Genomic DNA, 71,241 nt, shown 5'->3' with positions numbered 1-71,241 from the left:
TTTCTTTATTGTTCCTATTTCCATTTTTACATCTTGGATGGTTTTGGTCAATTCCTTCACCTCTTTGGTTGTGTTTTCCTGTAATACTTTAAGGGACTTTTATGTTTCCTTTTTAAGGGCTTCTAACTGTTTACCTGTGTTCTCTTGTATTTCTTTAAGGGAGTTATTTATGTCCTTCTTAAAGTCCTCTATCATTTATCATGAAATGTGATTTTTTAAATCAGAATCTTGCTTTTTAGGTGAGTTGAGGTATCCAGGGCTTGCTGTGGTGGGAGAATTGGGTTCTGATGATGCCAAGTAGCCTTGGTTTCTTTTGCTTATATTCTTGTAGTTGCCTCTAGTCATCTGGTTATCTGTAGTGTTAGCTGGTCTTACTCTCTCTGGCTGTGGCTTGTCCCTTCTGCAAGCCTGTGTGTCAGCACTCCTGGAAGATTAGCTCTCTCCGGGTAGAATTTGGGTATGGAGAGCTGTGGCACATAGTCAGCTCTGGGTGCAAATCCAATTCGGAAGAATTCTGTCCCAGGCTGCTCTTCAGTTCCTGTGTCCTGAGGGCTTTGGGTGGGTCCCTCTTGGCCCAATTATTTGAGCAGAAGTGGTGGTCATGCCTGTGCTGTCAGGTGTGTCAGCACTCCTGGGAGACCAGCTCTCTCCCAGTGTGATTTGGGTACAGAGAGCTTGGCACAGGGTCAGCTCTGGGCACAGATGGAAACAGGAAGGGAACCTATATATATGTTTGTGTATCTGCCTATCTATCTATCTATCTATCTATCTATCTATCTATCTATCTATCCATTTATCCATTTATTTGAGGTTATTTGAAATGAGTGGGGGGGGGTGTCTCACTGTGGAGTCTAAGTATGCCTCCAACTTGCAGTGATTCTCCTGCCTGTACTTTCTGAGTGCTGGCATTTTAGGCATGTGCCACCACAGTAGGCTTGGATCTCCAAAATTTTGAGAGACCTCGAAGTAGTCTAGACTCAGACTGGGGCTGTAGATAAATAGTAGGGCTCTTGCCCAGTGTATACCAAGTCCCGGGTTCCATTATAGCTTTATTGAACAAACAAATAAACAAAAACAAAGGAAGTGTGGTAGTTTGAATGAGAATGTCCCCTATAGGCTCTGGCATTTGAAGTCATGTGTCCCAGTTGGTGCTCTTTGGGGTATGGCCTTGGGGCAAGGAGTACATCCGTAGGGGCAGGCACTGGGAGCTTCAAAGCTTTGAGCCATTTTCAGCTCATTTTATCTGCTTTATGAAGATGTGAGAGCTTAACTTGCTGCTCCAGTTATGATGTCTACCCATCGCCATGCTTTCCTGATGTGATGGTGCCGGTCTTCTGGAACCAGAAGCCCAAACAAATCTTGTCTTCCTTGGTCATGATGTTTTATCACAACAATGGAAAAGTAACTGATGTAATGATCAGGGTGTATCTGATGCCTTATTTTTTTTTTCTTTTTCAAAAAAGGCAGAAGTGAAACCAATGACAGATCCTAATCATAGAGATTTAAATGTCCCTCCTCATGACCTATAGAATGCTGTGTTACACAGCACACTGGTTATTTTGTTTGTTTTGTTTTGCCTTCCATCTGGAGGTGAAAATTTTCAACTTTCCAGGTGTAGGTGATGGAGAAAAGCCACTTATATGGGAAGCAGATGCTTGGTTGGGAGAACTGATGAATGGTGAGAAGGTATTTTAAGTCTAAAACATATTATGGCCCATGTTCTCCAAAACAAATGAAGAGAAATAGTTAATATTAATTTCTTAGTCATGGTGAGAAGTAATGCCTGTGGCATCAGTGACTACTATGGACCTCAACCTCAACCAGAGTTTCCTCCGGCTCACCATCTTTCAGGTCCTAAAGTCCTAATGCATATGCTGATGCAAAAAGGGACCCTTCCCCCCCAGCACAATCCAGCGCTTCCCGACCCCCCCCCCAACCCCTCTCCTGGCACCTACTCCCCCAACTCGCCCCCCTAGCACCCTCCTGGAGCTTTCTGCCACCTTCCCCTGGACGGACTATAAATGCCAAAGGGTTATTTCTATCCAAAATTGCCTAAGAGATAAGATACCCTCTGTGATTGTACTAGATACTCTTTTTACGGCTTCCTGTTCCTGTGTGGAGTCAACGATTAACCAGATTCCATTCTCCACACGAAAAAAAGCACTCCCCAATAAAACACATTAAACTCGGGGAAACTCCATACGGATCTGAAGGTTAATGGTTTATAGATGTTAGCTAATGGGTTTTTAGTCACAATTTGACTGATGTATCCTGTACCTCTAAAAAGTATAAAACTTGCTTCCAATGTAACTTTGAGGTCGCCTCTGCCTCACTTGCAGGGTGGTCACAATGCACTGGAACAATAAACCTCATGTTGGTTGGAGCCATCTCGGTCTGTCTGTCTTTGTGAGAAAGGACGCCCGCCTGGACACTAGACCCTTTCAAGTCCAGACACTAGCCTCTTTCAGGTCCAACAATGGTTCTACTGTTATGAAGAGACACCATGACCAAGGCAACTCTTACAAGAGAGAGCATTAAACTGGGGGTTTGCTTACAGTTTTGGAGCTTTCAGAGCATGATTCTCATGGCAGGGAGCATGGTGGCACACAAGCTCTGAAGCAGTAGCTAAGAGGTACTTCCTGATGTATAGGCAGAGAGAGGGTGATTGGCCTGTCACAGCTTTTGAAACCCCAGTAATAGACTTCCTCTATGAAGGCCACACCTCCTAATCCTTCTAAAGAGTTCCACTCCATAGAGGTGAGTAAGCATTTAATTACATGAGCCTTTGGAGCATTCTTATTCAAACCACCACAATATCTGCTAATACTAGCAGACATTTTGTAGATTATAGTCATTTTTAACATACAGTGGGTTAGATTTTTCTTTCATTTACCAGCAAGCGATATTAAGAAACTAAGCTAAGTTCTGGGACTATAAAGGAAGATATCAGTGCCTTTCCCACAGGAATGGCCACACTTTCATGATAGAAAGAGCCACTGAACAGATGACAACTGATACATGGAATTAGAAGATAGGCCCACAATAAATAATGACTTGTGAATTCTGTGTCTTAGAATTCACCATTCTAAATACACACTATTCTAAATATTCTATTCTATTCTACCTTATACGCAATTGAAGTAAAGTTAGAAATCAATTAGCATGTTGAAAACAAGAAGAGATTTGCTCCACAGTTTGGGGTATCTGTTTTGCAAGGTATGTGGTTTCAGTTTGCAGCACCCATTCTGTAGCCTAAAACTACCCTTAATTCCAATTCCAGGGGCTCCACTACCCTCTTCTGGATTCCTCTGGCACCAGGGATACACGTATGTACACACAAGCCAACATTCTTACATAAAATAAAATATTGATCTTTACCAAAAGAGAAACGAGAAACCAAGGCATGGAAGGTCATGTCTTGTAATCCCAGCATTCTGGAGGCTGAAGCGGGAGGATTGTGAGTTTGAGGTCAGCCTGGACTTCAGCCTAGACTATATAGCAAGTCTTTAACTCAAAAAACCAAATCAAGGCTAGACATAATGGTGTACATCTGTGACGTCAGCAAAGAGGAGACTGAAGCAGAAGGACCAGATCATCTATTGTTTAAGATTAATACATAATTCATCTTTATGTACATATATATGAGTATGTGTGTGTGTGTGTGAGAGAGAGAGGGGGGAGGGAGAGAGAGAGGGAGAGAGAGAGAGACTCAGAAATGCAGAGCAAATATCCCACTTAGAAAAATAGTAAAAATATAAAACAACCTCAACAACAACCCAGGCAGGAAATTAACAAAAGATACATAACACTTTGCTTAAAAAAAAAATTTAGAACACCAGTGAGCAACACGAAATTATTTGGGAAAAAATTAATTTGAACAATTTGAATGTCAAAGATATTCTTTGAGAGCACGATGACTCAGAATCAAATGAGCCTATGCCTTTAATTCAATCACTCCTTCCTAATATTGCTAAAAAACATTGAATCTAGAACTTATGCAGGAAACTAAATAATAATGACTCCAAAAAAATGTAAAGTAAACGACCAAGATCGAGCCACGGAATGTGTTAAAGCATGCTATAAGACTATGCAGCTGGAACACAGCTGGCAAACTGCTGGTTGAGCATGTGCGAAGTCCTGCATGTGTCTCAGAAACTGGCTGGCCATGGTGCAGTATGCCTGTAATTCAAGTCCTCAGGAGGTGGAGGCAGGAGGATGGAGTTCTATATTATCTGCACATGGTGAATTTAAGGCCATCATAAGATACTTGACATCCTGTCTCATACAAAAAAAGTATGCAGAAAACAAGATATTAGTATACCAGGGATGAAAAAATACCATCTCACTATGTAAAGAAAAATTAGGGGTTTTATCACATTTATCATCATCATCATCATCATTACTATTACTACTACTACTACTACTACTACCACTATTACTGCTATTATGTGGTACCGGTGATTGAAATCATGGCCTTACATATCATAAGCAAGAACTTTACCTCTGGCCATACTCACATCTCTATGGCTACAGTTTTTAGCACAATACTATATATTAATGGCAGGGTAATGAATAAATCATTAGATTGAGCATTCTAGGCTTGGACCCAAGAACATATAGATTTTTGCATATAATAAAAGTACCAGAGAGATGCAGGCCTCTAAATACAGTTTGGAGGGCAGTGGAAAGCTGCCCACATCCTATCCAAGGCAAAGGTTCTGACCACTCTGCTACAGCAGTGGTTTTGGTCACAAGCTCCTGACTTAGCCCCACCCAAAGACTGGCTGTCAGTCAAGTGGCATGAGCTGTCCAGTTATATCCATCAGGCAGCTCACATCCAGTGCCTAGCTGGTGCTATCATACACCTTTCTGCTCCCTCCCCCATTGCTGAACACAGTTCTAAGGAGCCAGCCACCTTCAGTCCAGAGTTCACAGACCTGGCCAAAGCTTTGTTGCCAGGCCGCTTCAGTCCACCTTCTTCACAGCCTTCCTGTGGTTACAGCTTAGATTCAGAACCCATCAGGGAACCTAACCTTAAGAATACCTTTCTTCTTTTGTTGGGCTTTCCATAGGATACTGGTATACATCAAAATTTGAAACCCATTCTTAAAAAAATGAACTTCATCAAACTCTACATCCACTAAGTTATAACTGCCCCCCCTTCGTGTCTGTCGACCATTATTCAGCTTTCTTCCTTTGGCTTTGATGCCCCTGGTGGCTCCTGAAGTAGCAACCAGAGAGTGCTTTGCCTTTTGTAGCAAGCAAAATTCAAATTTTGAAATTTTACTAGAGTGAACCGGAACTCCAAATATACACCCTTAAACATTAAAACTATGTCCATCAGAGAAACACTCCACTGCTGGTGGGATTGCAAGCTAGTACAACCACTCTGGAAACCAGTTTGGCAGTTCCTCAGAAAATTGGGCATAATACTACCTGAGAACCCAGATATACCACTCCTGGGCATATACCCAGAGGATTCTCCAACATGTAATAAGAACACATGCTCCACTATGTTCATAGCAGCCTTATTTATAATAGCCAGAAACTGAAAAGAACCCAGATGTCCCTCAACAGAGGAATGGATACAGAAAATGTGGTATATTTACACAATAGAATACTACTCAGCTATTAAAAACAATGAATTCATGAAATTCTTAGGCAAATAGGTGGAACTGGAAAATATCATCCTGATAACCCAATCACAAAAGAACACACATAGTATGCGCTCACTGCTAAGTGAATATTAGCCCAGAAGCTTGGAATACCCCAGACACAATTCACAGATCAAATGAAGCTCAAGAAGAAGGAAGAACAAAGTATGGATACTCTGGTCCTTCTTAGAAGGGGGAACAAAATACCCACAGAAGGAGATAGACAAGTGTGGAGCAGAGTCTAAGGGAAAGACCATCCAGAGACTGCCCCACCTAGGGATCCCTCCCATATACAGTTACAAAACCCTGACACTATTGTGGATGCCCACAAGTGCTTGCTGACTGGAGCCTGATATTGCTGTCACCTGGGAGGCTCTGCTAGTGCATGACAAATATAGAGGGGGAGACTCTCAGCCAGCCATAGAACTGAGCACAGGGTCTCCAATGGAGGAGCTAGAGAAAGGACCCAAGGAGTTGAAGGAGTTTGCAGCACCATAGGAGGAACACTAAGATGAGCCACCCTGTGCTCCCAGAGCTCCCAGGGGCTAAACCATCAACCAAAGAGTACACATGGGGGACCCATGGCTCCAGACATGTCAGCAGCAGAGGATGGTCTTATTGGACATCAAAGGGAGGAGAAGCCCTTGGTCCTGGAAAGGCTCGATGCTGCAGTATAGGGGAATACTAGGACAGGGAAGCAGGAGTGGGTTGATTGGGGAACAGGAGGAGGCAAGATGGGTTATGGAATTTTCATGGTGGGGGGAAACCAAGAAGGGGGACAACATTTGAAATGCAAATAAAGAATATATCTAATAAAAAACCTATGTCCATCTTTATTTACAATAAGAGAAATAAATATTCCAGTCATACAGAAATGATCATTTTCATGTATTGGCTTTGCAAAGTTTGTTTTTCAAAAACTTGTGAGGGTTTGAGAAAGTACCTGTGTATTTCTACCTCATAGAAAGAAAAAAAAAGATCTTATCTATCTAAAATTATAGAAAGTATGCCTTTGATCTTCAAAATTCTAATACCAGAAATTTTATTCAGTATATGCATTGCACTTTCAATACAGTTTAAGACTATTTATTAATAGTTCTTATAATAATGAAACAACCTCAAGGTCTTTCAACAGAGAAATCTTTTTGTTTGTTTGTTTGTTTTTGTTTTTGTTTTTTGCTTCTCTGTATAGCCCTGGCTATCCTGGAACTCACTCTGTAGACCAGGCTGGTCTTGAACTCAGAAATCTGCCTGCCTCTGCCTCCCAAGTGCTGGGATTAAAGGCGCACGCCACCACCGCCTGGCCAGAGAAATCTTTAAACCTTTTTAAAACGCAGAATTACTTTGCACTGAAGAAATGAATGTCTGAGCATTCATGGGGGGTGCGGGTCTACCTTCTCTGGGTGGTGCCTGCACCTCTCTAGAAGTTTCAGGTTGTGTTTGAGTAAACTGGTAAAGTTAGAGGTTTGCAAACTTGCTGGTGAAATGCCATAGCAGGTAAAAGGTGCTTGCCACCAAGCCTTAAGAACCGAGTTTGAATCCACACCGTGAAAGGAGAGAACTGACCTCCAGCCTGTGATGGTTTGTATATCCTCAACCTGAGGAGTGGCACTATTAGAAGGTGTGGCCCTGTTGGAATAGGTGAGTCACTGTGGGTGTGGGCTTTAAGACTCTCATCTTAGCTGCCTGGAACCCAGTATTCTGCTAGCAGCCTTCAGCTGAAGATATAGTACTCTCATCCTACCTGGATGCTGCCATGTTCCCATCTTGATGATAATGGACTAAACCTCTGAACCTAGAAGCCAGCCCCAATTAAATGTTGTCCTTAGAGGAGTTGCCTTGGTCATGGTGTCTGTTCACAGCAGTAAAACTCTAACTAAGACACTGCTCCTAATTAATTAACTAATTAATCAATTAATATCTTAAAAGGCATATAAATAGCCAAGAATATGAATGAATGTCTAACATCAGTAATCATCAACCAGTAAACTGCAAGTCAAAATGACATTGAGATACCAGTTGAAGATGAATCTTAAAACCTCTATGCTCAGGGGCAGACATCAGATCCATGACACCTCATGGTCTATGAGTCTCTTAACATGAATGCTTACCTGACCAAGTTACTAAGACAGCACCAAGTTAGTGCCCCCAGGGCTGAAGGGTGGGAAGAGATGGAGAGAACTGAGCATGCCCGTGAGAGCTTTAGCCTAAGAAATGTGAGTATCCAATCACAGAGCAACTTTCTGCTAATGGTTACACAATCTGATTAATTTACTACTAATCATTGAACTGAATATTATATGAAATGCTAAATGCCTCAAGAAACCTATCTTTTTTTTTTTAAGACAAGGTTTCTCTAGTTAGCCCTGGCTGTCCTGGAACTTAATCTATAAACTAGGCTGACCTCGAACTCAGAAATCTGCCTGCCTCTGCCTCCCGAGTTCTGCAACTAAAGTCGTGTCAACACCATCTGGCAAGAAACCTATCTTTAAGCAAGTGTGCTGACACATACTTAAAATCCCAGCACATAGGAGATATGGATAAGAGGATCAGAAGTTCAAGATTATCCTTGGCAGACAGTGAGTTCAAGGCCAGCCTTGGATTCATAGGACTCAAAATACGATGTAAACAGACAGGAGCATCATTTTATAAAAGTTAGAAAAAAGGTGGGAGATGATATTTACTCTTGTGGTTTAGAGCTCTGAAGTAAGTCTCAGTTGGTGGCCTTTCCTGTGTGTTCCTGCTTTATAGATCTGTTCTTGTCGGCTGGAATCAGTCGGAACAAAGACTGAAGATTCAAAGAAAGAACAGTTCTTCTTAGAACCTAGACTGACACAGACTCTACCACCCCAGAAAGAGTAAAAGAGGAAATGTCAAAGTTAACACAAGGTTATCACTGGGTGGCCTGAACCATCTACACAGTTGCCCCTAGCAGGTACCTAGGCTGGCACAATGTTAGCCCAGAGGGAGAAGTCTAAACCCAGGCTGAGGTCTAAGGGCACATCACAGAGCATCTTAGGTCAGATGGACAAGGAAGCAGGATCATGAATGTTTCTTGGACTTGATAAAATTTGCAATCTAGATTTGGTCTTCTTCCTAGTAGCCAGGAAGATAGGTGGGAGGTGAGGCTTGAGCCAGTCATGAGGTGGCAGATAATGCCACCCTAAATAGCACTCTATCAGATCTGTACGTCGAGGGCGGAGCAGGAGATAACACAGAGCCCTTTGAGATAATGCTTGGTTCAATAATTTCATCATTTTTTTGGCTGACTCTCAGCAATGAGTCATGCTCTTAGAGTCTGAGAATTTATTTGGCCTTGGAACTGACAAGGGTATGTGTGTCTGTGTGTGTGTGTGTGTGTGTGTGTGTGTGTGTGTGTATGTATGGCAAGGCTGGCAACTGGTGGCCTGAATAATCTGCATAGTTACAACTAGCAAGCACCTCGGTGTGCCCAATGTTAGTCCATTGGAATATATATTATTCTGGGATAAAACACCAGGACCAGAAAAGCAAAAGCGACTTAGAAAAGATGTATTTGGTTTATACATTCTGGAGGATACGTGTGTGTGTGTGTGTGTGTGTGTGTGTGTGTGTGTGTGTGTGAGAGAGAGAGAGAGAGAGAGAGAGAGAGAGATTAAAAGTTAAATTATTAAGGAAAACAGAAAGGCAGAGGACAAATTCAAGGTGACTTTGGCCTGCAATCCCAGGCTGCCTCATTGCATACACATGCTCCTCCTTGTAGAAGATATTCAGCCCTGCAGAGCTTCATTTTTCTCATAACTGAAATGAGTGAACAGGTTAGTTTTCTTTCCACTTCCTTCCTTCCTTCCTTCCTTCCTTCCTTCCTTCCTTCCTTCCTTCCTTCCTTCCTTCCTTCCTTCTTTCCTTCCTTCCTTCCTTCCTTCCCTCCTTCCCTCCTTCCTTCCTTCCTTTCTTCTTTCTCTCCTTCCTTCCCCCTTCTTCTCTTCCTCTTCTTCTCTTCTTCCTTCTCCTCTTATTCCTCCTCTTCCTCCTCCTCCTTCTTCTCAATGTGACACAAGCCAGGATCATCTAGGAAGAGGAAACCCCAGGCAAGTCTGTGGGGCCTGTTCTTGATTAGTGACTGCTGTGGGAGGATCCAGCCCACTGTGGGCGGCACCAATCCTAGGCCAGTGGCGTTGGCCTTACAAGGAATGTAGCTGAGTTAGCAGGGAAGCAGCGCTGCTCCGTGACCTGTGCTTTAGTTCCTGCTGCTACATTCCTATTTGAGTTCTTTCCCTGACTTCCTGTCAGGGTGGACTGTGATCAGAATGTGTAAGCCAAATTCATCTCCCCCAAGTTCCTTTTTTTGGTCATGGTGTTTTATCACATCAATAGAAAACAGACTAGGAGAGAGAGAAAGTGTGTTTCCACAATTCAGGTGGAGTTGTTGTGCCCCCATATGCTCAGAATTCTTGTGCAGACAGAAGACTAGAAAGCATCTAAGTGGTTACAGTTTCCTGGCACCTACGCTTGCTCAAATGCTAATGTTAGACATCTTAGGGTTACCATTGTCTCATGTTACATTAAAAGTGGTGCAGTTAGACAATGAGGAAGCATTCCTAGGGAGTTTCCTCACTCTGTCAGGCCACACTTCCAGGTGATGTCAACATTTCTCACCAATGTTCTGATAAACTGGTCCCAAAGGGCATGATTTTAACTGAGAAGCATTTAAAATGATAGGGGACAGGGAGGAAGAATGGGGCCCTTTTAAATACTCTATACTGTAATGACACATGTGTACTCCATGTTGAAGAAAGCCCTGTGCAAGCACATGCTCTGGTAGTTTAGTGTGGACAAACTGTTAGTGATTTGACTTGCTGAACTCAGGTTCTCTCCTACAGCACAGATGAATAGAGGCTGATAACAGACACTAATTAGTTTTACTTTTAAAATGTGCTTGAGGGGCTGAAGAGACAGCTGAATGGTCAAGGGCGCTCACTGCTCTTTCGGAGAACTCTGGAACTCCGATTTGGTTTCCGACACTCACCTGGTGACTCACAGCTGTTTTAACTCCACTTCAGGAGTTACCCTTGTCTGGCCTCTGCCAGTGCCCACACACACAGGAAGTATACATGCAGGCAAACACTCATACACACAAAACAAAAAATTTTAAACAGTTTAAATTTAAAAAAAAAAAATCTAGAGATCTACAGAAGGTAAGAAGAGTATAAAGAAAGGCACACGAAATAGAGTCCACAAGTCACAGAATGTGGCTGACGATCCGGCCAAAGAAGAGGGGTGACTGACCACTTTTAACTCCCCCATCCATCCCTATAAAGCGTGCTGGCTTGAGATGAGATACCAGGCAGCTCTTTCAAAACCTGTTGGTCTACTTTCTCAGCCCTCCGTAGAGCACTACTTAGGGACTCAGTTATTTCTCTGCCCTTGGCCTGTGGGTTGAAAGCCCATAGAGTCCACCTGCACAAAGACTCTGTCTTTCCCAGCCTGCCTCTCACACTCTGATGCCAGGCAGAGCGAAAGCATCCTGATGCCCGCAACTGTCATCTGCAGAAGGGACAGAGGTGGTTTCTACTCTGCTGAAGGATGAATGAACACACCTCTCTGTGCTGCAAAGTTCTCGCCAGGACTGGTGCCTAGCCTTTGTGCCTTCAGCGCTGCTGCCAGTAACCCATTTTAATCCCTTTAGAATTCTTCAGAGCAGCTTCAGTGACCTGTGATTCGGGTGGGGGAGGTCAACTCTTTGAACCTTGGATATGCACAAATAAACTAGGTGCTTGTGTATCACTGAGAGTGTTAACTTGTGTTTGTTATGCAAGATCTAATATATATATATATATATATATATATATATATATATATATGCATTGTTTAATATGTCCTGTGGTTTCAACTTTGTTAAGATTTATGAGATGGGAGACGTGTTTGTACTTGAATTACCATGTGAAAGATTGGTTTTGAATTAGGTTTGAAAGATCTATCATGTAAACTTTACCTAACCCTTTCAGCCACCATGGCCAAAATGTCCTGTTTTTACAGGCAACTGTGCTTTCTTTCTTAGGGGGGACACCAGGGGCACTAAACTGGCCCCTTGTAGGGGAAATTTTTGTTTCTCTAGGTAGTTCTACTTGTAAGGACAGAGCTTAAAATTCCTCAGAAATGTCAGCACTACAATATGGAAGCTAAGCCCAGTTCTCAGATTCTAGGAACTTAGATAAATGCTTTTGTGACTCAGTTAGTTGGCATCATTGTCTGGTGTTGGTGTTACAGAACTTGACTGATAAAACCTTTCACGTACCAGCTCTGTCTGTAAGATGTGGAAATGTTTGCTGTTTCTGTTCACCCCGAGTTGAGTATCAAAACATTACATAGGCAGTTAAATGCCTTTCCTGAGACGAATTACCACCAGTGTGATTTTACATTTAAACATAAAACTAGAATATTTGCTTTTTTTTTCCTTCATGGTTTTGCTTTATTTCAAAGAAAATTTCAGATATTGAAACAAAATGTAATTTCCTTGAGGCGATTGGAAGGTCCTTGGTCCCGTCTGTCTGTCTTGTCCGTCTATCTCTTGTCATGGATTAATCCAGGGCTGTTTATGTGCTAAGCAAGTACTCTACCACTGAGCTATGTGAACAATGTGTACGATGATTAGTTGTATTTATTTTTTTTGGAATCTTGACTTTAATTATGCACATAAATAGTGACATAAGAATGAGGAGTTCTGAGGCTTGTACATTATTTCCATGTGAAAGATTGCAGATTAGATGGCCTGCAAAATGGCATCACCCAAAACAGCAAAAAGGCTTAGTGTTGTTTTTCCTGAAGAAAGCCAGTTTACAATATCCAGTACTGATTTTCCCATTTGTCTGTAGAAATCCTGATTTACTGTCTGGACTTTCCAGTGTTTACCTATAACTGATTAAAATGGGCAGAGCATGGAGTTTTCTATTTATTTCCAAGTGAATTCTCCACATTGCCTGGCTTCTGAAAATTTTGCTTCCACCACTCTTCTAAAACTATGTTCCCTGGTAGTCCCCAGTCACATAACTTCTCCCCAGTGATCTGGGCAATGGTGATAGCTTATTGTGGGTAATAGACAGAGGCACTAATCCCTTGAAAAAAAGGATACACCAGCTTCTTTGTTCATGAACCTCTAGCAAAAAGGAGTCCAAGAAAATCAGCAAAACCAATAACACCAAGTCTTGGAAAAAAAATACAGGAGGTGCATTTTGAAGATAGTTAGAGTTGTCTACTCCCCACTGGACAAAGTGTCCCACCTTGGGTTTAGTATGGGAGTCTATTTCCTGACATAAACTTGTATGCGGCTCACAGTGATGTCGGAGTTGTGAAATGTTTGCAAGTTGAATCCTTGGCTCCTCCTCGTATTTAGACTGAAAGCTCATCGGTCTTCATGTAACTTCTGTGAGGCGAGTCCTTTTTGGGTGTGCCATAGACTCTGAAGGTGAGCAGACTCGGGCTGGCTGACCCTACAGATATCTGAATTACCTCAAACATGTCTCTGGCAACCACAGCTTGGGCAGGGTCACAATGATTAGTTTTAAAGGCAAATCTATTATAGTACCATAAACAAAATGGATATTGGACTCTTGCTTCCTAGTTTTGTTTTGTTTTTTTTCTGAAAACATACCAGGTCTTGACCTTCTAGGAAGGAAGAGGATTTTTTTTTTTAAGATTTATTTAATTCATGTATGTGAGTACAGTGTTGCTGTCTTCAGACACAACAGAAGAGGGCATCGGATCCCATTACAGATGGTTGTGAGCCACTATATGGTTGCTGGGAATTGAACTCAGGAACTCTGGAAGAGCAGTCAGTGCTCTTAACCACTGAGCTATTTCTCCAGCACCAAAATTATTATTATTATTATTATTATTATTATTATTTTAAAGGTTTATTTATTTTATGTATGTGAGTATACCATTGCTCTCTTCAGACACACCAGAAGAGGGCAACAGATCCCGTTACAGATAGTTGTGAGCCACCATGTGGTTGCTGGGAATTGAACTCAGGACCTCTGGAAGAGCAGTTTGTACTCTTAATCACTGAGGCATGTCTCCAGCCTTTTGTTTTGTTTTGTTTTATTTTATTTTGTTTTGTTTTATTTTTGTTTTTTGAAGAGAATTTAAAATATAAGAAATTAGTGTCATCGTTGTTGTAGACTTTGACTTGTGTCCATATCTAGCTGCACAAGGTAGCAGGAAAGGTGATCTATTCCCTACCCCTGCTCAATGGCCAGTCAAAAAGATGTTTCTCCATCCCTGATATTCTTAACCTGGCTAAGGAAACTTAAGTCACCTTCTGCTCTGCCCCATTTTTCTCCATAGTTACCCCAGCCTGTGAGCCAGGGGGTCTCAACCTTCTTAATGCTCTGACTCTTCAGTGCACTCCTCATGTTGTGGTCACCCTATCCATACAATTATTCTTGTTTCATTTGACGGTGGTGGCACATGCCTTTAGTCCCAGTGCTCAGGACGCCGAGGCAGGCAGAGCTCTGAGTTAGAAGCCAGGCTGGGCTACAGAGGTTGTTCAGAGGCAGCCAGGGCTACACCGAGGAAGCCTGTCTCAGAAAAAAAAAATGAAAAATTGTTGTTGTTTTTTTCATAACTGTAATTTTGCTACTGTTATGAGGTGTATCTGATGTGCAGGCTATAGGATATGGGACTCCTGGGAAAAGGTCATTCAACCACCCAAGGGGTCGCGACCCACAGCTTGAGAACTGCCACTGTAATCAGCTAGCTAGCTCTGGGTTTTTTTAGGACTAAAGATCTACCCTTTTCAGGGTTTGCTCCCCAATTAACCCCTGTGTTATGTAGAGTCACTCTCTTGTGCTTTTTTAAACTCAATCTTATATTGTTTTATGAGTTAAGTGGAAAGTAGTCATAGAGTTTGCTCTCACAAGTGGGTTTTTTTTTTTTTTTGTATAACAAAATATGAGCAATATTCTTTTGGGGGAGCAGGTGGGAGCTGTTTTTCAAGACAGGGTTTCTCTGTGTAGCCTTGATGTCCTGGAACTAGCTAGGTAGATCTGGCAGGCCTTAAACTCACAGACATCCTACTGCCTCTGCCTCTGGAGTACTGTGATTCAAGTCAAACACCACAACCACCCTATTGCAGGATATTTGATCACACTATGAACCCCCAAGATTGCATTATTTACTGAAAAAAAAAAAACCCACCAAAAAAAAAAAAAAAAACCCAAAAACAAAAAACGGCTGCTAGTTGTAGTGTGGTCTAGACCTTAGAAGATACCTTTAATCCCTCTGGCTTGAATACAGACAAGCCCTTAGTACTCACCTTTAATCCCAAACAATTAAGGTAAAGTTAGTTTGTAGACGGAAGCAGACATGTTTGAAAGTGATGTCTAACTGAGTGGCAAAAAAAATGACGAATCAGAGATAGATTTGACAGAAGAGGACAAGCCCAACTCTCGCAAGAAGGGAGAGGAAAAGAAAGTTACTTAAGAGAGCACAGAGAGAGAAAGAAGGCAGTTTCAGAGGCAGGTTTCAGAGAGAGAGGGGAAGGGAGAGGGAGGGAGGGAGGGAGGGAGAGAGAGAGAGAGAGAGAGAGAGAGAGAGAGAGAGAGAGAGAGAGAGAGAGAGAACAAGCTAGACACAGGTGAAAACAGAACGAGCCAGAGAATGAGAAGGAGCACAAAAGATTCTAACAGATTGACAGAAATAGTTTGAGGCCAATCAGAGCAATCCAGGAGAAGCCCAGAGAAGCCAGATTGAATCTGTTATTCTGTTATCCTGGAGAGGAGTTTGAGTCAGAACAGCTGAGTTGAACCAGCCGGCAAGAGATCAGAAAGAACTAGGAAAGGGTGAGCTTATTCAGCAGCAAGTTTCAGAGGCTGAAAACATCCTAGGCCTAGATTAGACTGTATGGACGCTAGAAGTTTCCAGGCCTAGGCCTAGGCCTAGGCCTAGGTTAGTAAGCCTTAGGGATATCAATTACCTCAGGAGACTAAAAGTTACTATTACACCATCCAGCCAATATCACCGTTCTTAAATGTATAACATTTGTACTTTATATTCCTCTTTAATTGAAGGCCACTTTTTTTTATCTAAATTAAACTTTAATTATTTATGGAGGTGTGGCAGATGGCTAATGTTGAATAGTGTGGGAATCTGGTTCTCTTCTTCCACCAATGGGTTTAGGGGATTGAACCTAGGCTTGGTGGCAGGGAACTTTATCCAACTGGCCACCTCATCCATTGAATCTACTTAATTTTATTAGATAAGTGGTCGTGTTCTGAGACAGTCTTTTGTTATCTCAGGCTGGCCGTGAGCTCCTGAGCTCACTAGGTATCCCTAATAGATGACCTAGACTCCTGATCTTCCTGGCTGCACCTCCTGAGAGCTGAGCTTACAGGCTCTTGTCACCGTGCCCGTTTTCTTGTTGTGGGGTTGAATCCAGGGGCACCTGCACACTGAGCTACCACACTGGGCTAGATTCCTGACCCTCTGGGATATTTTAGTACCGGTTTTGTAGCTCGTACAAAGTGAGTGCTTTTTTCACACTATTCAGATCTCTCTTTCAAAGGGGAACTTGTGAGAAACCAAAGGAGAGGAGGAGATGCTCCAAGATGAAACCAACAGGAGAGAGACACTCCCGGATCATATTTAGGGGTGGGACCCCTGAGGGCAAACAAATCTAATTTTTGTCCATGGCCTGAAGCAGGAAAAACCCTGGCTCTGTCCTGGCCAGAGGCCAGGAATGCTATAGGGAACTCTTGTTTCTTCTTTGTGTCTGTCCTAAATAAAGTACTTTGTCTGGAGGCCATATGAGAGGGTGTGACTGGAATTCTAGTCCAGATATTAACCCTTTCTGGTGAACAGCTCTGGAACCCAGGTTCTGCATTTTGATGCTAGAAATGGGTTACATCCATTTCCAGTTTCAGTCCACCTCCTAAATTATTTTACATCCTCCATTTTTTTTTTTTGAGAAGGGCATGTTTCAGGAGTATAGGGATCCATTGAAGATGGATATTAAGGCTCTATTGAGGGCCACTTAGAAAAGGAGGCTATTTTCTCCAGCTCAAAAGAATGACTCTTCGCCTTGCCCAGGGAGGAAGGAGACAGGACAATCTGATCTGCTTCAGACATGAGCATCACAAACTACTGTTTGTTCCTTTAGGGGTTAGTCTGTTTGGGCCTGCTAAGAAGAGGAATAATAATTCTTTTATTGAAACAGTGTCCTTTTCCTTCCCTGAAATCCTGCTCCCGTGTGACACTTAAAGAGCTTCTATCAGGCAACACCAAGGTTGCTACAGCTCGCCTACTTTCCTAAGAAAGGCGTGGCTTTTCCTTCTTTTCTCTCTTTTTCAGATACTGGCCCAACCAGCATGCTCTCCCAGAGGCTTTGAGATGTTTCCAATGTTCTCTGAGTCCTTCCATTCCTTCCACCATGGGGATGCTTGCCAAACTCCACTCCTGAACTTTCCTTTCTTTTTGGACCCTAACTCAAAAAACACCATTGCTTTCTCCATCTCATCTCCATCTCCTTATTCCAGGAAGCTGCTAGGAAGTGGTTCTCTACCTTCCTAATGCTATGACGCTTTAATATACTTCCCCATGTTGTGGCGACCCCCAACCATAAAATTATTCTTGTTGCTACTTTGTAACTATAATTTTGCTACTCTGATGAATCATAATGTAACCAATATGCACGATATCTGTGGCCCCTATGAAAGGGTTGTTTAACCCCAAAAGGGTCAAGACCCACAGGCTGAAAACTACTGGGCTAGCATTTATTAAACCCTTTTATCGATGAGACTAAAAATTGGAAAGAACTTCAGTTTCCCAAGTAATGTGTGGTGCTCAATGTCTAGCATGCCAAAGTGTCCTGTAAGAGAGTCACCTGGCTGCAGGGACAGCGGTGAACCATGTGGCTACAAAGCCTTCCATAATCAAAGCTTAGCAGATAGACGAGGCTGTACCAGGCAGCACGTGGGAAATGCCAAAGCTAGAGCAAGCATAACTCTATATTGACTTACTCCCAAGGGCCTGTGTTCTATTTAAGCAACAGAGTTTAAATAGCCATCTTACTAATAAGAAAACTATGAGCTAGTGTTTTATTTACCTCGAATATGTGATTATAAAACAAAATAAGTTCATGGTTCAAATTGTTCCAAAGGAAATTTAAAGCTGGCAATGGAATGGGCCTGACAAACTGACTTTGGTCTCTACCACACTTGGTAGGGCAATGGGTCCTGCAAGTTGACCTCTGACCTCCAAGTGTGTATACATTCATATACAGTGAGAATGAGTGAATGAAATGTAACAATAAAGAGGAGTCCTGCCTGGAGAGGCATTGCAGGTTTAGCTGCTGTGTGAGACATATGTCAGTAGGTGGCAGAGAGGAGAGCACCTATGCCCTTGCTCGGTGATGGCCTCAAGGTGCTACTAGTTGGTCCTCCTGAACACTGTGTGTATTCTTTACCAGGTACACCATTTACCTGGTGTAGTTTGTCTCTTGCTGTCCACATGACTTCTGATTGCCTTTTGTGGTGGTTTCAATAGGAATCGCCCCCAGAGATTCATGTGTTTGAATGCTTGACTCACAGGGAGTGGCACTATTAGAAGGTGTGGCCTTGTTAAAGTAGGCATGGTCTTACTAGAGGAAGTGTCTCACTTTGGAGGCGGGCTTTCAGGTCCTATAACTCAAGCTATGCCCAGTGTGATAGACAGTCTCCTGTGGCCTGTGGATCAAGCCGTAGAAATCGCAGCTCCTTCTCCAGCGCCGTGTCTATTTGCACACTGCCATGATGATAATGGACTAATCTGCTGAAACTGTAAGCCAGCCCCAATTAAATCTTTTCCTTTATAAGAGTTAAAATGGTCATGGTATCGCGTCACAGAAATGAAACCCAAGCTAAGACAGCTCTGAATATGAAATGCTCACCATAGGCTCAAGTGTTTGAAAATTTGGTTCATAGAGAGTGCTTGTGCTAGTTAACTTTAATTATCACCTTGATACAGACAACACTCACCTGAGCAGAAAGCCTTGACTGAGGCAGATTGACTGTGGACTTGACTAGAAGGCTACTTTCTTGATTTCCCATTGATATAGAAGGGCCCAGCCCACTATGGGCAGTACCATCCCTAGGCAGGTGGTCCTGGGCTATAGAAGAAAGCTAGTTGAGTGTGAGCCTGAGAGTGGGCGAAACAGACAAAAAGGAAGAAGGTAGTATTCTTCCGTGGCCCTGACTCCCGGTTCCTGCCTTGAGTTCCTGGGGATTGAACTCAGGTCCTCACGCTTGCATGGTCAGCAATTCACCAACTGAACTATCTCCCTAGCCCCTGGAGTTTGATTAGGCATTGTACTGGCTGGTTTTGAGTGTCAACTTGATACAGGCTGGAGTTATCAGAGAGAAAGGAGTTTCAGTTGGGGAAGTGCCTCCATGAGATCCAACTGTGAGGCATTTTCTCAATTAGTGATCAGCGGGGAGGACCCCTTGTGGGTGGTTCCACCTTTGGGCTGGTAGTCTTGGGTTCTATAAGAGAGCAGGCTGAGCAAGCCAGGGGAAGCAAGCTAGTAAGAAACATCCCTCCATGGCCTCTGCATCAGCTCCTGCTTCCTGACCTGCTTGAGTTCCAGGCCTGACTTCCTTTAGTGATGAACTGCAACATGGAAGTGTAAGACAATAAACCCTTTTCTCCCCAACTTGCTTCTTGGTCATGATGTTTGTGCAGGAATAGAAACCCTGACTAAGACAGGCATGTAAGAGGAATTATAAATTCTTGCTAGCCCATAGTAAAGACACATGACCCAGGTATTTTATTTATAAGCCATAAGCCTAGACTGGGTAGGTCTGGAGGGATTCTAATTTAATTCCCAGATGTAGCGTCTCTTGCTACTTGTTGGCCACGTGCTCGTGGTCCGTCTCCTCTCCTGCCATCTTCATCCTCCCTTGATCTCCTCTCTTCCTCTCTTTTCATCTTTCGTGACACCCTCAGTCAATCCTCAAGTCCCACCTTTCTCCCTTCAAGGCTTACAGTATCTGCTCATCAGGGACAACCAGATCTTGGGAGCCAGTATTTAGCATTTAAATACAAGCAGCACTAGACCAACCACCTATATAGCAAATTAATTTCCCATTCAAATTTTCCAGTTCTCAAACATTTGCAGAGTCTCTAGAAATAACTGAAGGTCCTGAATACTTTGCCCTAATAGACAGGAGGTCCTGAAGTCTGAAGCCCAGTTGAGAGAATAATAACTGTTAGAGGTATTCAGGGAAAGATTTCTCTGCGGGAGCAAGAATCCCCATATGCTGTGCCTGAGAACCTGCCAATTTGTCTGCCCATCAGCTGCAGCTCCTAAGGCATCAAGAGGAAGATGCTGTGATTCTGAGCCTAATTTGGATGCAGGAAGCAGACATTGCTCACAGCAGAAACTACACCAGCCATTTGAAGTACTAAGAAGTTTTAAAGTATCCAACTCTTTTTTTTTTTGTCAAAGTTCAGAACGGGGAAGGATGAACAGGGTTCATATTTCATGAAGGTGAACATCAAATATTCCTCTGGGGGGACTTGGGGGGGGGGAAGCAGGTCTTTTTGGTCTCCAATGGATAAAAAGGGTCTGAGAGCAAACACAGGTGATAGTCTACACAGCGGGGAGGACAGAGAACAGAGAGCGGAGGGAAGCTGTGGATGGTGGTGCATGCCCGTAATACACAATTAAGCAGACGGGGAGCAGGAAGGTCAGGAATTCAAAGCTGTTCTGGAGGTGGTAGTGAGTTATGGGAGATCAGGTTGGAAGGAAAGACCACTAATTTGCTAAGATTTGAAAACTGCCACATTGGGACAAGGAGAATGCAGATACAAGCAAGGAATTTTGGTCTTTGCAGGCCACTGTGTAAGCTACCATGGACTGAATGGCTCAAATCATAGAACTGTATTCCTTACAGAGCTAAAAAATGGTAGTCCAAGACCAAGAAAATGGTGCGGTAAGTTTCATCTGACGCCTCTTCTTTTGAGTTGGTGGAGCTGTCTCACATGGTTATGTTGCCTCTTGCGCATGTGCTAGGATTTGAGGGAACCAGGCTTGCTATACAGACACAACCATATGAGGGACCAGAGCCCTCTAAACCTTAGTCCTAACTCTCAGTATGGTCAAAGATCTTGCCGGCAGTTATTATCACATTGGGGGGTATGCTAGATTTCAACACATGAATAATTATTGTAACTGTTAGCAAATAGCAAAATTACAGATCAACAAACTGGAGTTTGGTGAGTTGGGGTATCTCAGCCTGAGGTCACACCAGAGAATGGCAGAATTTGGGTTCATACCAGGACTTGGCTTGACCTCCAACTTGGCTTCCTCACCCCAACTTCCACGAAGCTGAACGTTCTTTATCCAAACATCAGGAGGAAGACAAGAGCAAAGTGAATGAGGTACCACAAGAGAGCCTAGCTTTCAATGGCCTTTGTCTCCTTTGCTTGGACAAATTCTGACTGGGGTATCAACACAAGTTCTACATGAGAAGGCTGTGGGTCATTCTTCAGGATCTGAGGGGCTATGGAGAGATACCAGAAAATGGTTGCAGGCTCCATGCATGTTTGTGAAAAGGAGAAGAAAGTAAAATCTACAAACTCAAAGTACTTGTCGTGGGCAAAGTTCTTGAAGGGTAATCTATCCACAAAGAAAAGGGGAGAGTCTTCTGCTAGCAGCCTTCAATGGAGATGAAGAACTCTCAGCTCCTCCTGCACCAGGCCTGCCTAGATGCTGCCATGCTCCTGCCTTGATGATAATGGACTGAACCTCTGAACCTGGAAGCCAGCCCCAATCAAATGTTGTCCTTATAAGAAAAAAAAAAAAGAAAGAAAGAAAGAAAGAAAGAAAGAAAGAAAGAAAGAAAGAAAAGCAAAGAAAAAGAAAAGAAAAGGGGATTAGTTCCTACTACCACCAAGATTTTACTGAAATGAAGCAATTTCAGATGAAGCCCACAGAACTTGGTGAGAAAGTAAAAGACTGTTTTTGTTTCCTTTTAATTGAAAATTTTTTTCTTACCTAATATATCCTGGTTACAGTTTCCTTTCCCCTCCCTCTACTCCTCCTGGTTCCTCCCCACCTATCCACCATAATAAAATAAAAAGATAAAAACGGACACATCAGAATTGGACAAAACAAACAGAAGGAAAAGAGCCCTAGAGAAGACATAAGAATCAGAGACCCACTTGTTTGCGCACTCAGGAATCCCAAAACCCACTAAAATGGAGTTCAAAGAGGCTCAGAGGGCCTGGTGCAGACCTGGGCAGGCCCCAAGCTCACTGTCTCATCTCTGTGAGTTCAGATGAGCTTTGCTCGTGTTGACTTAGAGGGCCAGGCTTTCTCTGTCCCCTCTGGCCCTCACATGCTCTGCTGGTTTCCTAAACCCTGAGGGAGGGATTTAATGGAACTGGCCCGTTCAGGGCTAAGCCATCCATGATAAAAGATGGGAATATTTTTATTTAGATAATATATTTATTTCCTAATGAACATCTTAGAAATGTGTAGACAGGTAGACTCATTAAAAAGTAGAAATACCTTTTTTTTTTCAAAATTAATGAGCATTAGATTTCCTTGTTTCCAAGAAAAATATAATTTGGGGTTGTTTATTTTTTTAGCCTTGAGATAATTATAGATTTACATGCCAGGGTTATATAGAGAAATTCCTTCTCAATAAGGGGGTTGGGTAATTGGATTAAGGGAGAGTTACAGGGTTAGGCAAATATGATCAAAATACATTCTATGAAATTCTCTAAAAATAAAAAAAAAAAGCCATGAATTATTTCTTTCAAAAAGCCAGAAGTCTTCATACACTGTAACGTTAATATGAAAAATTCAATGCAGAAAATGAATTGTCCTAGCATGTGACAGACATGGAACTGGTAGTCTAATGGAGGAAAGGAAGCCTTGTGAGACAAAGACTTTTGATCTAGCAATTATTTAAAAGTGTAGCAGCTATTGCCTACGCTGGGTGGATTACAACACCTGCAAGTCCAGTTTCGGGGGGGGGGGTCTAACACCCCCCTTCTGGCTTCCACAGGCACCTGCATGAACTCACGCACATTCAAAAAATAAAATTTAAAATGCAAACCCCCAAACAACACCCGAACCCTAGAGGGCCAGCCTTGATGGTACACCCCCTTAGTACTAGCAACAGGAGACAGGGGCAGGCACACTCCTGTGAATTCGAGGCCAGCTTCCTCTACCCAGAGACCAACATCAGCTAGGGCTACAGAGTGAGACACTGTCTCAATAGCAAAACCAACAACAGCGAATGGTGTTTTTAAAAGGAAGAGAAAGAACACCTTACTTGGAGAAAGTGAGAATGCGGAGTTTATAGATTGGGGGAATTTTGTTTTTGTAAACTTTAACTTCCTCTTCCTCCTCCCTCCTTCTAACCTTCTCTCTCCTCCCCTCCCCTCCCTGACCCATTTCTTTTTCTCTAACTTCTGCAGTTGAGAGTTACTTTCCCAAACCAGCTCAAGTGCCTCCTGTCATATGATATCCTTCATCCAACCAAGTGTTGTCCCTTCAGATCGACTTCCCGGTGTCACCAGGATACTTGGAGTGAAGCAGTAAACTCATTTCCCAGTGTTAAAGGCAGCAAGGACAAGGCCAGTGGTCCAGCTATCTTAAGATTTAAAGCTGATTTATGGAGTCACTCCAAAGAGACAGGAATCGTCCATCCCTGGAGGTGAATGTTGTATTTTATAAAAAGATAAGAAGAAGGAATAATGTTTGGTGGAGGCACGGTACGGGGGAAGGAGGTGCCTCTGCGGGTTCAGGCCGAGGATTCCCTTCTCCCTCTGAAGTACCAACCAGCACTATGGTAAAGTATAGAATAGACTTTATTCAGGGCATGGGGAGAGGAGTTGAGAGGGTAGGAGGGAGAGAGAGAGAGAGAAGAAGAAGAAGGAGGAGGAGGAGGACGAGGAGGACGAGGACAAGGAAGAGAGGCCAGCCACTAGCATGTGGAGGGGGTGGGGAGAGGAGTGGGAAGAGGCTAAAGGAGCAGAAACAAGAGAAGGCTATAGCAAGAGGGCGAGGGAGCGGGGAGGAGGGGCGAGCAGGCCCTTTTGTAGGAGTCAGGAATACCTGGTTGTTGTGGGTTCCTCCTGAGTGAGAGAGTGAGAAAGAACTTCTGGGGTTACTATTTGTAACTATTCGTGAGCCTGCATAAAAAGCAGTCTACTGGTCCTCAAACTCCTTGATACTTCCCTAAACTAAAAATCCTGATTAAAATTACCTTAATCCCAAGAGTTCAGGGTCCTACTGTGAATCCCGGGCCAGGCAGTTCTACTTGAGAACTCTCAACAAACAAACAAAAATCCAATACTCAAATAAAATAAGTTTTAAATTTACCGCAAAAAGTAACCAAAGGAGGCTTAGTAGGGAATGAGTGGGTGGGGTGGGGGCGGGGCGTGGAGATTACAGGGGTTCTTAAGGGCAGGGGAGGGGACGGGGGGGGGGGGGGGGGAACATACTCCAGGATTCAAGAGCATCTCCAGGTGCAGTGTGTCCCTGAGTCTACAGGTGTGGCTGCTGGGCATCCAAAGACGTTGGATGCCACCTGTGGGAGCCTCGCAGACGCTGGGATGGGGTGGGGTGGGGTGGGCCTGAAAGCAGGACGGATGTAAAGATGGGTGGTGTCAGCTTGGACCATGAACCGGAAGTTCAAGTTCAGTGACCAGAAGCAGGTTCTCAGGGTGAACCAGGAAGTTGGGTGAGGATTGTTTGGGCCCTGTGACATATAGTGCTCATCTTAAGAACCCAGGTTTTAAGTGTTTCTTTCATTTAGAAGCTGTAGGAGTAAGTAGGTGCGATAGGCGCTGCAGTGACTCCAACTTTTTTTGGAGAAGGGACAGGAACCAGCTTTTGTGCGCAAAGCTATGAATGTAAACGGGGAAAAGCAGTTCTCCCCTATCTAGTTCCCCCTTCTTTCCTCCCCTTCTCTCCCCTGTCCTTCCCTCCCCACCCCCACCCCCTTTTCCCAAAACTACATTTGGAACCTGCCCATGTTTTTTCTTCCTCTGTTCACAAATGATTGAGTAGAAAGATCTTGTTGGCAGGAGAAGGATTTGCTCAGAGATAGAACATCAACGGGCATTGATGGAGACACTCAGCTGGAAAGACCCACTGCCTCCACCCCTTCATATGACTCCCAGAGGAGACAACTTTAGGGTTCTTGGAAAGACTTCTTGCTGCCGAAGGTGCCAACTTGAGTAGCTACTACAGGGGTAGAAGCCACTATTCTGAACCATCAAGATGGCTCCACTAGTAACCCTGCCTGCTGCCTGCCTGGCAGCCTGGGAAGAGATCTGACTTCTCTGAGCTGTCCTCTGACCCCCACACATGTGCTCTGGCACACACACACACATGTGATACCCCTACAGTAAGTAAAATAAATGGAATTTTAAAATGTTTTAGAGATGTATTTTTAATTTTAATGTATGTGTGTGTGCACATATGTGAATGTGTCTGCCTATGAGTATTCAAAGGAGGTCAGAGATGTCAGATCCCCTCACCCCACCCCCCAGAGCTGATACTAAAGACCAGTTATCACCTGCCATGTGTGGATGCTGGGAACTGAACTGAAGTCCAAACTCTTAGGCCCTGAGACAGTTCTCTGGTCATACTAAAAAGAAAGTCTTTAAAGTAACAGTGAAGCCGGGTGGTGGTGGTGGCACATACCTTTAATCCCAGCACTTGGGAGGCAGCGGCAGGCGGACTTCTGAGTTCAAGGCCAGCCTGGTCTGCAAAGTGAGTTCCAGGGCAGCCAAGGCTACACAGAAACCCTGTCTCGAAAAGAGAAAGACAGACAGACAGAAAGAAAGAAAGAAAGAAAGAAAGAAAGAAAGAAAGAAAGAAAGAAAAAGGAGAGAAAGAAAGAAAAAGAAAGAAAGAAAGAAACAGTGAGTTCATTTGTCAACAATGTTCTGAATGTGGTACGGAGAAGGTATTGCTAAAGGCTGGTCAAGAGGATCTCCAAGGGGCTAGAGCAGAAGCCTGCATGACCTCTGTATCATGGCAGCGGTGTGTGTCACAGTGGAAAGGAAGAGTCCAAACATTGAAGCCGATACTTTTAGGATATGTTTATATACCACATGTAATGACTCAACTAAGGCGTAAAAGTGCTGGGTGCCAGAATTTGCAGACAGCCCTAGGATGGAAGGAACCTGCCTCCGTAGCAGGCACCAGGCACTAACAGCTGCCTAGAAAAAAGAAGGTTACGGACTGTGTGTCCTCTTTCCAAACTGACACAGTAACCCAGAGGTAACTTAGCATCTATAATGGCTACCTCACTGTCTCTTGAGCTTGTCATAACTCCTGACTCACAGAAGACTGGGTCAGTATGTGTGGAATGCACACTTAAATTCTATTAAGTCAAATATATAAGACACTAGTGGTTTGGACTGAGCTCCAGCCATGAACTGGACAAGATAAACCTGCTAACAACTAGAAAGAAAGGTTTGCCCCGTGGTGGACTGCCTGCCTAGCACCACAAGGCTCTAGGTGCTTGCTATCTGCAGTCCAGCAAGGCCAGACAAGCAGACCCAAGACAAAACGAAAAAATGGAGTTCTTAAACTGGAGTCCCATGTCTCCAAGCCCTTTTCTGAGTGTTGAGTTCAAGCTCCTCTGGTTGGTTCATGGGAGAGGCTCATCCGGTTTTTCAGAAGGAAGCGTCACCTCATTCTAGAACTGGCAGTAAAGCCCACTTACGATTGTTAAGCACAGGGGCCAGAGAGATGAATCCATGGTTCATGAGAGTGTTCAGAGGACTCAAGCCTCAGTTCCCAGTGCCCACCCACATCCAGTGGCTTATGGCTGGCTCGGATGGTTTGTATATGCTCGGCCCAGGGAGGGGCACTATTAGAAGGTGTGGCCCTGTCCGAGTAGGTGTGGCCTTGTTGGAGGAGGCGTGGCACTGTAGGTGTGGGTGTTGAGACCCCGGAATGGTCTTATGCCTGGAATGGAGTCTTCCACTAGCAACCTTCGGATGAAGATGTAGAACTCTCAACTCCTCCTGCACCATGCCTGCCTGGATGCTGATATGTTCCTGCCTTGATGATAATGGACTGAATGTCTGAACCTGGAAGCCAGCCCCAATGAAATGTTGTCCTTATAAGAGTTGCCTTAGCCATGGTGTCTGTTCACAACAGTAAAACCCTAAGACACTGCCTAACTACATAACTACCTAACTCTAGCTCTAGGGACCCTGACACCCTCTTCTGGCCTCCACCAATACCTGTACCCATGAGCATGCATCCCCTCCACCATCAAAACACACACACATACACACACACACACACACACACACACACACACACACAATCTTTTTATAAAAGATCTTTAAACTCAGTTTGTTGGAATTTTGTCTTTTGACAACTCATGATGTCTATTACACTATATTATACTACAGCACCTAAGATGCTAAGGTATAGCTATTTAAGCTGACATCCTGTGATTTGGCCCTTTCCCTCACAGATGGGAGAGTACCAAAGGACCTGTTTATCTTAGAAAGAGCCCAACCTCCCGGTTTTACAAGAACACGGGAGACACAGAGGAAAGGTAAGTTTGGTGAGGTGGAACGCATAGGTATATGAACGCACCTCTGAGCTGGCTCTTTTTATGTCAACTTGACACAAGCTGAAGTCATCTGAAAGGAGAGACCCTCAATTTAGAAAACGCCTCCATAAGATAAGACTGTAGACAAGCCTGTAGCTCTTCTTCTTCTTCTTTTTTTTTTTCCAGTTAGTGATTGACTGGGGAGGGCCCAGCCCACTGTGGATGGTAACACCCCTGGACTGGCGGTCCTGGGTCCTGTAAGAAGGCAAGCCAGGATGAGCAAGACAGTAAGCATCACCCCTCTACAGCCTCTGCATCAGCTTCTTCCTCCAGGTTCCTGCCCTGTTCTAGTTCCTATCCTGTCTTCCTTCATTGATAAACAGCAATGTAGAAGTATAAGCCAAATAAACCCTTTTCTTCCTAATTTGCTTTTGCCCTTGGTGTTTTATCACAGCAATGGTAACTCTTATTAAAACAACCTGAGTCTTACTCCCATCTTACCTGGACTTCAGCTCTTAGAGACTGAGAAGCTTAAGACACACATCATGTTACTGTGAAAGTAGATTCTCATTAGGAAAGCTAGAGCAGAAAATGGCTTTTTTTGTAGGGATGGAAGGGTACTGTAGTGGTGGTCCAGTGGTCCTCTGAAGCTTTCTGTGTTAACTCCAGACAGTCTGTAGACTCTTTGTAATGGCTTGGCAATGCTGGAGCCCTACACTATAGAAATATCCCAGGAATAATTTTTAAATTGTATTTTTTTATTTTTTTGGTTGGTTGGTTTGTTTTGAGACAGGGTTTCTCTGTATAGCCCTGACTATCCTGGAACTCACTCTGTAGACCAGGCTGGCCTTGAACTCAGAAATCTGCCTGCCTCTGCCTCCCAAGTGCCGGGGATTAAAGGCGTGTGCCACCACTGCCCAGCTAAATTGTATTTTTGATTTAAATTTTAATGTGTGTGTGTGTGTGAGTGTGTGAGTGTGTGAGTGTGTGAGTGTGTGTGTGTGTGTACACCATGGTGCCTGTGTGAAGATTCCAGGATTACTTTTAGTTGGTTTTCCTCCCACCCCCAGACAGGGTTTCTCTGTGGAGTCCTGGCTGTCCTGGAACTCACTCTGCAGACCAGGCTGGCCTCGAACTCAGAAATCCGCCTGCCTCTGCCTCCCAAGTGCTGGGATTACAGGCATGCGCCACCACACTCAGCTTCAGGATTACTTTTAGAAATTGGCTTTCTCTTTCAACCATGGGTTCAGGGATCTAGCTCCGTTTGTCATGCCTGCACAACAAATACTTTTATGCAGTAAGCCTTCTTGCTAGTTTTCTTTCTTTCTTTCTTTCTTTCTTTCTTTCTTTCTTTCTTTCTTTCTTTCTTTCTTTCTTTCTTTCTTTCTTTCTTTCTTTCTTTCTTTCTTTTCTTTCTTTCTTTCCTTCTTTCCTTCCTTCTATCTTTCTTTCTTTCCTTCCTTCCTTCCTTCCTTCCTTCCTTCCTTCCTTCCTTCCTTCCTTCCTTCCTTCCTTTCTTTCTTTCTTTCTTTCTTTCTTTCCTTTTTTGAGACAGCGTTTCTCTGTGTAGCCCTGGCTATCCTGGAACTCACTTTGTAGATCAGGCTGGCCTCGAACTCAGGCGTGCCTCTGCCTCCCAAGTGCTGGGATTAAAGGCGTGCGCCACCACTGCCTGCCCCCTTCTTGCTAATTTTAAAGTATGTTTTCTTGTTTTGTTTTGTTTTTTTTTTTTTCCTTCTTGGTGTGTGTGTGGGGGGGGGAGGGGAACGGGAGGCCTTTTGTATTAAAAAAAAAAAAAGGTTGGAATTTAAAGTGAATTTTTCAACTAAATGCCAGGAAGCTGAGACTGGGATGGGTTTGTCTTTTTGCTGCAAAGCAAAACCAAGCCCAGCTGACAGCATGGTAGTGCTGGTAATCCCGGAACTTGAGAGGCAGAGACAGAAGGTTCACTCTAAATTTGAGACCAGCCTGGTCTACAGAGGGAATTCCAGACCAGCCTGATGTACAATGTGAGATCTTGACGCCAAAGAGAGCACAAAATCAAACAGGGTTAGAGAATACCTCCGTGGCAACAGCACTTCCTGGCATGTACAAGGTCGTTGGTTCAAGACCCAGTACGACAAATAGATGCCAATGTGCCGTTGTGGGGCCATGTGTCAACTGGAATTTATCAGTTCGTCTGCTCCATCTGAGGCTGTATAGTCTCACAGTGGTTATACACAGTCTGGGGAAACTGTGCAACCCACAAAACTGAACACCTCAGAATGAAAGGGAGGCTTGTGTAACCCTAATGGAGATGGCTTGAGAGCTCCCAAGAGTCATTGCGGTGAGTCTACACTGTGGGCGATGGCAGCACTGAAAACTTTCCACTCAGGAAGAGAGTGGTCCCTCTTCTTCCTCCCCTCCCTCCTCTCCCTCCTCTTCCTCCTCTCCCTCCTCTTCCTCCTTTCCCTTCCCCTTCCTCTTCCTCTTGTTCCCTGGAGCCGCCCCCCTCCCAGCCTTCTGATGATATTGCCCCCATTCAAGCAGGTCTTCCTCATGAAGACTATGGAGCCACATATCCTCCTAGATACAAGTAGAACTATTACTTACCAATTTTCTAGGCATTTCAATCAAATCAATTTGACAGCCCAAGAATAACCATCATAGCACTGGATGACAAGGTCCATCTGATGAGCTAACTTAAAATTTTAAGATGTGATTTTGGTGTGTCAGAGGAAGTTCCAGAGGGTTTCTGTTTGCTTTGGAGATAGGGTCTCACTGTGTAGCCCAGGCTGGGCTTGAACCCACCGTGATCCTTCCCTCCATCTCTAGTGTGCTGGGATGGTAGGAATGAATCACCATGTCCACTGTGGTTTGGTGAAGATTGAGGAGGCTGGGAAAAACAGAAAGTCTTTTCAGAAGGGCCACTCAGGAGAGAGGTTGTCTGCTAGAAAAGAACAGGGTGCAAACTGCCGTTCATACTGAGAACAGTCTGACTTGCTCAGGTATGTTTTGACAGACAGCTGAATCTGAAAGCCAATCGACAGAAGACACTCTGAGAGTGAGGAAGTCCAAGACCAAAGTGTCAGCAGATTCGATATCTGATGAGGGCTACTTCTCGTAGCTGCCTTCTCACTTCATCCTTAAGCAATGGAAGGGCCAAGGACGCGCTCAGAGACCTTTTTATAAAGGCTAGGATCTGAATATGGTGTGCCCCCACCAAAATTTACACAGCAGTTCAACTCCTTAAGGCACAGTGTCAGGGGCTTTTGGATAGTCATTAGGTCATGAAGGCACAACCCTCACAAGTGGATTGGTGTTTTAGTCAAGAGACTAACTTCTCACAGGAATAAGCTAGGTCTTGCAAACCAGAATTAGTTCTCATAAATATGAGTTGTTAATGAGTCTCAGTTTGTCTAACACAGGTTTAGCACTTATACATATTTCCCTCTTCTGTTTCCTGGATAGATATAATAACATCAAGAGACCCTCACCAGAACCTGACAAAATAATAGCCACTTAACCTTGGATAGACCTGTTTTCCTTACAACGCACCTAACCTCAGCTATTTTGTTATAGTAACAGAAAGTAGCCTAAAATAGGTGCCAATCCATTCATGAGTATTCTGTACTTGTGGCTTAATTACTTCTTAAGGATTCTATACTCTTAGACCACCACTTTAGAAGGTAGATTTTAATACATGAATTCTTGGAGACCACAAATATTCAGACAGTGAAATGAAAACTCCTCTTTGTCCCCACCCCAACTCTAGCCTCCAATAACTACTGTTCTACTATACATACATATATTTATATGTAGTCTATATGTCATCTACAATTGTTTCATAATTTTTCCTGGGAGACATTAGCAAATGTCATTTTTACCACAGAGGCACTGGATAAAATTAATGAGGCCACACAAACCAAGCTTAGTGAGTCAATGGGGGTTTTTGGGGGGGTGGGATTTATGGAGCACAACCTCCGGGTTATTTATGGGAGTGTGGGTAACCCCAAGCAAGCACTTGCATCAACACAAAGTCCCATTTCATCATAAAGGACAACTTCATGTGTGTCATAGAGTTCTACCTTCAGTTAATTTTCTAGAGCGTACAGTCTTGCATCCATCTGGTCTACCTACGGTTTTACAAGGCACAGTCCATCATAGCTAAGAAGGCAAGGCAGCTGAAGTCACAGTGTCTGTGTGTAAAGCTTGGGGTATGGCTTGGGCACAGCTTGGCAGATCTGGAAGCTCAGGTCAGCAGCATATATCCTCAGGGTTCACCCCAGTGGCTCTCTTCTGCTAGCTATGTCCCAATCCTAAAAAATTATCCCACATTTCCACAACACCACGCACCAGCTGGGAGACTAAACACTTGAAACAGAAGACTGTGGGACTGTAGGAAACAGTGAAATCAAGAAGACAGACTTTTCATAAATAGAATTGGTATCCTTTCACAAGGGCCAGAGGATACTAGAAACTATCTTTGCTTCACTTTTCTGTCTTTTCCAAGTAGAAACACATTATTAAGATGCCATTTTGAAAATAAGGACAGGGCTCTCACCAGACACTGGACCTGCTATTGTGCACCTTGATCTGAGATTTCCACTTCTATATATACTCCAGCACATTTCTGTTCTTCATAAATTCTGTTTTTTGTTGTTGCTGTCAGTGCTATTGCTGTATGACAGCACAAGCAGAGTAAGACAAGGGTACAAGCAGAAGGGTATGTAAAGGAGATGTCAAGAGGTGTCACAGTCCTGCCCTCTGCTGTCCCCACTGTGACATCCTGTCACAGCTCTCATGAAGTGGAAAAGGGAGGCTCAGCTATCTGTGACACTCTTGGGAGCCAAGAAAGCTCCCATTTCCAGAGTCTGACAAGACATGAATGGCCACCTGGAAACTGATTTGAATATCTTACTGCAGAGACAATGAAAAACCTTAAAGGTTTCAAAATTGGCTGTCCTAAGTAAGGGACCTCAAAGGCCTTGAATCAAGCAAAGGCTTGAAGGTCAAATAGGTCAAAAAAAAAAAAAGCTGTGCAAAGGAGAATGAGAGGCTAAGGCATCAAGATCTGAAGACTTCAGTTGCTGCTAGTGCTGTGTAGAGACACCATGGACAAGGCAACTCTTATAGAAGAAAGCAGTTAATTGGGGGATTGCTTACAGAGGATTAGTCCATTCCCACTTCAGTGGGAAGCAGGCAAGCATAGCACTGGAGCAGGAGCTGAGATCTTTGAATTCTGACTCACAGGTAGCAGGCAGGCAGGCAGGCAGATAGATAGATAGATAGATAGATAGATAGATAGATAGATAGACAGACAGACAGATAGGCAGATAGATAGATAGGCAGACAGATGGATAGATAGGGAGACACTGGGCCTGGCATGGGCTTTTGAAACCTCAAAGCTCCCCTGCCCCCTGCGGTTCCTCCAACAAGGACATGTCTTCTAACTCTTTCCAAATAATACATCAACTAGGGACCAATCATCATTCAAACATATGAGCCTGTGGAGACCAATCTCATTCAAACCATCACAGTAGGCATTCAGTGTTAATTCATCAAACATTCCCAAAGGCCTGTTCCTTGCCAGGTAATGTGCTGAGCTCTCAGATTAAGAAGCAGAGAAGATGCAGCTCCTTTGGAGAGTCGGGCGTATAAACGCTAATTGTGATGTAGCCAAAGAAACATCTAACGAAGAATGTCAAAGCAAGAGGAGATTGCTCTGTTTTATTTTCTTCTACAGGGACATGTTGCTGCTGTCTCCCTTCCTCAAGGACAGAGCAAACTAGGGTCTTTCTCCTTCTTCTCCCATTCCCTTTCTTTTGTGTGTGTGTGTGTATTGGGAGAGTGAATGTATATGGGGGTGCATTGCACATGTGTGCTAGTCTATGTAAAGGCCACAGGTCAATATCAGGTATCTTCCCAAATACCTTATTTTATTGAAACAAGTTCTTTTATGTTGTGGCCAGATTGGCTGAACAGCAAGCCACAAGCACTCTCTTGTCTTGGCCTCACCAGAGCTGCAATTACAGATTTACGAAACTGCTCCAAGCTTTTTGGATGGTGTTAGTATTGAACTCAGGTCTTCTTCTTGCATAGCAAAGACTTGGCTTCTCAAGCCATCTCTTCACCCTTCCCTTTCCCTTTGTGCCCAGCTCCTGCCTGTTATCCAGAGGTTCTCAAAAGCATACACCGGTCTTGCTGAGAACACAGTGGTAGAGGTGTTCTAACCTGTTGTTGGAACCTCTGTTGACTCTATTTCTAGGGAAACAAAATCCCCCAGTAGAGCTGTGTTCAAGTCCTTAATCCTCTCTATGAGGAGGGTTTACTGTGTTGACTTTTTATCTTGTGAACAGAAGTGTCCTAAGAAACAAAAAGTTGGTTCAATCCCTAACCTTTATGTTAGATAGAAACAAGACAAATACAGAGAAAAGAGGAAGATACCTGAATGGTTCAGCCCGGTGTGTTTTAGCTTTTGATTTGAACTTATATTGCTATCTGTAACTATTATCAGCTTCAAATAAAAATAAATAGAAACCCCCATTCATCATCTAGATTTTATATATCTTAACATTTTCTTGCATTTGATTTGGGGGGGGGGCTGTTGTTTTGGGGTTGTGTGTTGATTTGTTTGTTTGTTTGAGACCTTGTTTCTCTGTGTAGCCCTGGCTGTCCTGAACCAGACTGGCCTCAAACTCAGGATCCACCTGCTTCTGCCTTCCAAGTGCTGGGATTAAAGGTGTCAGGCCCCACTACTGCCTGGAATTTTGTTGCATGTGTTTCAAATGTTTTATAAAAGGTAAACTATTTAGAATCAGCTAGTCATGCATGCCCCTTCTTTGTCCCCACCTCAGAAGAAGACATTATGCATTCTGAAGACAGAATGATTTTTTTCTTCAGTCCCATGCATGTTATTATATTTGCTATGGTTCTGTGTGAATAAAGACAAGTCCTGAGTGTATATGTTTGTGTCCCTTTGTCGCCTGAAGTTTTTGCTTTCTCTTGATGTAGTAACTCTGTTGACTTCCACTTTCCTTTGTGAGTATGAATCATCTTACCTCTTTTTAACTTCCATCTGATTTATTGTGCTTTGTATTTACCCATCGTTCTCTGACTTCTTGCTACCCCATTTTCTGTACATAGATACTGTTTTCCTTCTTTTTCACTCCCACTACTTCAGAAATGATCTATTTCTCTTCCTCTAGTATCTGTCCTTGAATTTTTTAATCCTCTATTTTTTTAATTATGTGTGTATTTGTGCACACAAGACTGCAAATGCCCACAGAGATTCTGGCCTAGAGCTAGCATGTGAGGGCAGTTGTGAGCCACCTGATATGGTTGCTGGGAATTGAATTCATGAAATTCACCTCTGGAGGTGAAGTGTATGCTCTTCACTACTGAGTCATCTCCCCAACCCTGTCCTTGGATTTTTAACACCAACAACTTCCTTCAAAATTCTCAAGTGAAATTGACTGTGGTAGCACACTCCTGGCATCTTAGGATTGAGAAGGCAGAGGAGGGAAGATACGATGAAGAGAAGCCTAGCCTATCTAGTGAGAACTAGTCTCAAAACAAACAATAGACGCCAAATCCAAAGTCAAAGCTTCAACTTCCATGGACAACCAAAGACCATAGAATGCCAGACTTCAGTTATGGCACGTATGTGCCACGTTTGCACTCTGTGAAACTGTGTTGTCTAACATAGTAACTGTTGTCTGCATGTAGCTGTCTATACTTAAATTCACCAATATTTAGTAATATTAAAATTGATTTCCTCGGTTATATAGATGCATTTCAAATGCTCAGTAGCCCCATAGGTCAATGATTATTGTGTTTGGGCACAGCAGATATTTTTCATTATTGGGGAACATGCTATTAGGTAATGCTATGATCCTTATTTCTATCTAGTTCATATTCCCATCCTAACTAGTCATCAGTAGTATGGAATCTCAGACCCAATGTTTTCTTAGGGTTATTCTAAAGCTTGCCAACTGTGTAGCTCAACATTATTTACATTCATTGGAACATAACTATAAGCCCCAAGTAAGAAATATTAATTTTCAAGTTATAGCCTCCCTCCCTGACTGAACGTAATTATAGGTATTTTCCTCATCTGAATTTCCAGTTTAATTCCTTCAAAGGTGTCAACTTTGCTTTTTAATGGAACCAGTCCATTCATTTATTCTTTCAATAAGTATGAGTTTCAATTCAAAAAAGCTTAGCTTACTTGGGCAGTAGTGGTGCCCAGGCTACCAGGTCCAGCTTCTTCATTTTTTTAATTAATATCACTGTATTCCTTTGAATTTCCAACTACAGAGGCATGATGACAGATAAAGAATCATTATTTCCAAAGCCACCTTCCCAGAACTCTAAAGACTCCCAGCCAGTGTGTTTGGCCTTCTCATAACCTTATCCTAAATTAGCACAGCAAAGAACAGGTGGCTAGCTGGGTGGACAGAGGCCAGGGAGTTTTTCTGTTGAGCTTGGTTTCCGATCAGAGATATATTTTTGGAGACTCATCAAAGAATTCATTGAAAAGCCAGGGGAAAACGGGGCGTGCTGGACCTCTCAGCTTCTAGAGACTTCCTCTTTGATCCTTGTGGTCCATGAAGTATAAAATTAAGAGTACCAATCGCCCTTTTACCCTTTCTAAAACTGACCCATTGGAGGGCAGAAAGGACAACAAAGGCCTAGTTTCTTTTCATGTAAGGATTTCCTCGGCTGAGTTGGAAGAAGGGGATGCTGGAAGGGGAAGGGTAGGATGAGGGACAGGGGTGGGGAAAGTGGAGGAGATGGTTTATCTTATTTTACTGAAGGGCAAGAGCAAATGGTCAATATTACCATGCTGCAAATCAGCGCTCACAATGCTTTGAAGCATTCTTTGACAGATTCTGCTCTTGTTTGGGGACATGTTCTGTACTGGAGCTCATAAATACACAAAGCTCTCAGATTTGTTCTTTTTTACAACCAGAAAAAAATATAATCTCTTTTCATTTTCCATTGGCCCAGATAAAGTTTTGAAACTAATTGCTAGTGTTTCTCCTGACTACAAGAGTAGTTGTAGTTTGGGGAGGTTTTGGAGACTTGCTGTCTCTTAAATACTGTTTTTCTCTATAGAAGACTTAATGGTTTCCCCCCCACTTCCCCTGCCCCAAGACAACGCTCCTTAGCCCTAGCTGTTCTGGAGCTCACTCTATAGACTAGGCTGGCCTTGAACTCACAGAGATCCCCCTGCCTCTGCCTCTCAAGTGCTGGTATTAAAGCTGTGAGCCACCACTGCCCAGGTCATAATTGCTATTTTAAAGGAAAGCCTAAAGAACATTTATATTTACTTACCATTATAACCTTGGGGCCACAATGTCCAATTTAAGCCGCACACACACAATTCTTTACCTCCCCCTCTCTCACATCCCTATGTGTGTACAGACAGATCACTTGTTTAATTTTGTGTTCTAATTTAATTCTGGCAATAGGCCTCCTGCCTGTATAAAGCTTTCACACTTTAACATACTCACACATACATACACAGTTTTTCCTCTGATCAACCCCCCCTTCTCTCTTCATGACAGGGTCTTATGACGAAGCACAGCCTGTTCTTGGACTTGAGCCTTGTTCCTCTGCTTCCCACAGGGCTGGGATTAAGGATGTGTCCCACCACAGCCATCTTCCTTTCTTTCCTTCCAACTTTTTTTTTCCCCAATATCCTCTTTCTGGTCTCTTTTTGCTTTGGTTCATGAAAAGAATCCATTTTACTCTCAGAGACTGACCTGACAACCAGGAAGCCTGCATGGGTCTGACCTCTGCACATATGTAATGGTTGTGTGGCTTGGTCTTCCTGTGGGACTCCTAACAGTGGGAGCAGGGGCTGTCTCTGACTCTTCTGCTTGCTCTTGGGACCTTTTTCCTCCCACTCAGCTGCCTTTGTCCAGCTTTGATATGAGGGAGGGGCCTAGTCTTATTGCAACTTACCATGCCTTGTTTAGTTGGCGTCCCTGGGAGGCCTGCCCTTTTCTAAAGGGAAATGGAGGAGGGGTGGATCTAGGCGAGAAGGACCTACTGGGAGGAAAGGAAGGTAAACGATGGTCAGAATGTAATCTATGCAAGAGGAATAAACAAGCTAATTAATTTAGAAGGAATCCATTCTATAAATACTTTGTCCAGATCAGTCTCCCTGAAGCACAGTTTTGGTACCATCTCTCCTTTACCAGAGCCATCTATTCTTCCCTTACTCTAGTGATCAGTGTCCTTTAACTGTTCCCAACACACGCAATCAGCTCCAGCCCAGTGCAGCACAGACCTCTCCCTCCAGGCTTCCATACTGGCCACAATGGCGTCCCGCATGGACTTGACCATGACTGTCACAATTGCTCATCTTTTCATACTCAGACTCAAATACAATTGTCCCTTAGGATCCTCTGGTGAACTGGTTCCAGTTACAGATACCCAAGCCTTCAGATGTTTAATATCTGTATATGAAACTGGTGTGCTATTTGCATATAATACATATCCATCCTCTTGTGTATTTTAAATTCTCTCTAGATTTCTTAAAATACCCGATACAATATCATACTGTGCAAATAGGTATACTAGATCATTTAGGGAATAATGGCATGGGAAAAAAGTCTGTGAAGTATAAATATGATTTATTTTCGGGAACCCAGAGACTCACCCTTTGGGCAAATGTGTGAGCTTGACCCTTGAGCTACACCCCCAGCCCTCCCAGAGATTAGATATGTGTGTGTGTGTGTGTGTGTGTGTGTGTGAACTATCATGTGCATGGGGAGATTAGAGGACAACTTTTGAGAATTGGTTCTCTACTTCTACCATGAGACTTCCAGGGATCAAACTTGGGTTGTTACATCTGACTGCAAGCACCTTTATGTCAAAAGTCTTCTCACTGGCCCTGTTTTTCTGGTTTATGAGACAGGGTATCTTAATATAGCCCAAGCTAGCCTCGAACTCACTATGTTGTCCAAACAGTCTTCAGGCTTCAAGCTTGTGATCCTCATACTTCAGTCTCATAAGTGGGGTGCTAGGGTTAGAGAGAGAGAGAGAGGGAGGGAGAAAGCTTATGTAGTGAGGTGTGTATGAAGGGGGCAAAGTCTGGGAAGAGTTATGGGAGGGAAAATAATACAAACAGACAGAATCTGTTTTATGAAAAAAAGAATGGCTTCCTGGGGACTAGAAGAAAGCCTTGCCAAACAATAATGAATTATAAAATATTGATAGTACAACTGTTCTGCCAAACTTGGTTTGAACAGTAGGATCATTACTATTGTCAGAGTCCTGAATTTTCCTGTTCTTTTAGTAATACTTGCCTACAGGACTCTAGGAATAGATGATGTGTGGTTAAGAAAGATGAAGGAACACAGCCAGGCTCCCTTAGAAGGCATGCTGACACATTTGAGGGAGCACTGGGATTTAGCAATGTGCCTTGAATATGAGCAGATATGCCTGTGAGTGCGCCAATTATTTAGCCAAGCTCAAGCTCAAGGGAGGTGTTTGTCTCGATTCTGCTTTATCTTGGCGGTGGGAATGGGAGGGGCTTGTATGGAGTGAATTCCTTAGAAATGCACCAGCGTGTATTTATCACACTTTAGTCATCCCTTGAATCCCTCTTCAACTAAAATACTGCCACACCACCATCACTACCCCACCACCACCACCATTACTACCACCACCATCACCACCATTACCACCATCACCACCATCACCACACCACCATTACCACGCCACCACCACCACCACCACCACCACCACCAACAGCAACAACGGCAGCATCCATTTAATATTTGCTACATTTCTGGTTTTTTTTCCTCAATCATTTACATCTGCTGTTACTTCACTGATTATTCAAACCCTTCTGTGAGCTGGGTATTATGTGTAACTTCATTTGAAAGGCTAGGAAATCAAAGTACAGAACAGTTAAACAAATTGCCTATAGTTACACAGTATATAAGCACAGAAGTCAAACACAGTAATCGACAATGACTATCTTCGTGCTCTTCAGCATATGACATCTCTGGCTGAGTCACAGCACAGAGAACGGATATGCATGAGTGGGCAAGTCTGCATGTGTGGATTATTCCTTAATCTTCTCTAGTACCTTGTCCTAGTTAGGGTTTTACTGCTGTGAACAGACACCATAACCAAAGCAACTCTTATAAGGCTGGCTTATGGGTTCAGAGGTTCAGTCCATTATCAATGTAGGAGTATGGCAGCATCTAGGCAGGCATTGTGCAGGAGGAGCTGAGAGTTCTACATCTTCATCTGAAGGCTGCTAGGAGAAGACTGGCTCCCAGGCACCTAGGACAAGGATCTTATGCCCACATTCACAGTGACACACCTACTCCAACAAGGCCACACCTACTCCAACAAGGCCTCACCTCCTAATAGTGCCACTCCCTGGACCAAGCATGTACAAACAACTATCGCATACTTGGAGCATAGACTGTCTGATCTCCATGTTTATGTGGTGTTTGTGAGAGTGTCTGATGACAGATTTCCTGGGAGTCTAAAGCAAATTAAAAGGCACTGTTTGAAATATTTTGCAATATATAATGTTTAATAACAAAAAGTCTTCTTCTCCTCCTTCCACCTAATAACCTTAGGTTTTATTTGCATAATGTCCAGTGAGAACTCAGCAGACCAATCAACCATTTCCCCACCCCCACCCCATTCACCTCACAGGGAGTAATGCAGACTGCCTCTCAGTGGAGGTGGCTGGCCTTGGAGCATCCACAGTGGAGCAAGGGTTCTTGACAGTCTCATCTACAGATACAATAAGGCACACAGCCTCAAAAGCTGCTGTCAGGGCATTGATGTGCGACATGATCGTGGCTGACTCCCACATAAAGGCCTGGAAGTTGTTGGTGATGTCCTCATTGTCGATGCCCACCCCTTACCACCTCCAGCCCTGTGTATGTGGAGCCCACAGCTTGTTGAGAATGTTTGTGGCATGAAAGCCAGCATTGTCACATAGCTGTCACGGAATAATCTCCAGATTCTTGGCATATGCCCCAATCAACAGCTCTCTCTCTCTCTCTCTCTCTCTCTCTCTCTCTCTCTCTCTCCACTGTAGCTGTCTTCAGACACACCAGGAGGGGGCATCAGATCCCATTACAGAGGGTTGTGAGCCGCCATGTAATTGCTGAGAATTGAACTCAGGACCTCCGGAAGAGCAGTTGGTGCTCTTAACCGCTGAGCCATCTCTCAAGCCACACAGAGTCATACTTGATGGCCCTCCTCACAATCATGATGGCGCCATGCAGGGACTTCTCTGGCTCCTCCATAAACTTCTCAGTGTCACCACAGAGGATGATGGTTCATGTCTTGGCCTTAGGGCAGCCAGTGAAGAAATTGTACCTCTTGCCTCCAATTTAGGTCTCTTCAAACACCTGGCAATGGCCCAGCACATCTGGAATCAGAGTCTTCACACTGGTCTGAACTAAACTTCCATAGGCCATCATTATCCTCTTCAGATCCTCCTCAGACCTGTGGCCGGCAAAGAACATCTATCAGCAAAGTACTGGGTGACCATAGGTGATTTAGGGAAGATGACTTTGGCTCCAGACTATGGCTAACTTGTCATAGAGAATGTTCTGCTCCGTATCAAGAATTTCTTGGCAATCATCCATCCACGGTGTAGACTCAAATTTCATCACTATCTTTCTCTGCTTTCAGCTTGGGTTCAACATTTAAGCGGGCAATCATGGGGTTCTCATACTTCTTGGGCCACATTTCAAACCCAGCCTAAGAGAAACTGTTCTTGAACAGGACACCAGGCACCAGCAGAGACTCCACTAGAGCTCTACCCTGCACCTTCTTGGTGCCGGTCACTTAAAGCTACAGCAACTCACCAAACATCATCACAGCATCAACCACCATCTTGGCAATGAAGACCTTCTGCTGGGAGATCAGCTTGGAGTTCAGGGCTGTCACTGAGAACCAAGTGTGTCAGTGGGTAGTGTTCCTCTTTCAAAAATGCAAGGTGGAGAAAGATTGAGAAAGACACCAGATATCAACCTCTGGTCTTCATATGTACCTGTGCGTATGGGATACAACCTTGGACCCCCTCAGAAAATCCTAACTTCCTATTTGGCAAAACTTCCTATGAGCAAAGAAAAAGAGAAGATTAAAAAAGGGGGTGGGGTGGGGGTGGGGTGGGAAGGACCACAACTCCCAGAATGCAGTACTTCCTAGTCTTCCTGTTGCTCAATTTCCAGGGGGTGGGTTTTGAGCCTCCTCTCTGTCCCATTGGCCGTTCTTCCTATTAGGGCGGAGAAAGCGACCATTTCTTTCCAATCCAGGTACCGAATGAGAGGCTATTGAAGAGGCCAGCCAATCATAACGCGTCTCCGCTCCCCGCTTCCTTCACCATAAACTTCCGTGGCGGGAAAACTGGGGAAGTTTTCGCGCCTGGGCGGAGTCACACGTTTGTTTCGGGACTATTTGGCGGCCGGCGATTTCGGGGCAGCGGCATGGCGGGGACCGTAGTGCTGGACGATGTGGAGCTGCGGGAAGCGCAGAGAGACTACTTGGACTTCCTGGATGACGAGGTGAGGCTCGGTCCGCGAGCCCGGTGCTGGGGTCCTGTGGGTGACCGGGCACGGCTGGTGCGATCCAGAGGATGACCTGGCACGGTGCTGGGGTCCCCACGGGTGACCGGGCACGGCTGATGGGGTTCCGCGGGTGACCGGGCACGGTGCTAGGGTCTCGCGGGTGACTGGGCACGGCTGGTAGGATCCAGCGGATGACCTGGCACGGTGCTGGGGTCCCCACGGGTGACTGGGCACGGCTAATGGGGTCCCGCGGGTGACCTGGTCCGGGTGACCTGGCACAACTGATGGCGTACCCGTGGGTGACCTAGCACGGTGCTGGGGTCCCCGCGAGGACCAGGGCTGCTGATCTTTTTTTTCTTCTTTTTTTTTTTTCTACAACTTCCTGTTGCTTTTTTCTTCAGCTGTACCTCAAGGTTTTAAGAGCTTCATTCTTTTCACGTTAATTACACGTATTAGTCTCATTATGAAATTTCATAAGCACATAAGGTATTTTGGTCATATTTCTTTCTTATCACTCCCTCTTTTAATTGCTGCTATGAGCCCCATCGCCTACTTGATATGGTACCCAGGCCGTGTGCTTGCCGTAGTAGTCTCCTGAGCAGCATATTTTTTCTTGAAACCTCTCTTACTTTAGGATATGTTAATTACACTTACGGGTTTCATTATGAAACTTCACAAGCACATAATGTATTTTGGTCATTTTCACTTCTCTCACTATTTCCTCTTGTCATTTCCTTACTCCCGCATATCTTCATGAATTGCTAGAGTTTTCTCCAAAGTCGTTTAGTTTGTCTCTAAATTCATGTGTTACCCTCCCTACCCCACACCCACTCTAACTTGCAAGGAGATTGGTCAGGTGTAAATAGAAGGTCTAGCCAGGCCCAGCTCTTACCTGGGAAGGCTAATGTAACTGACTTAATGACTGACTTGATGCTGGCGGGGGCGGAAGTAACAACTTAGGAGGGCTTTCATTTTTGGGAATCGAAAGTGTTTTGTACACAGGTAAAGTGGGGTTTAACCACATTCAGTGGATGAGCCCTGAATGCTTGCTGATTAATGAAAAGCAATTTAAATTTGAATTTTAAGAGTATTTAAATTACATCATGGTTCTGAGATACATCTGCAGTCAGGTGTGTTAACGTCTAGATTTTAAAATTAAATTTTCGTATTAGGAAGGGTTTTTTTTTTCTTACTCTTTACGACTTAGGTCATTCTAGTTCCCAATCGAAATGTAAGCATATAGGAGCACTGTTAATGATCATGATAGTGTGTGGTAGGGGATGCTGGGCAGGAGGAAAGGGTTGTCTGCAGCCGTCTACTTCCTGGGCACCACTGAGACATGTATGAACATGCTGGCATCCTCCTGCATAAGTAACATAGTGTCCAGGGTCATCTTTGCTGGTGTAGCTTTAAGTAGCTCCCAAGTCCCTGCTTAGGACTTTTGAATATCTTTATGTTGATCTCCCATGGTATTAATAGCATCCCCCCCCCTCCATGATCAGTAACCCCTTTATAAACTGAATGCTCAGTGGTCCCTAATGCCCTACTGATAGAGACAGCAGGTGTGCTTTCCTTGTGCAGAAAGGCATAGACCTCACCCCATGATGAGGGAAGTCTGCCTTATAATGTAGGAAAAGACCATCCTTCAGCTGAAAGACAGAATGTTGCACCAGAGGACAAGATAACGAACACAGAAATGACTGCCCTACCTTTATGTATTATGTCCTTAAGTACCCCCCCCCCAAGTTCTCGATGCAGTTTTAGACCCCACCTCTGAGCTCGCCTGCCTTCCAGCCTTCTAATATGACTGGAATCCCTAGCTGGCTGCCCCTTAGATTTAGGACAGGCTTGCTCTCGCTTTAGACACCCCTTTCTACCAGTGTTTACAGATTCTCACTGGGATCCTATCTGCTTGCTTGTTCTTTTGGCTGTTGCCCTTGAAGCAGTCTAACTCTGTAGCCTAGCCTTGGACTCAGTGGTGATCCTCCTGCCTCAGGTGCCTGAGAGCTGGAATTGTAGTTTAACTCCACCTGAGTTTGGCTTTTCCTCTTTGTATCTACTTCCAGGCAGCTTTGGAGGTCCCAGCTTGCTATGGATAAAACCAAGAACCTGTAGAAAGGGGACTCTGGGTGTCTGAGGTGACAGTGACTTTATGATTCTGAGAGTCTCCTAAATAGATTGTAGGTGAAATCTGAGGCCAGTGGGTGCAAGGGAGAGGCTAGAGACCAGACTTGGCATTCATCTGGGCTCCAGAGCGTTTGTTTTGAGGGTTGCTTCGGAAACACATTTGAGTTGTGTCTTAATGTAATGTCTTAATTAATATGTCGAAACATTTAATATGTCAAATTGCTTGATTTGATATGTCTTATTCCTGCTTCGCAGGAAGACCAAGGAATTTACCAGAGCAAAGTTCGGGAGCTGATCAGCGACAACCAGTGTCGGCTGATTGTCAGCGTGAATGACCTGCGCAGGAAAAATGAGAAGAGGGCTAACCGGTGAGCAGCGGCGGGGTTCCCTGGGGTGAGCCGTGACGGGGTTCCCTGGGGTCCGCTGCTTTTGAAGGAGAAAGGAAGGCATCATTTTGATCAGTACAGGCTTCCCTGGGGAAGACCTAGATGGCACGGACTTGACCTGCACACAGGCTGTCATCATAGTCTCCCAGAGAAGAGGTGGTCTCAGGTGCTGCCGTCCTCAGTGTTTCCGTCAGCATCATCACGCTTTATATCTTTGATGAACTGACACTAGCTTCAGTCCTAATGTATTTTACCAAGTGTATTTTACCAAGTCTTATACGGTGGCAGGGCAAAATCAACATGGGTTTTCTTTCCCTGACCCGAGGTCGTTCCTTCCTGTTTCGAGGGTCAGTTTCCCGAGCTCTGTCTAATGGTTCTTTGTCTCAACCCCACGCAGCCTCCTGAACAACGCCTTTGAGGAGCTGGTTGCCTTCCAGCGAGCCTTGAAGGATTTCGTGGCCTCCATTGACGCCACCTACGCCAAGCAGTATGAGGAGTTCTACATAGGACTGGAAGGCAGCTTCGGCTCAAAGCACGTCTCTCCCCGGACTCTCACTTCCTGCTTCCTCAGCTGTGTGGTCTGTGTGGAAGGCATTGTTACTAAATGTGAGTGGATCAAAGACGGTGCTAGGGCCCTAAGAAAACGCTAGGGTAGACTCGGGAGGTCTGGAAACCAGGGGAGCTATATGTAGTGCTCCTGGGGACTTGTAGGAAACGTTGAAATTAAATAGTAAGATGTGAAGCAACTCGGGACTGGGAGTCACTGGCAGTGGTAGCAGAACAGTGAGTTCCCAGAGCTGGAAGAGTCCTGCTCTTCCTTTCTTACTGCAGTCCCTTCATTGGCATTAGTGGTACTTAAATTAAAATTACACCTGGATACAGTGGTATCTATGAATAGATGTGAAGAAGAACAAATGACAAGAGTTAGGAAAACCGGTTAACCTGACTGGGAGAATATAGCATTTAAAGGCCTCGCATGAATTTAGTTCCCTCCGTTGTCTGTCACTGTGCCGTTGGGTGACGTTGTGCACACCCTTGTGTCCCTAGGTTCTCTGGTTCGCCCCAAAGTCGTTCGCAGTGTTCACTACTGCCCTGCCACTAAGAAGACCATAGAGAGACGCTACTCTGACCTCACCACCCTGGTGGCCTTCCCATCCAGTTCTGTTTATCCCACCAAGGTGAGGACATGAGTCAGCTGGGCGTCTTGGGGGAACGGAATCAAGGGGGGACTGTTTAAATTCAAGCAGTTATATAGGATCTGGAGTCTTCATTCTAAAAGTAGATATGTGACGTAAGGATTAATTCAGAAAAAAAATGGTTCAAGATAAAGCTTAATATAGAAATATTACTTTTTTTTTAAGATTATAGTTAGAGGTTAGGGAGTTGGCTTAGTGGGTAAGAGTACTAGTTCTGGAAGCATGGGGACCTGCGTTTGAATCTCCAGCGCCCAGGTAAAAGGCCGGACATGCTACGCGTGCCTCCTAGCCCTGGCTGTCTCGGGGGAGAGTGATCCCAAAAGTTTACTGGCTGGCTGGCTAGCCCAGCTGAAATGAAGAGGAAATCTGAAGTCAGGCTCGGGTCTCCATTTGCATGAGCATGTGCACCACACAAAATAAAGTTTAGAAAAGTTGGGGTTTAGAAAGCCCAAAAGAAGGGAAAACATCGTTCGATGACATGTATTTTTTACAGCGTTGCAATCACAGTAATATAATATGCTTTCTAAAAGTAAGATGGGAGATGCTTCTGTTACATGTTGCTGTGGTATCATCTTCACAGACATTTCAGTGGATTTGGGGATGACAGTAAAAAGCTTTCTCTATGGTGGGAAACATTGAAGACAGCTTTCTTAGCGAGACAAGAGGCTGTTATTATTGATGCCTTGATGTTTATACTCATCTAGGCAAAGGATACCTTAGCTTTCTCATGAAATTGTCCTTGCCTGTGAATAAGAAGATGCTCGATTTTATAAGGTTATAATAATTACATGTGATCATGTGATAGTGGTTCCTGGGACATAGCACTCAGTAAGCACACAGTGACTTTTGTGGTTTTAGGAAATTCACATATGATGGAGACACACCTTAATGTTTCTTATGGAAGCTTCACATACACACACACATACACACACACACACACAAGTGTATAATTCGAAATTTTACAAGCAGAATAGACTCATTTCATCAGCATCTAAAGTGGAAAACAAACTCACCAGTACTTAGAGATTACTACTGAAGGCCATGCTATCCTAATGTCCAGTGTTTTTAGAGAGTCTCTACATAGCCCTGGCTGGCCTGGAGCTTTCTGGAGACCAGACTGGCCTTGAGCTCACGGAGAGCCACCCACCTCTTTCTTGCGAGTGTTGGGATTAAAGGCTCGTGACGCCATACCTAGTGATCCTAGTTAGTGTCTTAACAGTGGGGATTGCTTTTGCCAAGTGACTTGTAGCCTTCCTTATACTGTGACCCTTTAATACAGTTTCTCGTGTTGTAGTGACCTCCAATTGTAAAATGATTTCCGTTGCTACTTCATAACTGCAATTTTGCTGTTGTTATGAGTCATAATGTAAATATTTGTGGTTTCCGATGGTCTTGGGTGACCCTGTGAAAGGGTCGTTCAGGGTCATTGACGACTCACAGGTTGAGAACTGCAGCTTTTGGCTGTTTTCCTGTGTCCATGCTCTTGTGCCTAGCAGCTTTTGTGCAACATTGTGTATGCATGCCCGTGAGTGTGTGTCTCAGTATTCATCTGTGTGACAACGATACCACATTATTTACCTATTGTGTTGATAGATTTGGATATTCTTTAAATTTGGCTTGGTAGGAATGGTGCTGCTCTGAGCAGTTTGTAGCTTTAGCTGTGGGTTTCTCTTGGGTTATTTCCTGAGTAGAAAAACTACATTAGAGCTGGGCATGGTGGAACACATCTTTAAAATCCCAGCACTCAGGAGGCAGAGACAGGGGAATCTTAGAGTTAGTTCCAAGATAACCAGGGGCACACAAATACACATACATACATACATACATACACACACACACACACACACACACACACACACACACACATATATATAAAGAGAGAGAGAGAGAAAAGAGAGAAGAGAAAACCTGTATCAGATTATAATCACAGGAGGTTTGGCATCAGCGTGGGGAGTCAGGACTTTAAGTACAGCCATGGTTGCACCAGTGAAAACTGACCCTTCCATTGTTGATTTGGTAGATATGCATACACATTCATGATTTGAGACAGTAAAGGTCCCAGATTGCTAAAGGATGTTTTTCCTGTTGGATGAATACTTCATTTCAAAGACAAGACTAAAATGACTATTTTTTCTGTAGGATGAGGAGAACAACCCCCTGGAGACAGAGTACGGCCTGTCTGTCTACAAGGACCACCAGATCATCACCATCCAGGAGATGCCGGAGAAAGCCCCCGCTGGCCAGCTCCCTCGCTCTGTGGATGTCATTCTAGACGATGATCTGGTGGATAAAGTAAAACCTGGTGACAGAATCCAGGTGGTGGGCACCTACCGCTGCCTTCCAGGGAAGAAGGGCGGCTACACCTCGGGGACCTTCAGGTAAAGGGTCTGCTGTGCGGTGGAGTCCCACCGTCCCATAGACATTCTCTCGGCCTTCAGTCCTCGCTGTGGCTCGTGGGCAGAGAGCTCGGCTGAGTTCTCTGCTCCCGCCACTGGCTGGGGGTTCAGCTGTTCCCTCCCCTGTGTCGCAGGACCGTGCTGATCGCCTGCAACGTGAAGCAGATGAGCAAGGACATTCAGCCTGCCTTCTCTGCGGACGACATAGCCAAGATCAAGAAGTTCAGCAAAACCCGTTCCAAGGTCAGCTGACGGGCTGGGTTTGCTTTGAAAGCGGTCCATCTGTCCTGCCTGCGGCCATCTTTGTGCTGGATCTGGGGGAAAGTTGCTTTTTTTTTTTCTCTGAAGTATTTGTTTTGTTCTAACTGGCAAGTGAAGGGTATTTTTGCCATTTTATTGGCTGCACTTGTTGTGTCTTCCGGGCTGCTCAGTTGAACCTGATGCAAATTAAGAATGTAGGAGTTAGAACATGGTGTGCCATTTATAACTAACTGGTTTAGTTCTGTTGAGGCAGGCTTGTGTAGCCCGGGCTGTCCCTGAACACCTGATCCTCCTGCATGGCCTATCATCTGCATTTTTAGTTTTTCTTTTTAAACTGTATTTACTTTCTTTTCACTTTTTTATGTGTGCGCATCTACCCACATGCGGGGGTCAGGGAACAGCTTGTGGAAGTTGATTATCTCACGCCTTATAGACCCTCGGGATTGAACTCAGGTGTTCAGGTTGGCCACAAATACCTTTACCCATCTTACTGGCCGAGTGGTTGCTTTATAAAGTCAGGCTGTCCACATTTAGAGTCGAGCCAGGCAGTACACCCACGAGATCAACAAACCCAGTTTGTATGTGTGCGCTTGTTTGCACTGGGAATGTGCTTATCGTGTTGGCGATTAAACCCAGGGGCCTCGCCTTGTATGTGTTAGCTAGATTCTGTACCACTGAGGGGCATCCCCAGCCTGGTGGTTTTGGTCTGTTTGTTCCTTTAGGTTTGGGGAGAAGTTTGTTGTAGATTCATAGATGGGAGAGAGGGGGCCACGCTGTGTGAGTCAGGCGTTGTGAACAGGCAGCCCCACGGTGGGGAGGGAGGACGGAGAGAATAAGGGAGTATCAGAGAAAAGTGGACTTAGGATCCGGTCTGAGAGAGACAGAAGAAACGGGAAGTTCTGACTTAGAAAGCTATGCAGTCCCGACAGCCACATGGTGGCCTACGGGACTTCACTCCCTTGTCCCCCACCATTGTTTTTTGAAACAGAATCTAACTATATAGCCTACAGTGGTCGGGGAACTCCCTAGTTAGAGTTAGCACAAGCTGGCCTTAAATCACAATCCCCCTGCCTCCGATGCCAAGTGTTGGATTGCATGTATATGCTCCTGAAGATTAACCTTTACAAGTTTTGTTTTGGGCTGTAGGCTGCCTCTTTACCTGCCCCGCCAGTTGTCTGAATGGGGTTGTCTTGGAGCAAAGCTCTTGGTTTTAGAACTTGGATTTATCTTTTCTATGGGCTTTAGAAACCCCCCTGGGTGCCACAAGGCTTTCCACTCGTTGTTCTTCCTCCAGGATGTCTTTGAGCAGCTGGCCCGGTCGTTAGCTCCTAGCATCCACGGGCATGACTACGTCAAGAAGGCAATACTCTGCTTGCTCCTGGGAGGGGTGGAGCGGGAACTTGAAAACGGCAGCCACATCCGTGGAGACATCAATATTCTTCTAATAGGTATGGTGCTGGGGGTGTTAGACCTTGAGGAAGGGACTTGTAAGGGTGTGCATATACAATTGTACCTCTGTATCTGGTCATATTTTAGTCCCACCAAAGTACAGAAGGCTAAATATTTTTTAAATCCCTGAAATTCTGATTTATTTGACCTAGTCTATATTCTGCAAATGGGAAAAGGGAAAGAAAGAAGTCACCGTTAACATCCAATTCTGCATGGAAGTAGAATCTGCTGGGGTGCGTGGGGCTCCCTAGAGAATCATCACTGCCTTGCCCCGTAGGTGACCCATCAGTTGCCAAGTCCCAGCTTCTGCGGTACGTGCTTTGCACCGCACCCAGGGCCATTCCCACCACGGGTCGGGGCTCGTCCGGAGTGGGTCTCACAGCTGCTGTCACTACAGACCAGGAGACAGGTAAGAACGGGAGGCTCCTGTCAGAGGCCCAGCATGAGTTTGAGCAGATCAGATTCTTCAAGCTTGTAGGCTCCGACATGTTTGGGACAATTGAAAGATTAGTGGAGTGTGTTACAAGACAGAATGCTCTGGAGAAGCGGGTAAATTATGATTTAAATGATGGAAAAAGGGAAAACAGCAACTTAGAAAAAGGGGGAAATGAAATTGGGGGACAGATTGGAAGAGCAGGAAAGGAACTCTAGCTGGATATCCCTGGAGGATGGGAGAGAGTCCTGTGATGTGAAGTCTCTTACTGTGTTCTCCTACACTGTGAGGACAGGTGTGGGGACCCTCCTCTGTCCCCAGACCTACCCGTGGCAGTGCGTTTACCTCTTCTCTTCCTAGGGGAGCGCCGCCTGGAAGCTGGCGCTATGGTCCTGGCCGACCGAGGGGTGGTTTGCATCGATGAGTTTGATAAGATGTCTGACATGGACCGCACAGCCATCCACGAGGTGATGGAGCAGGGTCGAGTGACCATCGCCAAGGCTGGCATCCATGCCCGGCTCAACGCCCGCTGCAGTGTTTTGGCGGCTGCCAATCCGGTCTATGGCAGGGTGAGTGGAATAGGGCCATGACTGCTATCCTTGGATCAGTTTGGTTTTGCTTGATGGCTGGACCGAGAGCTTTGTTACAGAGGACCGCAGGTCAGCTCATCTTGTTACTGCCTGTGGATCGGATCTCAGCAGGGGTTCTTCATAGTTCCTCTGTAACAAAATAAATCATGTGTGCATGTGTGTGAGTGTGTGTGTGTGTGTGTGTGTATGTGTATGTGTGTGTGTGTAAGTGTGTAGGCCGGAGGTGAATCTGGATTTTGCCGTTTTGGCTGCCAGCTAGCCAAACAGTTGATGCTAGGACCATCCAGTCTGTTTCTATAATTAGGCCATTGCGCTTCTCTGGTCCTTGGGGACTTTGTATGTACAGTGAAAGCACTGTGTGACTCATCAAGTGATCTCAGCCCTGAGCCTTGGTCTTTCAGACACTGTTGATGTTGGGGAGGCATGCAGCAGCGTACAAGCACTCTACCACTGAGCTATCTCCTGGTCCACATTTTCGGCTCGACTGTTGTTTTTTGTGTGGTCCAGCCTTACAGTCTCACCTATATTGATTTGGCCTTGATGTCTGTCCTTCCTACTGATGTTGCTTTGACTTGGTTGTCCTCTTGTCCTCCAGTATGATCAGTACAAGACACCGATGGAGAACATTGGACTGCAGGACTCGCTGCTGTCTCGATTTGACCTGCTCTTCATCATGCTGGATCAGATGGACCCTGAACAGGATCGGGAGATCTCCGACCACGTCCTTAGGATGCACCAGTACAGGGCCCCAGGGGAGCAGGACGGGGACGGTGAGTAGAAACGAGCAGGAGTGGCCCTAACGGATGCCGCTGTCACTGCCGTCCTGTGCCTGGGTTAGTGTTTCTGGTGTCCTCACCTTCTTGTCCTTCTCCCCTTGCTTGACTGCTCGCTGGAGGTTCAGTGTCTGTCCATTTTGGGGTTTCGCTGTGTCTCTCAGCTTTTGGGCAGTTCTAAGTTTTACATTTGTGAGGTCCATGCATCTCTTTCCTCCTGGGTTCCTGCTCTCTAACTCTTGGCTTCATTGCTTTCTGGGCTGGAAAAGAGGCCGTTTCCTTCTTGGCTTAAACCCCTTGCTGTCTTTTGTCTCACCTTGGGTTTGCCAGCTCTGCCGTTGGGTAGTTCGGTGGACATCCTGGCCACAGACGATCCCGACTTTGTCCAGGATGACACGCAAGATACCCGGATTTACGAGAAACATGACAACCTTCTACATGGGACCAAGAAGAAAAGGTGAGCCTCCTCTTGCTTCCTTCTGGAGAGACCTGGGATTTTGTTAGAGTGCATCTTCTTTGGGTCTACAGATAAAACATTTGACCTGGCCAGTGGCCTTCATGTGTCTCTGGTTGATTCAGCTCAGGCCCCGGATGGTTCTTAGAACGGACAGTTTTGACAGCCGGGCGTGGCTCCTCATAATCCCAGCACTCAGAGGCCAAGGCAGGGAGGTTAGGAATCAGAAGCTAGCCTGGACTTCAGATAACCTGTCTTAAAATTCCCTTTATTTTGACGGTATGCCCAAGTGCTAGTGGGTGTGTGATCTTGTAGTCCCGTGGTCCTTTGTGGGGATTTTTGGTGACGATTAGTTGAGAGCAGGCAGTAGAGGCTTTGAGGATGAATTTAAGTACAGGAGACTTGATTGGGTGCTCAGACATGCTATATGAACTCTCATGCCTCTGGCTACTGAATTTGAGTTGACGTCTTTGAACCAGTATTCCCACATATAAAATAGGGCAGGTACCAGGTGTGGGGGAACATATCTTTAATCCCAGCACTCGGGAGGTAGAGACTGGTGGATTTGTGTGAGTTTTAGGCCAACCTGCTCTACACAATGGGTTCTAAGCCAGTTAATGATAGAGAGGCCTTGTTTTCAAAAATGGGATCAGGGGTCTGGAGAGATGGCACGGCAGTTAAGAGCAGTTCCAGAGGACTCGAGTTCAGTTCCCAGCGTCCATATAGTTGCAGATAATAATAGTCTGTAACTCAAACCTGGTCTAGAGGGTGAGTTCCAGAACAGCCAGAGCTATACAAAGAAACCCGCCCTGTCTTGAAAAAACAACCAAAAAACTTGTAATGCCAGAACTTCTTCCTTCGCTTCATGAGTTAGGGATAACACCTAAGGCTAAACAGAGAATATTAGAAATGTTTGTGTGTCCGATTCTCCAAGCGGTAAAAGCATTGCCCCAGGTGGGTTAGGAAAATGGCATCCATTCCCTTGGATTAGGGAGAAGATGGTGAGCGCAGCTTTCATGAAGAAGTACATCCATGTGGCCAAAATTATTAAGCCCACCCTGACGCAGGAGTCAGCAGCCTACATTGCAGAAGAATACTCACGCCTGCGTAGCCAGGACAGCATGAGCTCTGACACTGCCCGGGTAAGTACGCAGGGCGTTGTGTCCCTTAGTTAGACATGGGGTGGGACTTCCTGCTCTCTGGCAACCTGGGGAGTTCTAACTTGATTGTCCCTCCTGGTCTGAAGAACTTTCTTAGCCCTTTTCTGAAAGAAGTGAAAGCTAAGACCTCAGACATAGTAAGAATGTCCCCCCAGTGAACCGTGAGTAGCTAGCTTCTTGGACCTGACCTCCTCTCTGTTGAGTGACCAAGATTCAGCAATTTCTAATGTGACTTAATAGAGTTGAACTTACCTGCATCTTCCAGGAAAGCGTAGTTCCTGAGTTCAAAGCTGGCGTATATGATAGGCCTTTAGGCCATCTGCTGTTGCTGGGTACATGTTGTGTCTCAGGGAGTTCTGATAGTACTTTGCCTCCCCTCTGCCCGTGATGAGATGGGTAGAGCACTTGTTTCCATACTAAGTTCTCCCTTTATTACTGCTCCTCCCTGTGCATGAGCTGTTCCAGTGCACCCTGCTCACTGCAACAAGAATTGAGTGTGACAAGCTGTTGCAGATGGGGTCCTGGTCGATCCCTCAGTTACGGTTGTCTGCTTCTGTTAGTGTGCATGAAGATTTCATGTGCTGCAGAAATAGAGTTTGTAGTGGAGTGTCTAGTACCGATGGCGCTCTGCATTGTGAGTGCACACTTGTAGATTTGCTTTTGAAGATCGGTGTGGGTATAAACAGGAAGGTAGACGATCCAAAGAGAGAAGGGAACTGCATGTGGCGCTGGAGGCTCATGTAATGGGAGACAGAGAAACCATGATGGAAAGGGAGACGCGTGCGCTGCCAGAGCTCTGCAGCTGGCGTGCAGCCTGGCACGCATCGCTTCACTGCTCAGGCCCGTCTCCTTACCCGGAGAACGCTGGGTAGTAGCAGGGCCATTAGAACTCCCTGGAACTTAAAGCAAGCACAGTGTGACTCAGTAGGCCAAGGATCCTAACACACAATAGTGCTTTAAGAAGACACAGGCCCCGTTTGGTTTATAGCCTCCCTGCGAGCCACTTGGTGGGGGTGTGTCAGCCTCCTCCTCACTCTGAGACAGACACCTGTCCTCGGGGCTCCACTTTGACACCGGTGGCCTTGGACAGATTCAGCTCTTCTGTCCCCATGCCTTCCTCTGTGACGTAGTTGAGAGGAGTCACAGGTAGTTGAGAGGAGTCACAGAGGAGTCACACGTACAGCTCCGCTCTCCAGCTCTCGATGCATTGTGGGTCTGCACTGAGGAGCCCCTTTCTCCGCCCTCACTTTGACGCTCTCACCGTTTCAGGGCAGTTGAGTCCTCAGGCTACTTTTCTTATTTCTCATTTACCTTCATTGAATGCTCTCTCATTTCAGCCATTTTTCTTACATTTGTGAATTTTAAAAATACATTTAGTTCTTTATACTTACATTGTATAGAACATTCTGATGACTCCTCCACTGCATCCCTACACCCTCTACTCTGCATCCCTACACCCTCTCCACTGACTGCATCTCTACACCCTCTCCACTGCATCCCTACACCCTCTCTACTGCATCCCTACACCCTCTCCACTGCATCCCTACACCCTCTCCACTGCATCCCTACACCCTCTCCACTGCATCCCTACACCCTCTCCACTGCATCCCTACACCCTCTCCACTGCATCCCTACACCCTCTCCACTGCATCCCTAGCACTTTCTCACTCACCACCCCTAGCAACCTCTCCTTTGCCCTGCCAGTGTCTTGCAGATCTATGACTTGGCTTCTGTTTAGTTTAGCCAGGATTATCTATGTGATTAACTATTCATTAGTACTTGCTCAATCCCAGTGGTATACAAATGAAAGCAGTGATTCCCTGTCTCCTCAGATCTATTGGTCGCAGAGTGAAGCAGTGCGTAGGGCCTCTGGAGTCCTCCCCATCTGTGCCTGGCTATCAGTGGCCTTGGGCAGACTCAGTGCGGGCATCCCCAGCTGCTGGGAGTTTGTGATCATAGTGACTTGACTCCTGTCCAGAAGATGGCATTTACAGCGCTTCTGCCTGTTTTGGTTCTTTTATTCTTTTTCCCTCTTCCAACTTGTTCCCTGCACTCGGTGTCAGTGTCATGTTTGGGGCTGAGCAGTCAACTGCCTGCCACTTCTTCTCAGCACCTGTGCAGCTGTGAATCTTTGCCTTCTCCACTGCTCACTGGAGAGAGGCTTGAGGGTGCCGTTAGTTGGGCACTGGCTGATATTTGAACTTCAAATGTGCCCACCAATAGAGAGGTCAGACCTTGGGCGTTCTGAGCATTTCTGGTATTGCCTTCTTTCTTTTTCTGTGAGTGAGACACATGTTTCTGCACAAGTAACTCCTGCGTGCTTTCTTCCTTAGACATCTCCAGTGACCGCACGAACACTAGAAACTCTGATTCGCCTGGCCACGGCCCACGCGAAGGCCCGGATGAGCAAGACTGTGGACCTGCAGGATGCGGAGGAAGCTGTGGAGCTGGTTCAGTACGCTTACTTCAAGAAGGTGAGCCTTCAAGGAGCCCCGTGGAAGGGCAAGGGGAGAGTGTCAGCAGCCAGGGGGCTTGCAGGAAACCAGGAGCACGGGCCTTCTGAATAAGTGAGCGCACCTCATAGGAACTCAGACAGAAGCAGCCCAGTGTTTCTGGGGATCTCTGGTGTGTGAACGAGTGTGTCTCTGATTCCTGTGCCTTCTCTTGACCTCTTTTCTTTCCGTTGGTTTGTCTTCTTCAACTTCGATGCGATGGCTTTTGTTTTGTTATATTTTATTTCATTGTGTTTTGGAGTTATCTTTTAGAGGCCTGTTCTTTTCTAATGAGAGAAATGGAGTAGATTGGAATGGGAGGGACAGTGGGGAGGTTTAATAGATGTTTAATAAAAGGGCAGAAGAAAGTGAGCTTTGTGCCTACAACCCATCTGTAGACCTTGAAGGTCTGCCATGCTTCCTGCTTCTGACTTTCTTGGGGGGTGATGTTGAATTCAACTAAATGCCTGATCTATAAAGAGAAAAGTCTTAGAAACACAGAAATCATTTCTACCCATGATGCAGAGTCGACTCCAGGGTCCTTACTCAGTTTTGGCATCAGTGACGTCTCCTGGCTCGTTTCTAGGTTCTGGAGAAGGAGAAGAAGCGTAAGAAGCCAAGTGAAGATGAATCAGACCTGGAAGATGAAGAGGAGAAGAGCCAGGAAGACACTGAGCAGAAGCGGAAGAGGTACTGTGGGTAGTGAGAGGTGACAGTTGAGGCTCTGTTGTGGCCAGGGAGAGCCCTGCTTGGTAGTGTCTGGTGCTTCGGGGCCCTGTGGGGTTTGCAGATGGAGGTGGCTGTGAATTCCTATGACGGAAGTGACGCCATCGGTAGGTTTCCCTCTGTTCTTGACGCCGTTCCCCTCCTTCTCATGCACTGGTCAGACTGATCGCCAGAGCAGAGAGCACTGGGCAGCTGAGCCTGGACAGTGTCGTTCAGAAAGGGTAGTGAGCGGTTTGTTCAGACCTGAGCCTGGACACTCTGATGAGCCTGGACCTGCAGGGTGGGGTTTCACTTTGGTTGTACATGTCTCTGTGGTCCCCTAAAGCCATCTCAGTTTCTTGACTGCTGTGGGTATTTCAGGAGGAAGACTCAGGCCAAGGACGGGGAGTCCTATGACCCTTATGACTTCCATGAAGCAGAGAAGGAAATGCCTCAAGGTGAGTGAACATTTCCTCCCGACCCTTGCAGGTACTGCTTGTGCTGCCTTTTCTGGTGGGTTCCCAATGCCTCCCACAGAGGCCCGGGGGAACCTGCAGTACAAATGTCAGAGCATAAGTTTGGCTCTGTTGTTGGCCTTCTTGATTTGTGTGACCTTATGTCCTGCCTGGTATACGCACCCCAGATAAAGCACTGAGGGTCTTCTGCCTTACTTGAGTCCCCTGTCCATCAGAGATGTCCCTGTATTGTCCTGCCTGGCCCCTTAGGGACCATGAGAGACAGTGCTCTCAGGCTTAGCGAGGTGATGGGTGCGGCTTCTCTAGCATTGCTGGAAATGGCTTCACCTTGCTGTCTCCTGTATCCCTGAAGTGCACACCCCGAAGACTGATGATTCTCAGGAGAAGACGGATGATTCTCAGGAGAAGATGGATGATTCTCAGGAGACCCAGGAATCCCAGAAAATGGAGCTGAGTGAGTCCAGGTGAGTGCATCTTCCTGTTTTCGCATTCCTGCTGATGAGGAACCAGTTTCTAGGACTGCCGCCAGCCACCTGATGAACTTAGAGCTAGAACTCTGGGTTTTATGACACTTCACCGAGAGAGTTGCAGACCAGTGTCTGAAGGCCTTTGGCGTGTTTACAGAACTGCCTGTTTGCTGTACTGCTTCTTGCTTCTATCTTTGTGGAAATTTGAATTGTTACTTTTTAAGTCAGGAGGAACTGACTTACCAAGGGCAAATTTTGATGTGTGGATTCTTCTCAGGGAGATCCATCTTCTTTTTCCCCCTCATAAATTGTGGCTGGCCACTTTTTTTTTTTTTAAAAAAAAAAAAAAACATTTTCACTAGGGTTTCAGAAAATACTTTTTCCCCTGAAATTTATGTTTACCAGACACCAAAGAAATAACATAGTTAAGGCTAATTTTTAAAGATATAAAATACAGTCCAGCCAAACATGGAAAAAATCCTTAAAGAAAACCACTAAACTCGCTGTAATCCTACTCCAGAACCAGCCACAGAGCTTGGCTTTCTGAACCAGCTCAGACAGAGTCACTCTCAACAGCTGCAGTCTTTCCAGAGGCTGCAGTATGTAGAATCTTTGATCTCGCTGTGTAAACAGACTGGCCTCAAACTCAGAGATTCCCCCTTCCCTCGCGAACCAAGTGCTCCGATTAAAGCCATGTGCCCCCCTGGCCCAGTCTGAGGTGTAGATTCCTAATCAAGGTCTTAAATGGCCCTGAGGTGGCTCTGTGTCACTACTGCGCATCCACAGTGAGACATTCTTAGGTTTGTCGCATGGCACGGTCATGAGGCGCAGTCAGGTCCCTAGACTCTGGTGAAGAGACGTGGACTTCTATAAAGTCCCGGGTATGTGGGCTGTCATGCAGCTGTCATGCTGACCAGTCTCCTGTGCTGTGTGTAGGGTTACCAGTCTCTTAACAGCCTCCAGGCCTCAGAGGCCCTCGTGCCTGAATTACAGGAAGCTCTGCGTGCACTGTGGGTTAGTCTTAAGGAAGGATGCTCAGAATATTAGACGAACACTCCCCCCACCCCCATTAGTCTTGTCTTGGAGCTGCAGGTTTCTTTACTGCCATTTTGTTGGTTTAAGACAAGGTGAAGTTGGAGGCTTCCTCAACGATGGTATAGACATGAGCTCCCCCAGCCTTGGCCCCTCCTCTACTCACGTTTTTCCTGTCTTGGGCAGGCTGAAGGCTTTTAAAGCGGCCCTCTTAGAAGTGTTCCAGGAAGCTCACGCGCAGTCTGTGGGCATGGTCCACCTCACAGAATCCATCAATCGGAATAAAGAAGAGCCCTTCTCCGAAGAGGAAATCCAGGCTTCCCTGAGCCGCATGCAGGATGATAACCAGGTCATGGTGTCTGAGGGCATCGTCTTCCTTATCTGAGGTTGTTGCTGCCAAGTACTGCCCTGTCCCCAGCCTCCATCTCCATTCTCCAGTGACTTTCAGTCATGGGACTTGATGGTGAGGCGACCAGGACTTGGAAGCTTTGTGGATGACTTCTGCTGTGGGGCAAGAACTGGAGAGCGGTCAGGCCTTCCAGTCCTAAATGTGGGAGCCTTCACGACTTGAGCTGTGTTTCTGGGCATAGCTGTTTTCTGCATTTGTTACTTGTGTTTTACCCCCAGCCCCCACACCCGAGCACTTTAGTCCAGGGAGCCTTGAGGTCTGCTGGGCCAGAGAGGCTCAGGAAGATCACAAGGCTGGATTGGAGGAAGCTTTCTGTACAATTAGACTTACATATATTGTTGTCCTAAATATCCAAGACGTTGATGCTGAGTAAATATAACTATTTTGTACATGTAAAGTTCATGCTCTGTGCTTTAAAAAAAATACATTTATTGATTGGTGTGTGTGTGTGTGTGTGTGTGTGTGTGTGTGTGTGTGTGTGTGTGAGGGGTGAGGGTTGGGGCTGGGACAACCCCTCGGGTGTCAGGCTTGGCGGTGGGCTCCTTTACCCTTGGCAGGGAGCTGCCTCTCAGGCCTAGGCACACTTGAAGGTTTGTTTGGTTTTTTTTTTTTTTCCTTTTAATTTCATTACAAAAACATTGCAGTTAAAATCACACACTCAATTAACCAGACCCAAGGACTGTACAACTCAGTGAACTTGTCTAATTTCAGAATAGCCATGGGATGGGAGGGAGGCCAGCATCACATGGATTTATACTTTCAACTCCTAGAGATATTTCTATGTACTTACCCACCCTGAAAAGGGAAAACTTGGTGGCAGAGTTAAAATAGAATGAGGCTTCATATCCTTCATAGTTCTTCCTCATGCCCTGGGACCCAGCCTTGTTTTCTGCTGTATACTTACGAACAACAGACATGTACATAAGTTATTGGCTAGTTTCCGTGTGTAGGGGAGAACATGTGTATTTCTTTCTGAGGTTGTGACCTCACTTAGTATATATTCTAACTAACTAATATGTATTCCTACAATATTGTTATTTATCCATTACAGCTGAATACTATTCTTTTTTTTTTTTTTATATCTACCAGATTTTTGTTAATGCCCAGGATGGAAAAGTCTAGGCCAAGCCCTGGGCTCAATCTCCCAACACTTGAGCCTCATCTTTGAAGAGACTAATTTTTGTGGAACATGGCTTTAATCCCAGCACTCGAGATCTACAGAGTGAGTTTCAGGACAGACAAGGCTACACAGAGAAAAACAAAGCAGTCTAGGTATTCTGGTTGTTTTAATATTGTGAAACCTCTCCAAACTTAGGTCCCCAATGGCTGTACCAATGTGTTGGTGTTTTTTGTTTTTGTTTTTGCAGGCATACTTGATTTGCAGGCTTAGCTCCTGCATTTACACCAAGTCATCACAAGGTGGCAGCAGGCTGCTGTGTTCTCTTTGGGGATTTTTCTCTCTGTCCTGTAGATTTCCTCAGAAAACTGTCAGCTACAAGTGATAATATGCAGTGCAAACCAGACCCTGCTGATTAGGAATATCTACAAATCCACGGTGGTCATTTAGAATCCAGGGAAAAGGACTCTGACTTCACTGACTCACCCAGCTCCATAACCCCCTTAGAGAACTGAACATTTATGTCAGAGTCCCTCAAAATACTGTCCTTATCACAGAGGGACCCTTTAGTAGGGTAATTTTGCAGTTATTTGTCAGTGAAACTTTTTTAAATTCTCTCACATATTACATCCAGCCTGCAGTTTCCCCCACCTCCCCCAGATCAACTCTTCTCTGAGAAAAGCAGGCCTCCCAGGGACATCAAACAAGGCATAACAAGCTGCAGTCAGACCAGGCCCATACCATCACATCAAGGCTGGACTAGGCAACCCAGTAAGAGGAAAAGGACCCGCAAGGAGGCAAGAGTCAGGGGTAGCTCCAGTCTTAGGATACCCACAACTCCAAGCTGCTTAGCCAAAGCAGCCAAGGCTGGACCCCTACAGGCTTCATCTCTCACGTTCCCATGAATCCCAGCCAATTGATTCTGTGGGCCATGTTCTCTGTGGTGTCCCCGACCCAAAGCTTTGGTTCCTCTCACCCTTCCTCCGCCTCCTCAGCAAGACTCCCTAGAGCTCTCCCTAATGTTTGCCTGTTGGAATTTGGATTTGCTCCCATCAGTGGCTAGATGAAGTCTCTCTGGAATCTACAAGAGTAACCCTAGCAAAGACTCAGTAATGGGGAACATGGAGCCTGGACCCTCCATCTTCCGGAATCAGGCAAAGCCTTAAGTGGAGGGATTAGCACACCAACCCAGCCACAAAACCTGCTACCTACAGTTAGTTCATCCCGCCTGCAGAGTGGCCTTCAAAGCCCGTAGGGTGTAACAAACCAAGCTGTGTCAGTTTCCAGCCACAGGCTGTTGGGACAGTTCATGTTGTTTCAGGTTATTTTTCCTAAAGTCACAAAGCAGAAGGACTTGAAGCTTTTTGTTTTTTGAGATGGGGCTTCTCTGTGTAATTCTGGTTGTCTGGAACTAGGTATGTAGGCCAGGCTGGCCTTGAATTCAGAGGTCTGCTTGCCCCTGCCTCCAGAGTGTTGTGTGTGTACAGGTGTTCATGAGTGTATACACACAAACACACACAGCTCAGTTTGGGACTCACCTGCCCCCAACGTAGCTGTTGTGATGTACTGGTTCAATCTGAGTAAGTTGTGGGGCTGGAGAGTTGGCTAGGAGAGCACAACACTATTCGTACAGAGGATGTAAGTTCAGTTCCTGGCACCCATGTTGGGCCTATTCATAACCTCCTTGACTCCAATATTTATGGGATGCACAGACACTTTTAAAAGTAAAAGAGTATAATTTGAAAACAGCATTGCTTTAAAAAAAACAGAACATTGAGTTATCTGCCTGCTTCATTCCAAGAAAGCCTGTTTACACATATGCTATCGAAAATAGCTAAGGTTTCTGGGGCTTAGAGGGGGTAAGGTTTGTCTGTCTTGAGAAATTGGGGCATCATAAATAGGGTACCTTGGATTAACAAAATGTAGATAGGAACGTGTTTTTCAAAGTCGTTACTTTGGGAAAGGTTTCGGGATTGTGTAAAAGTGTCTTTTATCCACTGGATGTGATGTATGTTCTCTGATGTCATTACATAAGGCTCTGTCTGCTACTTTAGGTAAGCCTAGTCCTGGAAGCTTCTAGCCTCCATATAATTTTATGCCCGCTCGAGAACCCCAGAAGACCACCAAGGAGCCGATTCTGGTGCAGTCTCAGGGTCTTTATTCAAGGCGAGCCTGGACTCACTGCCGACCCTGACGCAGCAGGACAGGAGGGTGAAGCCCCAGCCCAGTTTCAAGCAAGCATTTACAGAGGCAAGCAGGCAAGCAAGGGGGTTTCTAGCCTGGCACACATCTGATTGGGGAGCTATTAATGGCAATTGTTGCTCTTTAAAATGATTGGCTGGCATTGGGAGCCAAAACGTAACCTTAACTTCTGCTTTCCTCCTGATTGATGGTTGTAACAGAGTGACGCGCTGGTGGAGACTTGTTAGACAGTAACCTGGGAGCGAGTGCTAGGTGCAGGTTTGTTGGAGAGTAACCTGGAAACTAGGGTTAGGTGCAGGCTTGCTGGTTAACTCAAGTTTAACCTTAGGTCAGGTCCTCTTAGATGGAGGCTGCACCCAAGATGGAGTTGGTTTGGTCTCTCCCAGTCTAATCTAGGCCTAGAAAGTCTTGAGCCCCTGAGACTTGCTGCGGAATACGCTCAGCCCTTCTTAGTTCTTTTTGAACTCTGATTGGCTGGTTTAACTCAGCTGTTCTGGCTGAAACTCCTCTCCAAGATGACTGATTGAATCTAGCTTCTCTCTTAGCCACTTTCTTTTTGTTCTGCTTCTCAGACTGACTGGTAATCGGTTGTTATCTTCCGTCTCCTCTCCTCATTCTCTGGCTCGGTCTGTCTTCTGTTGTCCACCTTCTCTCTCTGCAACCTGTCTCTGTACAACTGTCTTGGTAAAACTGTCCTCTCCTCTTTCCACACTGCTCTCTCTTAAGTAGTTGCTCTTCTTGAGAAAATTGGGCATATCCTATTCTGATTTGTCACTTTGTCTGCCACTTAATTAGGCATCACTTTGAAATATTGGTGCTTCCTTCTACAAACTTCCTGTATTGTATGGGATTAAAGGTGTGTGTGTGTGTGTGTGTGTGTTACAGCCAGTGGGATTAAAGGTGTGTGCTAAGGCAGAGCCAGACAAAAACTAGAAACAGGTTTTTCCAGTAAATAACACATTCTCCTGGGTCACAGTGTGATCAAACATCCAGCAACAGGAGATAGTCTTGGCCACTTAATCACAGAACTAGAGGGAAAACTTGTGCTGCTTGTTAATTAGTTCTCAAATGGGGACACAGACTGCTCTGTAAGTTACTTATGAGCCAAGTGGGCTAGCAGTGGTCACATGTCAGCCTGGCATAGAATTCCATGGAAGTGATACTGGTACAATGTCCAGGGCCCACTAACAAAGTGATTGGTTTGGGTGTTTTAGAGAACACTATTTCAACAAAACTCAGATTATTAGGGGCTGAAGGCCTGACTCTGGAGAGTGCTTATTTCACATGTATGATGTATGTGCCTTGTGTTCAATCCCCCAATGTCCCCTCAGTTCATCCCCCATTTTCTGTCCCTTGGTAGTTCCTGTTCTACCATTAGTGTGGGCCTGGCTCCGGCGCCCAAGCCCTCACATGCAATAGTCTTTAGCTCTCTCCAAGGGACTGCAGTTTTCTGTGGTGATAGGCAGTGTTAGCAGCCCTGTGAGGTAGGTCAGGGAGATGTGGAGAAGGAATGGCAAAGACTGGAAACCAGAGAATTGGCTGTCTCATTCCCGCTCTTTCTTCCTGATGGCTGTGTCAGTCTGCACGAGCTGTCCTGTATGTGATTATGGTGCTTGTGAGTATTTGCATGTATGTGTATGGGCACATTTGCCCATACATGTGTGCATATGGAGACCCACAGAGGCCAACATCAACTATCTTACTACTCTCCAAACCACAGTCATAATTGTTATAGTTGTCATTATTGTTGTTGTTGTTATAGTTGTGATTGTTGTTATTACTGAGATGCCTCACTGAACCTGGCACTGGGTATTTTCAGCTTGACTGGTTTTTCCAGTGGGCCCCCTTGAATATGTCTCCCTCTGCCTCCTCACTGGTCTGGGGTTATACCCCCTTTTAATTTTAGATTCATTTATATTATGTGCATCAGTGTTTGCCTGTATTTATGTCTGTGTGAGAGTGTTGGATCCCCTGGAACTGGAGTTACAGACAATTGTGAGCCACGTGGTTACTGGGAATCAAACCTGGGTCCTCTGGAAGAACAGCCAGTTCTCTTAACTGCGAAGCTTCTCTCCAGCTTGGTTACACAGACGCTGTAGATCGGAACTCTCGTTCTCTCCGTCTGTAGCAAACATTTACCCACTGAGCCACTTCAACTATTGGAAGGGTCTTTCCCAGGAAACCTAAAAACTCTTCCCTGATAAGGTCATTAGGACAGATCAAAGCCTGATTCCACCAAAATTCACCCTGGGAAACCAGTGGGCATATTGGGCTCCCTTACAGTGTAAGCGAGGTTACTACCATGGGTGCTAAAACCAACATGGGTGATGGTTAGCAAGGTAGATGGAACCCCTGTCAGTTAACTTCCTTAGCTTATTATACACAGGAAACACCACTAGAGAGCTACAGGCTGTCCAAGGGCACTTTGCACTAATGTGTTCAGGTTCCTTTCTCTGACACTGACTTCTCCCCTGAGCAGAGTCATACATATCTATAGAGGAAAGTGCATGTTTTCTTAACAAAAGTAGTCTTTGAACTAGATGATGGCTTAAGTCCCTGGAAATGTGTGCGTAGTGTCTGCACTGCTCACAGCATGTAGTCACTCCTATTCCACCAGACTTGATCAGGGCTGACCAGCATGATCAGGCAGGTCAGAGCAGGTGTCTGTTGTGTGACAAGACTTTTCCTGGGGAGACACAACACATAGGTCTACTCACTGCGGGCTAGGAGTCCACAGCAGACCAAAGAATACGTACCAACAAAGAACTTAGCACACGAATGACTTTTATTGGTGTTGTATACAGGAATGTGGATGAGGGGTTTCTCAGAGGCACAGAAATGACTCAGTGACAGGTGCATCACTAAAGTCTGCCCCAGCATGGGTGACAGCTCACAGGAGTGGGAACCTCATTCATTCTGCCCGCAGCCTGTGGGAAGCTCAGCGGTTGGAAGTGTCATGTCCAAGTGACTCAGTGTCTGATCTTGAGAAGAAGAGGGCCTAGCGAATCCTGCCAGTTTCAGGTACGTCCTAAAGCGATTCTGAGTTGATCACCTTCCTGTTTAGAGAGTTTCCTTGCCAGAGGGAGGGAATGCTTCCATCTTGAAGTAACTGCTACAACAACAGTATTTTATCACCTGGTTACACAGTCATTCTAAACTAACGGTGAGTGATACCAAAATCTGAGGAAACCCAAGTCCCTTATGTGAAATGGTGCCTTATCTGCAGATTCTCTGCTTAAATCCTGCTACATACTTTAGTCATTTCTAAATTATACCCTGTTGTGGGCCTTTGCCTGGGCTCAGACCTCGCTCTGGCCCCTCCTGGCTTCCCCTTTGTTCTACAGAGCCTTGCTCAGGGAGGTTTTCACTCCACCAGTCCACTCCTGAGACTCTTGAATCTATGGATAAAACACACACACACACACACACACACACACACACACACACACACACACACACACACACACAGATTGTTGTGTTCCTCCTCCAAAGCGTGGCAGCAAAGCCCCTCTCTCCTTCCCTGCTTCTCCTTTTCCTCCTGGGACCCGGAAGTCCTGCCTATACCTTGCACCCAGTAATTACCCTCCTCCCCAGCCTTCATTACTGACAAATCAAAAACTAATTGGGGAACAAGAGCTTAATATCAGAACCTCCCCCTTACAATACCCAGTTCAAAATAAATGCCATGTAAATAGTTGTTATAGCATATTAAGGGATAGTGATAAGTCAAATAGAAACATATTTGGGGAGTATTTTCAGTTGAACTGGTTGGCTGCAGATGCAACTAGTAGACTTCTGTGACCTGAGCTTTCCAACAGCAGGGATTCTATGTCTCCATGATCTGTGAATCGTATCCAGGACGTTTGCAATGATCTCTGGGGGCTTTATTTAATTCCTAGAAAGATTTCTTCACAAAATAAATTTTAATGCCATTTTAACTTGTTGAAATATAAACTAGTTTACAGCTCAGCGAAGAGTCTTGGATTCTAGCAAGGTCATTAGCAGGCAGCATGGGGTCCTGGCTCATTCTCTTCAGTCTCTCCCCAGGGGAGGGAATTAAGGGGCTAAATTCTCTCCCTGAATATTTTTACTATTAAGTCCCAAATGTTCTCCTATTCAGCCTGTAGGAGGATATTAGCCTCCGCTGAGTTGTAGCCGCCCCATCAGGTGTCTTTTGTAGTAAGGCAAGCCTTCCTGCTTTGAGGGCCACCATCTAACTCTTCAGTAGAGGCCAACCTGTGCCCCCTTGCATGTGTGTCTGCTGGGCTAGCGACTTAAGTGGAGGTGTGTGGAAATCAAAGCCATAATCAACTTGATAAAGTATACCCAAGCGAAAACAAAGTTTGAATTGGTGTGTGTCATTCTTTCTAATCCCACTGATCAAGAATAAGACCACTACCACCATTTCTGATCCAAATTTGAAGCAAGCTTTAATATTGACCAGGATGATAGATTCTGACCAAATCCATTCTTGGGTTCCAAGAAAATGGTGACAGTTCACATTTTGCAGAAAGTTAAAAGAGGCAAAACCACAAGGCCACTATATTTCCCATCAGGTCCAGTCAGGGACAAGCATACATCCTGACCTATTTCCTGTCCACGTACTTCCCATTACATGAGATCAAACACATCCGGTGCAGTTGGGTCAAGCACATCTGTTTAGTGGCTTGTTATCTCCCATAAACAATAGCCTCCAGCCACTCAGGAAGTATCTGTCCTTTGGCAAGGAGCTTGCAGGTTAACTTTGGCTCTTTATTTTTAAAATTGCTATTTAGAAAGGTAGACAGGGGGAGCACCCTAATGCACGTGGCACAATTTTGGTGAACTTTAACACCTGCTTGGAGGTAGACAAGATGGCTCGTCAGGTTAAGGCACTCGCTGCCAAGTTGGATCACTTGGATTCTGTCCCTGAAACCCAAGGGAGATGGAGTGAACCAGCTCCATATTCTTCTTTTCTGACCCTCACATACATATTATAGCACAAGTCCATGTCTCTCTATCTTTCTTGGGCTCCAGCAACAGAACTCAAGCCTTCATCAGATAATTTGCTCTGAGTCCATAGCTAGTACATGGTGGAATTGATCCATACTCAGGCTGTCTTGATTAACAGGTCTATCTAGGGAACTGTGATGTTCCCTTCAAAGGGTTTGGAGTGCTCTGTGAGCTGGAGGGATCAGAGCTCTATCCATGGGGGAATCTCATGGACAAGACCACACCGATCTAGTAGGATGAGGTGACTGGGTACCAGTGTTCAGAGATGAAACAAGACCTTCCCTAGTTAGGTGATGTTCTTTGAGCAATCTCAAGAATATTCCCCAAGGGCAATAAAGCCTGTGTGGCAGTGGTCGATACATGCTCTTTCATATCTCAGAGCTGATACTGTAGTGGGTACTGTAGTTACTAGCCTTTGGACTGTTAAAGTTTTAATTGATTTAAAATGTGGGCTATTAGATTAAGAACTGCTGGTCTTTTAAATTATGAGATGCTCAAACTTTTATTTCTAACCTAGAATTTTTTTCATTAGTGGAACACTAGAAAATACCTATAATCTATTAACTCCAATATATGTTAAATGTGCTGTCCTAGATAGTTTCACACGCCCACATAGCTGCACATTGTCAGTGTTTCATGATTGTAAATGATTCTGTGGAGAACAGCTTTGCTATAAGTTTTGATGTGCATACCCCTTAGGACAATTTCCTAGAGGTACACAAAATATGATGCTTTACCGAGTGTCCAGTGTGTGTTTCCACATGGATGTATGAGGGAGGTGTTTTGTCCTGTACCCTTGCTGACAATGAGTACTACCCCCCCACTTCCATCATTTTCAAATGGTCACATTTGGCATGGTTGAGATTTGAAATACACATGTATAGCCTGTATTTCTCACAATGTACCTTCACTGGTACTTGGGGTTCAGATTTGTGTAAGGATTTGACACTATGTCCTACCTTAAACAGATAGCAAGGGTAGAAAAGCCAAGCCTCTCACACTACTTATTTGTGAGGACTAGATGTGGCATTTAGCAGAGGAGGAAGGGTTTTTGAAGTGACCTTCTGCATTTATCTTGTTAGTACAGAGGGGAAATGCCCAGAAAATAATATGCAGCAGCTAATTGGGGGATCCTAATAATCAAAAGCAAGGAGTGAATTCATCCTTCATTATCCTTAGAGAGCAAGTGGAGGTAGTCAGATGTCTACCAATCTCAGACATATGGGTAGTCACCTAAACATTATACCATACCATATGTACCATATCATACCATATCATATTATACCTTATATACCACACTGTACCATATACACGGTCCCATATACCATATACATATACATATACCATGCAGTACCATACCACGAATATAATCGTCTTGTTAAAGAGAGGATGCTGCTGGCACAGAGAAAAGAGGCCCTGGAAAAGTTCTATAGATTGATCCCTTTCTCTGCAATCCCAACACTTAGGAGGTAGAAGCAGAAGCATCAGGGGGTCAGTTGATAGCATTGCTTACTCTGTTCACCGTGCTACATGAGATCCTGCCTCACAAAAGCAAAATAACCCTCTCCCTCCATACAATAGGATGGAAAAGGAGGAGGTAGGGAGAGACAGAAGGAACGGGAGACAGACAAAGAAATAGACAGATTAGGAGGCCACAATTCTTCAAAGAAAGCCATGTATGTATGTATGTACGTATGTATGTATGTATGTATGTATGTAGTCTCTGGGTGCCTATGAGGGTTGGACCAGAGTATTTCTAGAATTCTGATACACCCTTGAGGTCCATAATGGAGAAGGTGGTAAGGCTCACCGAACTTGGACACCAGCTCTAGGAAGACTCTGTATGGTGCTAGCTGCCACAGGATAGCAGCCGGATCATTCTGGAGTTGTTGGGTTACAATATAGCCTTTATAATTGGTACCGGCATCGTTATTTCTCATCTGCTTTCATCTCACGCCGTGCTACACGCAGAGTGGAATGAGGCCCAGCCCTGTGCTTCGTGAGCCTGGAAGACGGAAAGGGGAAGGTATACCACGTCTCCTTCCCAGATGCCTCCTCCACCCTTTCTCCTTCATCCAGCTCCCAAGTCCTCACCTCTGCAAAGATGACCTGTGTCACACAGGAAACCCCTTTCATCCTGTCTTCAACAGCTTCCCTACCCAACTCAGGAGACCCGGGTTACTACTGTCCCAAGGCATAGCCAAGCAGAGTGAAGGTGACACACGCCCCAGGTGACGTGACACATTTTGAACCTCCTCCTGAACGTCCTCCTCTCATCCAGTCCCATTTTAAACAGGCTTTTTATGGAAACAGAGCCAGGACAGTTAGAATTCCTGGCGTTTAGAGTTGACGCTGTTGTTTACACAGAGAGATGGGAGAGGGGGAATGAACTGAGGAGCAGGGTCACCGACATGGCTGTATCCTCGACACACTCCCACTTCCTTGACTGTGACTGCACTATAATTAATCATAATATTTCTTAACGTTTGGCCACATGTATTTACTTATTTAGCATGCCTGTCATGGGCCACAGCACTTAAGTGGAGGTCAGAGGACTTGTTCTTTATAGGACCCAGGGATCAAACTCAGTTCATCAGGCTTGGCAGCAAGCGGCTTTTCCTCACTGAGCTGTCTCACTGGCCCACATTAATCTTCCATTTAGGAGTTCCATAGGATCCCAAAGCACAGCATCATTGGAGGGGCCTCAGCCCCAAAGCTTCCCAATCCATGACTCCCCCAGAGTGTCACAACCGCATGCTCAACAAAACTTAAGAGCCAGCTGAGATGGTTGGTGTAGGTTTTAAATCCCAGCACTCGGGAGGCAGAGGCAGTCAGATCTCTGTGAGTTTCAAGCCAGCCTGGTCCACACATCAAGATTCACACCTCGGCTGCTGAATAGTGAGTGAGACGCTTATCTATAAAAAAACAAAACAAACAAACAAAAAACAAAACAGCAAGAACAAAACTTGATTAGAGCCCAATCCCTTTTAAAACACAGATTACAAATATTTGAAATTAATATTCTGTGTCTTTAAGTTTTTTCTTTCTTTCTTTTTTTTTAATATTTATTTATTTATTATATGTAAGTACATTGTAGCTGTCTTAAGACACTCCAGAAGAGGGAGCATCGGATCTTGTTACGGATGGTTGTGAGTCACCATGTGGTTGCTGGGATTTGAACTCAGGATCTCTGGAAGAGCAGTCGGTGCTCTTAACCGTTGAGCCATCTCTCCAGCCCCAAGTTTTTTCTTCTACAAAATGTCCGACTTTAATAATCCAAACTCGGCAAAGGAGAAATCAAAAGAAGCTCTAACATAAAGTGGATTCAAGTGAGGAGCACCAGCTGTGGGCAGAAGGCTGCTAGGTGCGTAGACGTAGTGGAAGCCCGGAGGGTGGGGTGCGAAGGGGTCCCCTTCAAAGGATTTGTGATTCAGGGAACAAATTATGAAGGGACCCGCGAAACCCTTAGAAATCCAAAGCCCCTACAAATTCCCATGCAAGTGGCCAACATGAAAGTCATGTCCCGTTGTCTTTAGTTAACTGCTAAATGGGCTGGCGGTTTGAAGAGGGAAAGGAAGAGGGTTTTGAGGACGTTTGGTGGTGGGTTTGATGGATGTGGGAGCTGTTGCAGGTTTGGGTGGAACTCGGAGACCTGAAGGCAGTTCCTTCCCGTTCAAGAGGGCATAGGAACCCAAAACCCAAAACCGAGGTTGCTTGTGTGCTAGTTTTGAGAATTTGCCCCAAGACATGAGAAATTAGTGATTTAGAGGTAAGAATGGGGTGACAGATCAAATTTCCTGCACCCCGACTTACAATCTCAAAAGTACATTGCTTGTCAATGATGGTTGGGGGAAAGTACAGGGACAGAAATCGCTGATTCCTGGTTCCTGCATAACCTGGTCGCAATGCGTTGAGGAGAGATTTGGTGGGAGGAAGGCAGGAACATCTCGAGGGTGTTGGACTTTTACATTAGCAGACAGTGAGCCGGGCTTTCCCCAGACACGGTGCATGGGTAGTGTGCTGACTAATTCCATCCAGCTCAGTGCAGGAAATCAGGCTGCAGCTGAGTAAGTGAAAGTCTGTCTGGGACCTGCAGCATGGTTGTACGGGGCTGCGGGCTATAGCTTCCAGGATACACAGCCCCCAACTCAGAACAGCACAACCTTGCTATTAGATTTACCCCCACCCTTGCCAAAGAACCATCCAGAGTATATAGGAGAAGAGGAATACCTCTTAGCTATAAAGATGTATGGGAAGTTTAAGATTTCTCCAGTATTACCCAACAGACTTACAGGGATATTTGATGATCGATTTCCCAGGTTCAGAAAATGTCTTACATTCCATGAACTCAATGCATTCACTCTGGTTTC

The 71,241-nt window shown here is 45.1% G+C and overlaps 1 protein-coding gene, 1 long non-coding RNA gene and 3 pseudogenes across 3 annotated transcripts; 3 read left to right on the top strand and 2 right to left on the bottom strand.

Annotated features, from left to right (window-relative positions):
* Positions 1–12,581: 12,581 nt before the first annotated feature.
* Positions 12,582–13,151, bottom strand: LOC127693026 (MICOS complex subunit Mic26-like; annotated as a pseudogene).
* Positions 13,152–17,951: 4,800 nt separating this feature from the next.
* LOC127693160 (uncharacterized) lies at positions 17,952–18,108 on the top strand (annotated as a pseudogene).
* Positions 18,109–23,204: 5,096 nt separating this feature from the next.
* LOC127692999 (uncharacterized) lies at positions 23,205–27,613 on the top strand. Its single transcript, XR_007979566.1, has 3 exons — positions 23,205–23,338; positions 27,131–27,214; positions 27,398–27,613. It is a non-coding gene; the product is annotated as an uncharacterized LOC127692999 (long non-coding RNA).
* Positions 27,614–39,776: 12,163 nt separating this feature from the next.
* On the bottom strand, positions 39,777–41,149 carry LOC127692361 (T-complex protein 1 subunit eta-like; annotated as a pseudogene).
* A 450-nt stretch (positions 41,150–41,599) lies between these two features.
* Mcm3 (minichromosome maintenance complex component 3) lies at positions 41,600–58,957 on the top strand. 2 transcript variants are annotated; one of them, XM_052192534.1, is made up of 17 exons: positions 41,600–41,751; positions 44,137–44,249; positions 44,665–44,873; positions 45,315–45,445; positions 47,603–47,841; positions 47,994–48,102; positions 49,415–49,568; positions 49,847–49,978; positions 50,363–50,571; positions 51,188–51,362; positions 51,696–51,822; positions 52,811–52,961; positions 55,313–55,453; positions 56,058–56,161; positions 56,558–56,634; positions 57,005–57,116; positions 58,338–58,957. In XM_052192534.1, the coding sequence occupies exons 1-17, from the start codon at positions 41,674–41,676 to the stop codon at positions 58,534–58,536; spliced, it is 2,460 nt and encodes an 819-aa protein (XP_052048494.1). In that variant the 5' UTR covers positions 41,600–41,673; the 3' UTR covers positions 58,537–58,957. The 2 variants fall into 2 exon arrangements, with proteins under 2 accessions (XP_052048494.1, XP_052048495.1); XM_052192535.1 differs by lacking the exon at positions 44,137–44,249 and having other exon boundaries at positions 41,699–41,751.
* The last annotated feature ends 12,284 nt before the right edge of the window (positions 58,958–71,241 follow it).

Source organism: Apodemus sylvaticus, chromosome 9, assembly GCF_947179515.1.
Source record: "Apodemus sylvaticus chromosome 9, mApoSyl1.1, whole genome shotgun sequence".
Lineage (NCBI taxonomy): Eukaryota > Metazoa > Chordata > Mammalia > Rodentia > Muridae > Apodemus > Apodemus sylvaticus.
This window is presented reverse-complemented; position numbering and strand designations above follow the sequence as displayed.

Bases quoted from the DNA above. Each gene is read 5' to 3' on its own strand.
- Mcm3 (XM_052192534.1), top strand. From the start codon at position 41,674: ATGGCGGGGACCGTAGTGCTGGACGATGTGGAGCTGCGGGAAGCGCAG. The intron at 48,103-49,414 runs GTCAGCTGACGG...TTCTTCCTCCAG, and splicing joins TCAGCAAAACCCGTTCCAAG to GATGTCTTTGAGCAGCTGGC. The intron at 50,572-51,187 runs GTGAGTGGAATA...CTTGTCCTCCAG, and splicing joins CCAATCCGGTCTATGGCAGG to TATGATCAGTACAAGACACC.